The sequence below is a fragment of the Falco cherrug genome, chromosome 8 (genome assembly GCF_023634085.1).
Source record: "Falco cherrug isolate bFalChe1 chromosome 8, bFalChe1.pri, whole genome shotgun sequence".
NCBI classification, from domain to species: Eukaryota; Metazoa; Chordata; class Aves; order Falconiformes; family Falconidae; genus Falco; species Falco cherrug.
In genome coordinates, this window is record NC_073704.1 from 55,755,840 (window position 1) to 55,825,000 (window position 69,161).

Below are 69,161 nucleotides of genomic sequence, written 5' to 3' on the forward strand. Positions count from 1 at the left end.
CCCAGGACCTTTCTGCACTGGAGGATGTACAGATGTCATGTGAGACAGTTCATAACCCAAGATACTTTTTGTGATGTTTAGATCAGAGCTAAAGAATGGATTTGGGCAGGAAAAGAAACTTGGTGGCAGGGCAGTGCATCACCCATGTGACACTGGGTCCAGAGAAGGATGCAGTAGATGCTGGATCTGGGGGAAGTTGTTAGATGCTCTCAGGGTGTGGAGATTTGCAAGGTGACTGATCCAAGTTAAGTTTATCCATGTTCTTTCCTTTGGTGCACTAAGTGCACTCGGCGCAGGTTTTTATTTTTTCCAAGTGTTTTATTTTTCAGTGAAGTCTTGTTGCCATGTACCAGACATGTTGCTGAAATGCTTTTTGCTGAGGCTCCGTGTGCTCTAGGACGCACAGGACTTGCTGTGCACCTGATTCTCAGAGGTGGATGAAATCAGGAAATTCCTGTCATTCTTCTCCCGGCCTGTAGCAGCTCACCTCCTTGGTGAGCTGCCAGGGAGAGGGAATAACGCACCAGGATGCTGAGAGTTAACACACTGCTGCTGCATTTGCAGTGATGCAGCCAGGTGGCGTGAAGAGTCAGCTGCTGGGCTGTGTTGCATACCTAACTCCACAGGTGGGAAGAGAGCAGCCTCTTGGGCAGGATTTTTCATTGGGTCAGACTGGTGGAGCTCTGCTTTGGGCTCAGGAAGCTTGCTCTGACTGGAGGGGAAGGACTGTGGTGAGACCTTGGGTACCTGCAGTGATGATGGGATTTCAGGATGACCAAGTCTTGTTTCCCTGGAGATCTGGGCAGCACTCACCTGAGAGCTGCAGCAGCAGTAGGTATGAACAGGGGAGCTCTCAGATGCGTGGCTATTGCAGTCCAGAAACTCAAACTCATTTCCATTAGCTTGGGGCTAACTGGTTTGTTGGCTGACCAGCAACTGGGTTTTGGTCACAGAAGAGGGTGCAAACAGAAGAGCTTTGTTCAGTGTCCTAAACCTTGTTCTTGCAGGGGATGTGTGCAGGTGAGGTTCCTCCCAAGCTGTGCTTAGGAGGTGGGTGAGACTTGTAGCTGGCCTTGCAGCAGAGTCTAGCCCAGGGTGGGTACGTGGTTGGGTGTCTCTGCAGGGTGGGAAGACATCTGGATGTGGTGGTTGCCAGCAGAGATGAGTCCTTTTCCAAGGCACTAGGCAAGATGTGCAGAACAGACCTTCTCTGTAGGCAACACTTAATGCAGATGCAGCCCTTGCAATGTTAATGTGGCAACACGATAATCTTCCCTTGATATTTCTTATTTGACAGCTGTGCATGAGCCCAAAGTGAGCTGCAAGGGGCTGCTTGCTCTGAACCTGAAGTGTTAATAATACTGAGACTGATTAAAAATGGGTAAGTGTCTTTGAAGTCCCTGCATTTTGAAATGTCTCACTTTGGAGGTGTAACTCATGAAACACTGCTGAAGTTGAGAGCTCTGCGCTCTGCTTTGGGTATGAAGCAAAATACCATCTGCCCTGAGTTTCCTTTGTTAGATATGCCAAACAACTGTGCTGCTTTTTAGCCCTGAGAATCTCTCGGTTATGGGAGGGGTGTAGCGATCAGCTGGAAAAGAGGAGTTTGAATATTTCAGAGAATTAAAGTGTTAAGCAGGGTGCTGATGGGGTTCCTCTGAGGGGGAGGAGAGATGGTGGGGGGGTAAAAAGTGTCAGTCAGGACAGAAAAGGACAGCTACTGTGGGAATACAGGTGTGTCTAGTTTTATTAGAAATATGTGTCATCTAATTTTCCTGCTAATGTTGTTATCCACTGGCTATGAAGGTGTTTACTCCTCTGGAAGAGGAGAGCAGGGGATGGGACCTAGTCTCGAAGGCTGCTGTGCTGGTGTGAACAGGGCACCTGGAGAGATGGCAGAGCACAAACGGCCAGGAGAGCATATGCTGGGTCCTGTGAGGCTGTGAAGGTTGGGGTGGTATGAGCCTGGCTGGCTCTCAGGAAGAAGAGCGAGCAGTGCTGGCAGCACAAATACAAGAATGTGTTGGTTCTCCAGTCTGGCCTAAGGAATCAGGAGCGACGTTGGGTAAAGCAGCCTGTTCCTTGTTGAGAACCATGTTGACGATACCAAAGCCATAGCACTGATTGTAGAGATGTGAGTTTTCCAGTGGGAAAAATAAAAAAAGGGAAACGGTGTCGTGAAGGGGACTGCCCCTGGCAGCAGTGCCAAAATAGGAGAAACGGGGGCTGCAAATCCTTATCGGGGCTCACTTGGTCCCGCTGTGGTGGCTGTGGAAACGGACCCAAAACACTGCCTTGCTCTGGGGTAAGAATGGAGCTCTGTGTCTCCACGTGGAGCTTGCCACAGCTCATGCTCTCAGGCATTGAGGGCAACTACAGAGCTGCTTGGGCTGGAGACTGGCATTTAAACAACAAAGAGCTACCAAAGCAGGGATGGCTTTAAAAAAAACAAACACCCAGCCAACCAAAACCCCCTCAGTCAATCACCGCCCCCCCCCCCCCCAAAAAAAAAACCCCAACAAAACCCCAACCACTTACACTGCCTATTCTTGTCAAAGGAGACTTTTCCTTGACAAAACCATTGCTAGGTGATGATAAACACATTAAAAGGAGGTGATCCCACCTGTGGAACACTGCCATGTCACTAAAGGAAGGAAAAATGATTTTCTGAGTGGACAAGAAATCTCATTTTTATGTATCTATAGATAGATTCCTATGCAGGCATAGCCTCTGAAGGAGTGAAATGTGGGAACACCAGAAAGTTGGAGAATTATCATGGGAAAGGGAGTGTAAGTATGTTCATCGCTAATTGGGGTGTGAGTCATTCAGCTGTTTATTGGACTCCCTTCCCCATTCTCCTTGGGACCTTGAAGAGGGAAGAGGCAAATGTCCTCTGTGGCTCTGCACTGCCTACTATGGGGCTGGCCCAGCTTGGTGGTTGTAGGACTTTGTACCTAGGACTCCTCACAGCCTCTTGTGTTTCCACCTGACTGGAGTTTGCCTAGATTTCATGCTATGCTCCCATTTCCCCCCTGCATTTTCCCAGTTGCTCCTCCATGATTGCTTTTATCCTGTTTCCTGTTTTTTCTAGCAGAATGTTGTGGAAAATGGACCCAGTGAGAGCTGTCCTACCAGGTATAACATCATTATATGCTGTTTACTTTTTCAAAACTTTAACTGAGCCTTTAACTGTGATATCTCCTCTTGCTTTCAGCTGCTTTTCTCAGTGGCATATTGCTTTTCAGCTGTTTGGCATCATTTTAAAATTAAGATTAGCAAGGTACTGTACCAAACCTGTTGCTAAAGCATCAGGATCATCTCTCCTACATATCTGATCCTGCAATACAAACTCCTATGGAAATTAATGGGCTGTCTGGATTCCAGTGCAGGATTGAGACTTTATTGTGTAAATCCATCAATATCATGTACATCCATCAATAAAGGCAATCAAGTGAGTCAGGCAAGGTTTATGTTTAATACACTTTTGCTGTCATCTGTCATTATTCTGCTCAGGTTTGTGTAACTCAAGTGCACAGGAGCAAATCCTTCAAACCACATGGCTTTGCAGGGTTTTCCCCTTCCCCTGACATCATGTTTCATACCATTGGTGTGGTTTGTTTTTTTTTTTTTTAGGAGGTTCTAGTTAAGCAGTAAGAATTGGGAGGGAAATCCTAAATTATTTTTCTTTGTTTTGGGTTTTTTTCTTGTTACTGAATACGGCTTTGGTATCAAGGTGTGTTTGGGCCATTCTGACCTTTTCCCACAGGTTGGTGTGGGTATAACTGGTAAAGAGAGCGCTGCAGTGGTGGGATGATGGGAGGGAGATGTGGTGGTGACAGAGCCTGTCTGTGGTTGGGACACGGGTCAGTCTCTCCTCTTTGGTTGTCTCCACTTCCAGGCTGGGATCTGCTCTCACCTGGCCAGTCTGGCCAGGGCTGATACCCACTGTAGTTCCTTCAGGAATGGGGAGGTTAGCCAGTTGTCTAGGATCAGGGAATTGTTTCACTTTTCTATAGGAATAGAGCTTTTTTGGGAAAAGAAAACTTTAAAACCAAAACCTGTTTAAAAGTGCATCTCCCCCCCTCAAACCCTACTACCTCGTGGCTGACTCATGGGAAGACCCCTCAGTAGCAAAGAACATACTTTGGTTTTGTCCTTCAAATGGATTCACAGTTCTATCCACTTTTAAACTACCATAAGCTTTTTTTGCTTTTCCCATTCCAGATCTTTTCCAGCCTCTCCCTAGGATTGACTGAGATGTGCTATATCAGGTTAGTTCTCTCCCTGTTGGCCTCCCCGCTAATTCCATACCCAAATACACATACAGAAATTATCTCAGGATTCATGGCAACACACAGCTCTTCAGGTCTGCCGCTAACCATCTGTACGACCTCAGGCACTTTACTTCTCGGTTCCAAACTCTGCTGTGAACCTGCACACAATTTTATTTTGAGATGAAAAGGAGCGTTAGGGATGACCACGCGCTAAACCAGGACTTGGCTTTGGCTCCTGTCGTAAACACTAACAACTGTTCTGGTCTGAGAAGTGTGTGGTGGCAGTTTATCACAAGGATTTATACCGAGCTGTGTTGGCCTGTCTGGCCAAATACATAAGTCACACAAAAGTATGTTTTCTTCCTCAGATGGTGCTGACCTGCCCCTCTGGACAGCTGCAGCCTGCTTGTGTGTGCTCCAGCCCCTCTGCTCTGATCTGCTCTACTCATTTATCCACTTGTTTCAAACCTTGCAAATGACTTTCCTCTCCAAATTCTCCTCTCTTCACTGGAGAACAACGCACACAGCTTCTTCCCACGTAAATTACATTCCAACACTTTGATGTCATCTTTATTTTCCTCTCTTGAGTCTCCTGAGAAACTCTGCACAGATGACAACCTTTTTTTTTTTTAAATCTTTTTCTTTGGGGGACACCTGAGCAGGGCTACTTTGCTAGACCCTTTAGCATCATTAACAACACGTGTCGTGAGCGGTGACCTGCTCAAAGAGCAGTGTCTATATGGTCTGCCAGGTCCTGTGTGGGCTGAGAAAAGGTTTTTTCCAATAACGTTGTAATGTCTTCTGAAGACAACGGAGAGACAGGGGAGGGATGAGGATTTGGCAGTATAATTTTATAATTAGCACAGCTGCTATTTGAACTGTAGCATTGAACTCAAAGAAATTTAACAAGGTCTCCAGCTTGATGTTTTTCAACCTTGCCTGAACGCTTACCACTTGGGTTCATACTGAGGTGCTTTAATAAAAGCAGATGGACTTCCAGGGGTCTTGAGTGACCTGGACCTCCTGTTGTCTCGGCTGGAGCCAAGTTATTTTAATAACACTTTCAGCTATTTTTTTGAGATATGAAAGGGTATTAGTGGTGTGCCAGCTGGCGTACCTCTGTTTTACAAACAGCCCTGAAGATGGCAAGAACTCTTCTGGCTGTGTGGGGAGGCTGAAATGATATCTCTAATTCTCTTACCTTGACAAAACGCAGGGAGTGACTCAAGTGTGTCCCATCCTTATGGAAATTAATTGTGTTAATGGGATCATTAGAACTTAGAGCTACTGTCATCAAACTGGTTTTTGCAGCTAATGATGGTTCTTGGGATGATTATGTCATAATGAAGGCGGAGAATCTGGTCATCTATATATATGTGATCTGACCTGAGCCCTTTCTTTGGGTTTCATTGAGCAATGCACCAATAGAGTCAACGTAGGCAAACAGCTGCCACCCTCACCATGAAAATAGAAGGTGCTTCGGTGGTCCTTGCTCTGGCATTTTTCTGCTTCTTCTCAGGTTAGTAACTTCTGATGTTCTCCATGTCGAAATCTGGGACTGACAGAGGATACAGCCTGGGATCTCCCGTAAAGATGGTGAAACAGACTATTAGAGAGCCCTTGTTCTTTAAAAAGCCTAGTGGCATAACCAGACAATAATTTTTTTTTTTTTACTGTACTACTCGTATTTGTTTGATACAGCACGTTCTTGGTAATGGCCTTTTTTCTTGCATGTGAAAATGGTGAAGTTCTACAGATAGGTGAAAGTTCTATTTTTAGTAGAGCTAACTGTTTAAGAACAAATGGAATAACCACAATCCCTGTCGTTTAAGTGGAGGAATACAAATTTCTAATCAGACTAAATTTTTGTATAAAAAGCTTGACTTTGAACAAAAGTGTAATATAGTTTTTGGTGAATTCAGAAAAATAAGAATTTCTTGTCACCACTTGCTGAGGAATGCATTTCCTATGGCTGCAGCAGAGAGACTTCAGCAGGAGTGTAGGCCTGATGCAATGGGCTTTCACTTTACTGCCTATTTCTATTGAAAAAGAGCTAATGGAGGATTTCTTGATGGTTCCCTGTGATGCTACTGTTGATGCAAGAGAAAAGGATGAAACTTACTATACCAGCTCTAAGTGGCTTAGTAGAAACAAACTCCTATCAGCTACCCGCCTGCTGACTCATTATTAATTTGGTAATTTATGTGCAGTACCACAAATGGAATGGAATGGGCCTTGAAAAGGAATTTGTAGTTTTGGACAAACAGTGATATGGCCTAGCTCTGGTATCCCAGTTGTAAGTGAAGATGAAGGAAAGCCAAAAATATTTGCGTAAGGTTTGATGCAACTACTAAGACAGTTGGGTAAAATAATGGAGAAACAGTTAATGAACCATCCGTGGAGCTTGGGTTTTAAGCCTGTGAAAAGTAACACAGTAAAGGAGGGCACAAAGATGTAAAAAATAGATGTGCTTTTGCATTTGAATAACAAAAAGTGCAATGTTCCAGAAAATCTCTAATGCCCGGTCCTTTCTATCAGTGTACAATAGCGCATTGGAGTAGCTTTTATCTAGAGGTATTTGGGTGGATTAGGAAATGGCATCAAGTATTTTGATTAAATGCTTTTGATTTAAAATTTCCCTTCAAAGATTTTGTATGGTTTCATTGTTGATTTTTCTGTCACAGACGTTGCCAGCCAAGCATCGATTAAGGCGAGTCCAACCTTTTCTATTCTGTTTCTCCTTTTGTTGTGCCAACTGCACTGCTTAATGCATGCTCTGAGCAAAGTCGTTTAGATGGACTATACTTGGCTATCATAATGCCTTTTCAGCGGTGGAATAAGCAGTTAATTTCTCCATGTTTAAAGACAATACTTTTGTAATACAGCGACGGCTCTAGCTGACAGTGCATGTTTGGTGCACCGTGCTGAGCACATATCTGAACAGCTCTGGGCTGGAAATCTCATGAGCTGAAGTCAGAAATGGCATGAATTATATTTCTAATGATATTTCAGGATTGTGCTTCTGATCCAGCAGAAACCCCTGCTTCTGATAATTCCCGAGTTCGATAATGAAAAGAATTAAAGCGAGTCCTTTGTGTCTCAGAAAATTATTTGATTCAATGACTGAGAAACCAGCTCACGTTTTAATCAAACACGCTTGTCTCTCCTTAGTAAAAACCCATTTGGAAAACATAGTAGCCAAAATTAAATGGTTCATTGATTCTCCCAAGTCTGCGTTTCAGCCACCCAGCTGAAGGGGCAGCTGGTTGCAGCAGCATTACACAGTATTGCTGCGCTGCTTCCTCAGAGGGTTGTTCTTTTTTCGACTTCTGTCTTGCACCTGAATCGCTCTTCAGTCACTCTTGTCGATTCATTATGCTTGCATCCCACTGGCACTTCTATGGCTGTATTTTCTGCTCTTGACTAACTTTATGACATGGAGTCCTCCCCTGCAGCGGGTAGCAATTTGCAGCTGTATGCAAATTAAACATGTATTCCTTTTCCTGTGAATAATGGCCCTCGCAACGGGTTTTGAACTTTCTCGTTATCTTTTCTGCCTCAGGAGCTGTGAGCGGGACTCTGGGTGCAGCCTGCACCACGCGTGGTGTGTGGCAAGGGATGGGGATGAGGGGGGTGGTAGCTCCAGGCCTGGTGTGAACAAATTTGTTATTGAGAGCTCGTAGCCCACCCAAAAATGCTTAAATGTGAATTAACTATTCTCAGGATCTCAATGACCTCTGAGGGAGCTTCCCATGACTGTTCTCCTCTGCTTTTCAGAATGAGTGCATGAAAATTTGGTCACTTCTGCGCAGCGGGAAGTTCTCCTGTCCCACCAACAAGGAGCCGGTCAGCAGCCCAGATGGCAAAGCAGACCTCAACAAGTGCCTGATGTGCCAAAGGCTGCTGTGAGTACTGGCCACGTGCTGGCTCCAGTGGCCATCCTGCCATCCTGCCAGCCTGCAGCATGTTGCATCTTCCTGTAGTGATGAGGGGGGCTCTGGTGTACAAGCATAGTCCTGGGACACACAGACCAGCTGGCAGCTCTTCAGGAAACCTATGAACTCAGTAGCTCTCTCCAGCTCACCACTTGTGGGAGAGAAACCACAGGGTGTGAGGAGCAAATCCAGGGTGAAAACATGCATGGATTTAGTTTCTTGTTTTCGTAGATGGTGTTTAATAAGATGGAAACACCTGGATGTTAGGCAGAGAGAAAGGATAGCAAAATGCCCCAATGCGGAGGTCTGGTCCCTCTGATGTCCCACTGAGCTGGAGCCCCAGTGCTGGTCCGTCCCGCTGCCTTGCGCAACGGGGAGGTGGGGTTGGCAGGACTGGCCTTTAATCACTAGCTATTTTGGTTTTACATCCGACGATTGCACGCTGCTCCGTCACTCATGCCTCCCTTTCTTGCAGGGAGAGAGACTCAAAAAACAGAGGGAGTGGTGGAGAGGTGATCAGGAACGTGAACTCCTTGGGAGAGGTGAGGTGAAACGTTGCTACTGAAGCCAGCTTTATTGGTGCACCAGGAGCAGCATGATGCGGTGGCACTGCATCTTCTGCCTCTGACACCCATTTGCCGAGTGTGTCTCCTTGTTGGTGGCGTGGGAATCTGGCTTGGTTGATGGGGAACGGTCCTGCCGTGGGAGCAGGACACGTGTGCTCTGCCTCGGGAGGAGGATCGAAAGGAGTGTGAGGCTTTGTGCCATCCACGAGCACAAAAGAAACCAGCACTCCTCCTCCTCACAGCTCCTCCCAGGCAATCTAGTCCCTGTCCGGCAATTACCGATACGGCATATATGGTCTGTGCCTGACCCAGAGTATAGGTTGCGGAGGATACCTGACTGTTTATAAGGCACCCTTGGCATCTGACAAATACAATGATGGTGCATGTGAGCGCTGACTAGGGCAGGGTGTGGGAGCAGGCTGGCTCTAATTGTCCCTTGTTTATCTCGTTGATGCACCTGGCTAGTTCTTTTTACCCATAGCTGTTTTTCTAGATAGCAGGTCTTTATGGGGAGGGAGTTGTTTTTTTGAGCTTTGGGTTTTTTATCCTAGATAGGAGTGAATTGGCTTCCATCAGATAGTGTCGGTTGCATTGATTTTTTTTTTTTTTTTTTTTCCCTCTTTTTCTAGTTAAGCAGGGGTAGCTTTCTAGGTCTTGTGTGTCTGGGTAATTTAAAGGTTTTGTAAAGTATATCTGTGCTAAAGGAGATCTTCTTTAAACACCTGACTTGCCAATGTGTGGTCCTGAAGGCAGAAGGACAGTTTCACAGTGTCAGGAAGAGACCTACATTGAATTTCTTTATTCAGCCATATATTTTCTGTCTGGCTTTTGGCAAGTAATTTTCTAGCTTGACTTCCCTTCGGGGGGGGGGGGGGGGGGGGGGGGGGGAGAATGTATTACAAATCACATGACAGATAACCTTAGAAGTGCTGCATAAAAGAACCTAAAGACTTCATATGTAGCACGTGTTTATTATGCTGCAAACCTGCTTGTGTGCCCTGAAAGTTATAGTGAAAGTTATAGGAAAGCTGTTCAGAGGAGTGTAAAGACCAGGCTGAAGGCTTAAGCAGGTCTTGCTACAAAAGACTTTTGTGAAATAGAGTGCTTTGGTTCAATTAATGTGTTAACATTGTGTTAAGTGGAAGGTAAAAAATGCCCACCTCTTATGCTAGCATACCTGGAAATGTGAGGTGTGCAAGGATTTCTATTTTTTTTTTATGCCTCCAGCTTCATCTTTTTACTGTGTATGGATTTTCAAATTCTTGGTAGTGTGCTCTCTCACAAGAGATGGGAAAATGAATTATTTCCTCATTCAAAATTCACTAAGAAATTATAGCTTTTATACTTAGAGCAGAGACTAGATCCTTCGGGCAGGCTGTTGCATGTCTTATCAAATAGAAATAAGGCTACCCTGGATGCAAAAGAGAAATCTGCTCATCTAAACATATCGATTTATTTGGTTTATGTTGCATGCTATAGTTTAAGAGAATGTATCAGGCAGACTGTGGTTTTCCACTGAGTTACGCCTCAAGGAAACAAAATAGGGTTTGAAATGTAATTAATTGGGTGAATAGTTCTTTGTGGATTTGTGGGGACGTGTGTCTCTCAGCATATCTATGTCAACCATGCTTTTGGCATTTTCCATAGGATGAGTGCCGTGAGTTTCGGGATTTGTTCAAGAAAGGGAAACTTTCCTGCACAAGAGAAAATGACCCTGTCCGGGATTCCTCTGGGAAGCAGCACAGCAATAAGTGCATCATGTGTGCAGAGAAGTTGTGAGTACATCAAAAAACACCTTTTCTGTTGAGAAAGTGGCTGCTGGAGTGACCGGGCTGCCGATGCCAGCGGACGGGATTGCTCACCCCTCTTGCAGCCGATGGCGGGGGGGAAAACCTCTCGCTCCCTGGAGCACCGTGGTATTCACTTTCTCATCTTGCTTCTCTTCCAGCAAAAGGGAGAATGAGCGGAAGTTATCTAAGAACAGACAAGGAAAAGATAAGGTGAGATTAAAGTATTAGGCCGGTCAATATAAAACTTTATTGGATTTTCACCTGAGATAGAGAAAGGGCAACATTATTCTACTCAGTTGCTCTGTCTCCATTGATTTAATTTTGAGATCCACTTCCCTTTCCCTCATTATTTCTTCATGCTCTTGAATCCCCCAAGTGAACAACTGTGTGCCTGAACGTTATGGTCTGTCCCACTGACCTGTGGACCTAGGGACAGGCAAATCTCATCCTAATAAGAAACTGGGTGTGCTCTGCTGTCCTGAAACCTGGTGGAGAGATCAGGGCTGCTGTGGGTGCTAATTAGATGAAAAAGAAAAATCCGGGTTAAAAGCTTTAAATCTGAACTCTGCAAAGCTCAAGAGATTATTGTGTTCTGTGAGGAGAGCTCAGCTCTGTGCTATCTCCATGGGCCAGCGGCTCAGTTTTAGTTTTTGTTGGGAACCTTGTTCTCACAGAGCTGCCATTTGCCACCTTCGCCCTGCCACCCTGCAGCCACCATGTCCCTGTGCACTGATGCTTTGCTGGCAGAAGCAGCTCTGTAAGTGGAGAGAAAAAGCACTTTCCAACATTTACCTTTTAATTTCTGCTATGGTAGGGGCTGCTGCGGTCCCCTTAAGCCTCAGTCTTGGGGATAATCCTGTTTCACTGTTTTTCCAAACAACTTTGGCAGAAAAAAATGGAAGCATAAGTGAAATTTGCTGATGGCAAAGCTGGGAGGCACTATCAGCAGAGGAGGATCAGCACATCACTCAGGACTAATTGGATAGCGCTGAGGCCTGGAGTAATAGAAACAAGATAAAATGTAATAACAGTGCAAGATCACACAGTCAGTGATTAACAAGGATTCCTGCTTGTCAGTTAGAAGTGACAAAGGACAAGAAAGCCCTGCATTTACTAGCGGGTCAGGGATACGACAGGCCATGAAAAGACAAATGCAAGTTTTAGATGTACTCAGTGAGGTTTTTGCAGCAGAGGTCGGGAAGTTAACAGAGCTCCAGAAATGCTAGTTCAAAGGGAGACTGTTTGAGAGAGGCTATTAGGGAAAAGCAGATCTGTCTTGGAGGTGGATGACCAGGGTGCTGAGCTGGGCTGGTCCCAGGGAACAAGGCACAGAGGGGCTGGGAGAGCTTGCTAGGGGACAAAAACATTGCCTGAACTGCACAGAGGTGTGAGCACGCACTGGTGATGGGGTGAAGCAGTGAGGCTTTCGGGGAGTCCCTCTGAAGCGGGGTGTGACACTTATTTCTGATGGGAGCAACGCAATGTGGTTGTTTGTCACAGCAGGTGCAGGCTCATCCTGTGCCAGACCATATATCTCCTACTGGTGGCTAGTTTGGCTCTAGGGAAACGGGGCTTCATTCTCTGAGTGTTTTGCTAGTATTAGTCCAGTAGGAAAGCTGAGGTGCCCTGGATGGGATGCAGGACATGATGCTAGGGAAATTCTCCCCTAGCAGAGAGGATGGGGTGATGGAAACTTCTGAACAAACCAAAGGATGAGATCAATGACCTGCTAAGGACCTTAATGCAAGCTAGCAAAAACTTCCCTATTGTGAAATGGGCAGAAAATTGCAAATGTTACCCTGTATTTTTTACAAATAGGTTTTAAGTGGGATACAGTTACTTATCCTCTCTACTTGCTGTTTGGAATCGGCTATTGCAGTGTCTGAATTAGTTGAAATTAGGGGGATTGAATGTTTACATCCATGTTACATAACAGAGGCAAATTAACGTGGTTTCTGTACAGCAATTTTGAACAGGGAACAAATTAATCATTCACTCTGCAAACAACCTTCCGCTGCTCGTGGACCATTAAGTATGTTTGTATTGTGCTTTTATGTTTTAACTGCTGCTTCTTGATTGACGTGTGCCAAACTGTGGTTGGTTTGGGGGATGCTGCTTGTTTTGTAAATTAAATTATTATCTGAGCTACAATCTGGGAAAAGGCTGTAGCTCTGTATTAAGGAAGTGGGAGGGACTTCATTACTGTATCAGTCACATCATTGGCATGCTTTGGATAGCCCAACAAGGAGAATAATAATTAGCTGGACTATGCTAGAAAACTCCCAGCATGTGCTATGCAGGCAGAAGGACCCATAATTTTTGTGACTCACTCCTCTGTTTATATACGAAGTGGCTGGAACTGCACGCCCTCTTCTCTCGCCCACACCCAGGCTCTCCTGTGATGCATTTGTGATGGTTTAATATGATCCTGTCAGGAAACTCCAAGTTTCTAAGAATCAGATCAACAAGGTGAGGAGGACAGGGTGCCCTAACTGTTGCTTTCCTTCCACAGGACGACTGCAGTGAGTATCGCTCCCAGTTTGAAGCTGGTGGCCGACTGTCCTGCACGAGGGAGAATGACCCTGTCCGGGATTCCTCTGGCAAGCAGCACACCAACAAATGTCTCATGTGCGCTGAGAAGTTGTAAGTACAGCTTCCTTTGAGCAACAACAGCAAAGAGGGAAATCTCCAGCTGCAAAACTGCAGCTTCTGCCTGTGAAGCTGCTCTGGGCGATGCCTGGGAGAGTCCTGAATCCCAGTGGCCCTCCAAGAGATGCTCTGGCAGTAGGGCTCCAGCCATTGCCCCTCTTCCCACTTCCCTTTCAACGCAAAGGGCCCAGGGGCAGGTGAGAAGCAGCGTGGAGTAGAGGAGGAGAAGCAAGGCTGATAGAGAGCAACCCCCTTCCTGGGGGACTGTCGGGCGCTGGCAGCTCCTGAGGAGTTTCCCACACGTGTACTTTGCCTTCCAGATGCTCTCTCTCTACTCCCATAGAGCATATGCAGAAGCAGCCCTGATATGAAAGCAGCCACCTGGATCCAGGATGTAGCGTACAGTGGGAATGGTGAGGAGAAGGGAGAAGGCTTAGGGGTGGGAATTAGGAACAGGACCACCAGGAACAGGGACTGTGGATGGGGAGGTGGTGCCTAACGACACGACGCTGGCTTACAGGGCAGCCCTGGGTACTGGCAGCACTCGCATTGCCATAGCACTTTGTTTTCCTCCTCTCCCTTTCTTCCAGCAAAAAAGAAGCCCAAAGAGGAGGTCAGTCTGGTGGAACTGCCCAGCGCAACAAACCGCTTGCTTCAAAGGGTACAAATCAGGTGAGATGGAGCTCAGAGTGTGCCCTGAGCTCAGAGAAAGGGGGCTGGTGACAGTCTGTGGGATCCTGATGGCCAGGTACTGTTTGTGGTCAGCCTGGGGTGACCATGGTGCTTGGGATGCTGAAGCCAGTTAATGATGGGGGGGGGAAGCAGATTGTATTGCAAAACCTCTCTCATTTGTGGGATGGACCTGTGTGTGAGCGTACAAAGTGGGCACGTTTGAACCTGACAGAACATCTCCTTTCATTTTCCTGGTGGTGTGATGCTATATGAGAGATAAGGGGCAGGTTCAGACTCCCCACAGTCCTGTAAGCCCTCAGATGATAACATTTGGTGGGTATTAAAACCAATGAGCGGGTATGGAGCAAGCATCAAACCTGCTTCCCTAAGAACAGCCCTGTAATTCTCTGGGTCTGGGAGAAGAGGGGAGGACAGGAGCTGATTTAGATTGCTGCTGCTTTGGTTGTATAAAAGTTGTTTCTATGTTTGGTTGTTGAATGTGATCCTGCCCCTTTTGCAGAAGAACTGCGGTGGTTCAGGGTCACAGCAGGGTGTGAATGAGAGACGTCCCTTCTCTTCGAGCAGAGGGTGAGTTCAGCAGCACCTGGGGTGGCACTGTCCCCCGACCGCCCCACCAGCCCTGGCACTGGTTTATGACCCTTCCACCAAAGTTTTTTCCTAGAGGTGGTTAGGAGGTTAGTCAGAGCAGGAATGGTTCAGTTGCACACAAGTGACACTGGGATGGAGAATTGAATGTTGTGGTGTTTGGTGCTCAGTGCAGCACTTCTCCCCACTGGCTAAGCTGGTGATGGGGAAGAGACACATGGAGCGGGGCACGTTGCTCATGCAACGCTTGCTCCTTTTTGGTCTCGACTTTGCTGTGTACAAAGCAGCAGCAATTGCTGTGCTCAAAATCCCTCTCAGGATACCTTTGCCCAGCAAATCCTCCCTCCTGGCAAGGCACAAGTGTCTGCCTGGCCCTGGCTTATCCTCACCTGCTGGCTTGGAGGCAGTATCTGGTGCACCATGTGTTTTTTGGGTGCAGGTTAGACACTCCTGTTTGTTTTATAGCTGCTGGACCTGAGCAGGACTCAGCTGCTGCTTTTTCAGAGCCTTTGCTGGGAAGCTGTGAGACTTCTTGCTTTTGGCTGGTTCAGTCCTTTTATCTCCCTATCTACTATGTGATGCCAACAGGCACAGGTGCAGAGCCCTGGGGTGGTGGTGCATTTGAGCTGAGCACAGGGCAAGGTTTGTCCCACTGTCACCTGTCCCCCCATTAACAGGTGACTGGGGGGCTTCCTGCCTGTTCCTGTCCTGGTGGGTGGGTGGATGCTGTAGTGCAAGCAGCTCCCTGAGAGCTCTGGGGGTCTGCAAGGAGGGTGGGCTCACACTAAGCTCCCCCTGTTTTGGAGGGGTAGTGTGATGAGCTGCCTCTCTGCTTTCTCTCCCTGCCAGCCCACAAGGAAATGTGGCTCAGAGTGGTCGGAACTGCAACCCAGCACCTGGCCGTAAGACACAGAGCAAAGACACAGACTCCTACCAGCTGGTAAGCCCACCTCCTGCATCTCAGATGGCAGCTGCATGGGCAGGAATGGGGACTTCTCCTGCGGGATGCTCTTCTGCTGGTGTTGAGCCCCCACCAGCTCCGTGTGTTTCTGTGGGGATGGAGGGACCATACTACAAACTGCCTCAGCTTTTTCTGAAGCCTTTAGCACTGGCTACTTTTGGAAAAGGGATGTTTGAGTTAAAAGTCCTGGTAGGTTGTTCAGGTACAGCAATTTTGATGCATTCCAGAGGAAGCATTAGGCACAATAGCGCCAGTCTGCTTCAGGGCTTAGTGGTATTTCCTGGTAGCACCGGAGGAGGAGTGGATGCTGGTGAGCTTGACTGATGAGAGGTGGTTCAGAGAAAATCTGCTCCTCTCCTCTTTCCAGGACCACCTGTGAGTTTTGTCACAGGCAATTCCTCAGAGCCAAAGGAGCGGTGGCACTGACTGTTGGGACCTGTGATGTGGGACTTCCAGTGGGGTGGCTGCCTGCCCTGGGCAGCAGTGCAGGCACATGGGTCGTGCTGCAGGCAGCAATGTCTGGTGCGTAGGAAGGCATCTAGCAGAGAATTGCAAAAGTCAGCATTGTCTGCTTTCATGTCATCGGTAATTACCTAGATGAGGGAGGAAGCAGCATATTAATAAAATTAGCAAGTGATGTTTAACCAGCAGGTGCTACCACAGCACCCCAATGTCACTGTACCCCCTGTGCCACCTGGCATGAGACCTTCCTTCCCTGTGGTGCTTCCTGCCCTGTAGTGCTGTTGATAAACCATCGTTCTGTGTAAAATGCTGCATCTCCAGGTGGGACAGGAGGCAGAATGTCATCTCCAGCCCAGCTGCAGCTCTCCTCAGGTTACACCGTTTGCAGTTGTTACAACATGTTTTGTAGCACCTGGAGAAGGGGATGGGAGCCCCTTAGTCACTCCTTTGTCTCCATCATTTTTTAAACACCGGGAGCTGAGGTGGGTGGCCAGGCTGAGGAAGGGGCTGTGTGTGCCAGGGAACAAACTGTGGTATCTCTGACCTCTGCTGTTTGAAATTTGCTATGGCTCTGCAAACAGCCGCCCCGGTGTGCTTGTAGGGTGGGGACCTAAGTGCAAAAGGTTTTTCGGGGTGCCCAGAGGTCACTCCGTGTGCTGTGAGCTTGTCCTGGCTGTATCATATGTGGTTTGTTAGGAAAGCTGTGTCTACACGTTCCCGTTCTCATGTTTGAGAGGAAACAAGGCACCCTTAATGAGTTATATATGTTTGTGTCTCTTAACTTAGCGGGTGTCAGAAGCTGTGCTGTGTGTTGCACAGCCCTCAGGCAGTGGGGGTCTGCGGGGAAACTGCTTTTTCCTTAACTTTGGTCAACGGGCTTCATCTTCATTCTCCAAGATAAAATGGAATCGAAGCCCTGATAAGGAGGACTAGGGATCGATAGCAGAAGTTTTCATCCTCTTGTGGATCATCCTTGGTGAGAGAAATACACCTGCCCTGGACCAAGGTGGATCAGATGAGTGGGTCTGCGCCTGGCAGTGGGGCAGGGAAGGATCTGTCCCCAAAGCTTGGCTGGCCAGTCCAACAAGAGACACTACCTCTTTACAAGCCCAGCCTTGCTGGAGGTGTGGTGGACGTGCTGCAGGGCAGAGGGGCCCCCATGACAAGGCTTCGTTTGTAAGCCCATGTAAGTCATGTCAAGGAGGGTCTTGCAAGTGAAATAGCACCAAATGTAACTTCTTTCTCTCTTCAGCTGGACTGTGATCGAATTCTGCACGGGGTAAAGGGTGGAAGGATTTTCTGCAGTGAATCCTCACAACCAGTCTGTGGCACTGATGGGAAAACGTACAAAAATGAATGTGACTTGTGTTCAGCTGCCATGTGAGTAGGCGGAGAGATTTCAGTAATACAGGGTCACCCACCATTCCTGAGTGTCTTTTGCAGCACAGTGTTTGTTTTGATATATCATGACTCACTATCAAGTATGTCCTTGGTGCCTTGCTGTTAAGCAAACATAGATCAAAATTCCTGAGATTAATCTGATGACAGCTAATTAAGATACACAAGTTTCTAGAGTCCCCTATTCCCTTTCTGCCCAATCATAAGATTGTTTGGGGAGTAATAAATGCCATCATATTGGAAGTAGTATCAAAGTATTAAGGAATTCACAGAGGACTGTCATGCTGATGGCAGAGTGCTTTAGCACTGCAAGCGAATAATAAGCAGTGTCTTGTCCTCCTTTTTGCAGGAGAGCTTCAAACTACATCACGGTAAACTACCGAGGTGAATGCCGAAAGCCTGCCCCTGAAGTGGTAAGCAGCACGGCACGGCTGGGCTGGGGAAACATCAGTCTTTTTCCCTTCCCTTTGTGAAACTCCCCTGTCAGCACCATCTCGGTTCGGGGGTCCTGATCCAGGCAGCTGCAACGGAGAGTGAAAAATGAATAGATGGCCATCAGTCACCAGCTGCCCTGCTGTGCTCGTCGGCAGCAGCTGGGGGTCAGCACCTGGACCCTGCAGGCAGGTTAACTAACAGGTTAATTGAACGAACAGGTGAATGGAACTAATGAGTTAAAGCCAGGCTCTGCAGGTGCTTTTCAGCCGGGAGGCACGGTGTGCTCTGGTCCTGTTAGGGTCCTCTTGGGAGGTCCTTCAGGCTAGGAGGGCTCGGTTGTACTGCAGGCTAGGAGGGAAGAGGGCTATTGGAGCCCCCGTCTCCTCTGTTTTGTTTGCTGGTTTTTTTCCTTTTTCCCCTGAAATGGGGTGTCGCTGAGAGGTGGAGAAAACATCCACCTGAAGTGCCTCTTGGCTGCGTGTAGCATCTCATTTCTCACTCCAAGTGCATGCTGGAGAGCCAGCCTGGCCCCAGCAGCTGCAGCAGGATCATTAGAGCCCCAGGAGTGGGATGCTTGTGGTCCAGGTGTTTAAATAAATGTTCGGGCTTGGATTTAATATATAACTTGGGCATGGTCTCCATGTTTTACCTAGGCTGTATGGTAGGAGTGTGACACATCTGGGAAAACCTCTGGCTTTCCTCCTGAGACTTTGGTGAGGCCAGGAAGACCAGAACTGCATAAACGGCTCATTTCCTAAAGAATATCCAGGGAGATGGCTCGGAAATGAAAAATATTCACCAGCTGGCATACTTTTGGCAAAGGTCTTGAGCCTTGACATCTTGTGTGATCCCACGTAGCAGATGGGTTAAACATTTCTCAGTTGTGGTTTGCCTTTCCAGCAGTGGAAGCTCAGCAGTCTCCAGCACTTTGGTTTGCTGCCAGGGTCTCCCAGTTTGGGTCTCTTGAGTGCATGGGATGCCCTGTAGCACTCAGGGAGGGCTGTCTTCTATATTGGTGTGAAGTCTTGAGGAACTGAATATTCATCCCCAGGGAAACAGTGAGATTTGCTCCTGCTCCAAACCTGGAGAGAATCAAAATATTGAACCAGCTAAAGAGAAGGTCTGTAAAGTTTCAGGTGGGAGCTTTGGCTTCTGAATGTGGATTTGCTATCAGTGTATTTGTAGGCAATTAAGAGCTTTTCTGTGGGACAGCTGTCATGTCATGCCTTCCTGTGTTCAGTGCCAGGTTGCCAGCAGATGTCCAAAACACTAAAAAATAAACATCCCAGCTCCTTTTCCTGTCTTCTGTAAAGCAGCAGAGTGCTCTCAACTTTGCTTGAAGTTAAAGAAACCGTAGTGCAGAAAGAACTAATTTTGCCTGTGATTATACTGGAGGCTTTCACATCACAACAGTGATGGAGCCACTGTTGGCTTGTATATTCTGGGAGCACAGGGAAACCAGGCACTACAAAATCCTGTGGTGACTCTGCTCATGCTGCCCAAGGCAGATGAGATTGGGTATACCATGGAAAGTGAGACATAGAGAGGATTCCCACAAAACTGTTCCCAGTCTGGAATTCCTTACTTTTTTTGTGTTTTACCAAGCTGCTACAGCTCTCCAGCCTTTGCAATTAGAGGAGTATGCCATTTACTGAAAGTCAGACAGCTTGTAGCTATGTTAAGTATTCCAAGGAGAGTTGCATGCAATTAAAAGGGAAAGCGATAAGCTTTTTCCTTAGGGCAAAAAAAAGCTAAACATAAACCCCCACGCACAATGATTTATTCTTTATTTATGTATATTATGTCACCAGAAGAATCAGACTGGAAATTTATGGAAGCTTATGAACAATGTACAGAGCAATGTTATTTTCAGTACTGAAGTTCATGGTCATTTGTGGTCTAATGAATTCTTCTTTTTGCTGAGGATTCAGACACTCAGTATATGCTACTGAAATGCAGAGGAGACCAGCTCTAGCAGTGCTTTTGGCATCAGAAATGGTTTTGGACATTTGCACTGTGCGGAATGAAAATGCAAAGGCCTCTCTTTAAGCTTTGGAGGAAGATAAAAAATTGTTGCCCCAAAATGTAATATTTTCTTGAGTTGTATTTTGAGATTATCCAGGGAGAGTGCTGGGTTGCCTGACAAAATGTGTGTCCAAGCTGCCTCATGCTTTTGCAGCCCAATGTCTGCAGCCAATCCTCCCTGCCAAGCTCCTACTGCATTTCTAGGTGTTTCTGGCAACTCTCCCTGCCTGGTGACCAGATTGCCATCAGGGAAGGGTGTTTGTAGGAAGGGATAGGAGCTGTATGGTTTGAGAGAGATAGGACACTAAAGGGTGTATCTGTGGACTACTCTGGTGGGAAAACCTTGCTGCAGAGAGAGTCTGTCCACAGCATTTTGGCTCACCACCTTACCTAGGAGATCTGTGCTGTGAGCAACTTGCTTTGATCCTGTTGTGCTTTACTGAAGATAAATACAGGTCTGGCTCCTGGTTATCTTTTTCAGTAAGCTAGCTGGCCGGTAGGTCCTGCAATGCTGTCATATGGATGAATTAATTGTGGGTCTTTCCAGCACATTTCACTTTTAATGCTGCATATCTTGCAGTTCCTTTACTTGTTCAAAGGTTTGTCCACAGATCATCTGTGTGGTAGTCACCGGTCTGCTCATGTTAATGCATAGGTCAGGGGAGAACGGGAATATCCAGTTTCTTTCTTTTTCTTGCTTTTTTTTTTTAAATCTGTTTCTTAACAAACAGACAACTCCCAGGTTTGCAATAGGCAAGTCCTGTTTTTTTTTTTACAATGCTCTTTATTTTGTCATGCTTCTTCTTAAGGTGGTGGATGGACGAAAAAGAACAAAAAGCAGGACCTTTCCCAGTTAGGTAGTAGGTGTGGAAATCACCTAGCTTCAGGCTAAAATTAGTCTTTCTTAGGCTGGCAGTGACCTAACCTGCCTGCCCTGGTGCCAGGCTTCTCTGCAGTTCTTTCTTGTGGCCGTGGAGCTGGCCCGAGGGGCTGTCAGCCAGTGTCACACAGCAGTGGTCATGCTTGGAGATGGACTAATTTTTTGCTCTTTCCTTCTAGAAGTAATGGAGTTCAGACTGCCAGCAAACACCAGGGATCAGCTGTGACCAAAGGTACAGAGAGAGGGGCAGTGATTTACCCCCTTGGCCAGCCTGTCCCCTGGATGTTGCCTTGCATAAGGGTTGGAGTGTCCAGCCTTGCCTGGACATGCTGCAGGGCTGGGGCAATGGGCTCTGCATCGTGCTTTTCCCTCTCACTGCAGCCAGGGGATGGTGGGGCTGAGCCTGCGGGAATGGGCAAACATTCTAGTGCCTGTGGTGGCGGGCTCTGCCCTTTCCTTTTCCCCTAGCTCTGTTTTTTCAGCTAAGCTGTCCCCGTGGAGTGGGGAGGATGCTAGCAGACCAGTGTGCTGCCTGTCCCCCACGGCAGGGGTGGCCCCGAGCCCCTACAGAGCATGTGAACATCCCAGCTTTGAGGTTTCCTCACAGCCCTTTCATGTCCCTTTGCTTTCTGGGAATATAGTAATGAACTGTCTTCCCTCCCCCCCCCCCCCCCCCCCCCAGTTTCCCTAGGGCAAGTAAAGGAAGAGTTGATGTTGAGCATCAGGGGAGCTGCTGAGTCCCCAGCACTGCCAGAGCTGCCTTCATCCCCTTCTGCAGCGAACGGGCCCGTCCTTGCTCAGGTGGAGGGCGAAGGGCTGTGGGCACCCGGTTGGGTGTCTTCCCAGGTCTGGCCCATGCCTACCATTGCGGTTTCTGCCGCCTCGCTGTGTCTTAATGTGCTTTACAATAAAGATAACTCAGCAGCTTCATGTCACTTTTCTTCACTGAGCCTCGCAGGAAGGACCCATGAGTCCCCACTCTGGCTTTGCAGTGCCTGCCCTTCAGGCAGTAAGCAAGCACAGATGCCCCTGGGGTGCACCAGCTGCTGTAAATACCGGGCAAAGTTGTTGAACCCAGGGTGGAAAAGCATATCTGGGGTTTTGTGAGGAGGGACCGGGGTCAGGTTCTTCCTGACTCTTTGTGAGGTCTTGGGTCCATCGCTTCACCACTCATTCAGCCCTTTTCTCTTGCCTGTAAAATGGACATTAAAAGATGCTTACCTACCTCAGAGGGTTGTTCTGAGATTTGATTGGTATACATTTGGAAACCCACAGAGGAAAACTGGTTTTAAAGCACCCCACATACTGGGCTGGTAGTTTGGCTGTTGCAGTAAGTGCCCTCTTCCAGGCTCTGCAGCTGAGGCACTGGGAAATCCAGACCACTTCATTTTGAGCAGCTGTGGGAGGCAGATACCATCTAACATCGCTGATCAAGGTGTGTGTGGAGCCCTGCCAAGCCAGAAAGATCTCTGGGATCTGGAGATGTGAATTTGGCCAGCAGTATTTCTGTCTCTGAGAGGGCAGAAGTGCTGATGGCATCCTTGGGGCAGAACTGGCCAAGCAGGAAGCTCAGCCATCTTTGGTGGCCCATGGACCTTTGCCATGTGCTTCTGGGTCACCCTTCTGCCTTGGCCTGAACTTCCTTCCCTGCACAAGGGTTCAGCCAGTGCCTATCTTGGGAGCCACCTTCTGAAGGGAGGGTTCCTTTTTTGGGGGGTCCTGGTGCTGGGGGAGATGGAGAAGCGAGCACTGGCACAGGTTGCCCAGCAAGGTTGTGGAGTCTCCATCCTTGGAGATACTCAAAAGCCACCTGGCCACCATCCTGGGCAGCCAGCACTAGGTGGCCCTGCTTTGAGCAGGGGGTTGGACCAGATGACCACCAGCGGTCCCTGCCAACCTCAGCCCTTCTGTGACTGTGTGTGTTGAATGGCTTGAGCTATTTAAGGAAAAGTGATGATGTTTTGTGATTGCACTGATTTACAGACAGTTCTGATCCATCCATAGAATGAAACCATTTTCAGATGAAGCCAGGTCTTTAAGCCAAGGGCTCCCCTGGCTCGTTGCAGGCAATGTGTCTGAGAACAGGGTGGGATTTGCAAAGCAGGAGCCTGTGATGGTGTGTTAACAGAAACCTGCTGGCAGGTTGCATGCACTTTCTGTACTTTCTTTTATAGCTGTTACTTAAAGCAAATATGTTCTTTATTTGTATAAACATTATTGCAGGACATTTCCAGAAGACCTTGAGTGAACATACACAATGTTTGAGTCCATTTTAGCTGTGACCTGATCTGTAAACACTTTCTGTTGCAGATAAGGCTGAAGTGACTTTCAGATTTTGGCAGGATTTTACCTAATACCAATTAATTTCACTCACATCAAAGAAATAGATTTTTTTTTTTCCAATTAAGTTATCAAATCCTTTTCTTCTGCTGTAGTTAATGAGAATTGATTTTAAACTCTCAAAATGCTTACGCATTTTATTTCTGCTGATAATAACAAAATCCAATTTTATTATCAGCTAACTGACATGAGTAGTTAAAATTTTGTATGCTGATTTTTAACGTGAACAAATAGTATGATTTAGAAATAAATTATGACTGCCTATTTCTAGGTGGAAAATCCCCCCACCAAGTACAGTCATGCAGGGTGAAAGTTGCCAGTTTGGTCCTGGTTAGCTGTTTTGGGGGATGCAAAGTCTGTCTGCCTTTGAGCTGTGATGAAACAAGTAAATTCTTGAATGTTATTTATGCAGCCTGAGAGTGATGAATATCACACAGTAAAAATGTTCTCTGATGATGTCTTCTCACTGATTCTAGCCAAAATCATGTGCAAGGGCATCTACATGAGTTCAGAAAAGTAGTGCACAATTTGTGACTTTCAATAAATTCTTGCAAATGAAAATCAGTGTACTTGAAAGCTATTATGTTTTGTAGTGATTTCAAGTATTTAAGTTTTGAAATAATCACCCATAAAACCTGCATTAACAGTGCTCCAAGAGCAATGAACTGATGAAGACAGTGCCCCAGTAGCCTCTTCTGTCAGTATTTGAACACCACCTGAATTTCTCCTGCTGCCAGCAGAAACTATCACCCACAAAAATCACAGCTGGCAATAAGGGATCGTTAATCAGATTCCAAACCTGTCTGCCAAGAAGGTGCAGGACAGTGACTTGCTAAAACCTCCTGGGCTGTGGTGAACAGCCCTGCCAGAGGCAGCGATGCTGACTCCCTTCTGTGCTCAGCACCGTGCCCGGTCAGTCCTTTCTTGCTTTCAACCCCCTTTTGCAGATCGCTCCAAGGGGTCGCCGATGGTGTCTGTCCTGAGCAGCGCTGCGTGCGCTGGAACTCTGCCTGAGTGATGCCAGGTGTTATTTCTGCAAGGCTGCTGGGGAGAAGGAAACAAAGGCTCAAGAGGTTTGGGGGATTTATTGCCCTTTCTGTTACGTTTGCTCTTGGTTACCCTTTGTGGTGCCCTCTAACACAGTAATGAGGCCAAAACAGTCCTCTACAAAACTGGAAAGGTACCAGCACTCTAGGGATTCTTCAGTTTGCTGTAAATTACACTTTATAAAGGGTGTCTCTTGCCAATATCCACAGACCCCATGTGGTTCACAGCAGTTTCTGAGGTTTTACAGAGCTGGTGTGATGAATTGACAGCTTCGGTCTCCAGGTCTTGCAACACAGTTGGGTTTTGAGTTACACTGCTCTCTGCAGGAAACTTGAGTCTCTTGCCTTTTTTTTTAATTATTATTATTTTTCATAAAAGGTTTCAGGTACTTATGCAATTCTTCAGGGCATGCAGATGGTGCTGTTGGTGTATAGTGAGGACTATTGACTCTGGCAGATGCCTCAGCAGACCTTGAACTCTCCGTGGTGTTTCTCACTCCCCTACAGTCTGTCCTTGTGGAGCCTGGTAGCTCTGCCCACCACCTCTCTGCTGCTCTCGCAGCCACCACGGAGGGAGACCCCATGCATGGCAGCATGGTGTGCTGCAGCCAGGGGACCTCTTGCAGTCTGCCACAGTAGACGGTGCTAGAAATCCTGCAGTTTAGGGGCATCTGCTTCTCCAAGGACTGAGTCAGTCATGACATGGAGAGCCTGATGCCATTTGTGCAGTGAAGCCCCTCTGGATCTGCTTCAACGCTCTCTTTTCTGGCTTCCCCTACATCCCTGTGATTCTTAGTCCCACCAAGCAACAGCTGCATATGGGTACCTAGGGATTTCAGCATGATTTGCTTTGATTATCACAACTTCTACTCCACGGCCCATCTGCTTTTATCCTGGGGACGGGTGAATGGGCCTCTCTCTTTCCTCTTTTTAGGGCTCCTGTTTGGCATCTGTTCGCACATCTGTCTTCCTGCAAGGGTCTTGCTACCACAGGGACCTCTTGTCCAGGCCATTTCCTTGGGATCTCCCTGCTCCAGTCTGCTGCAGGAGTCCTCCTGCTGCCCAGCCTGCCCACCAGGACTGCAACACGAGAATTTTCAATGTTTTCCCCTGCATAAAGGTATGAGCAACTCCACTCGAATTGTTTACTGAAAATAGTAAGATGTTAATGCAACTACTTGCAAATTAAAAATCCAGTTCCTTGATGCTGAAGCTCCCAAGAGAAACAGTTTAGCGTTAGGTGTAGTAACAACTGCACACTTGGTTTGAGGATAGGAAGCGTGGACAATTTCTGCATATATTTCTGAAAAAATGGGTGAGTTGGCTTTACTGCCTGCTGGCCTCCAAGTGTTTGCTTCCTTTCTTGGCCCATGTCAGTGACATTCTGCAGAAATGGTGACAGACAATTCACATCTGGGACTAGAGGTAACCTGGAGAGGCAGCAGAAGAAAAGAGCAGAGTGCTCGTGTCCAGGGCTGCTCGGCCAGGTGGGCTTTGCAAACCCTCCCTCTCCTGGCATGCCTCACAAAGGGAAAATAAACAGGTAGATGTCAACACAATGTGGCTGCAAGTGGTGGTTGCACAAACACAAGGGTGTAAACACACAAGAACAACCAAAGGTCTCCTCCTGCAGCTCCATGTCTACCCTGGGTGGGATGTGCTGCACCTTCGGCTGTGGTCCTGAAAGGCTCTGTCCTGGTGGACAAACAGCTGGTGGAAAAAACTTTACTGAATCACTTTCTGTGAAGCAGGTGGCTCGCTGGTAGGGTCACAGCATGGATCTTCCTTGTGCACAGGACAGGAGCCCAAAGCTGAGCACTATGTGCCTTGGCTGATGTGGGGGACAGCAGACATGTGCTATAGCTGTGGTGTTGTCTTCCAGATCCCAGTTCCTTCTCTAGATCCTTGACAGGTGTTTGCTGTTCTTTCCCTTTAATCTGTCTCCTATTGCAAGCTAGTCCCCAAATGCAGAATTGAGAATTGCTTTGATCCTGACAGAACATGCTGAGTCAACCTATTTTAACTGTAGATTTGGTTTGCAAATAATATCTCCTTTCTGATGAGATTCAGGTGTCATCTCTGTGGACATTGGCAGGAATTTCCTTGACCATGACAGCTTTTACAGAGGCTGGCAATTAAGTTGTCAAGATAAATTTTCCTCTGCCAGGAAGCATTAACTGATGCTAGTCTTGGCTGGAATGAGCCCTGAGAGGTGGATATTGTAATCAAGATGAACGAGGTCCTTGTCGCTGAGGCCTGCACTGACCTAAAGGTTTGGAGTCCTTGACATTTGGTAGAACTGGGATAAAAGACAGGGCAGGAGACATTGGGGCTGAATATCAGGGAGCAAGGATGAAAACAAGATATATGACTAGAGATCTGTCTAATGTCATTAGAGATTAATGCAGCTGGAAATGCTTGGGGAGACTTCAGCTTTGCAGATGCAAACTGCAAACTACTAATATTAGCAGAGCTCCTGGGTATGAGAGCAAAGAGAATTTTCCATTAGGTAATCCCCCAAATCATGTTGTTTTGGATTTGCTTTTCAAGTGAGAAAGATGTTGGAGATGTCCTTCTCTTAGAAAATAAAACTCAGATGATTCAACACGAGCTTGCTCTGTTTAAATTATGTCAAAAATAGATCTGCAAGTAAGGATTTTGATTACCAAGTACAGAATTTGAAAGATGAAATGTTAGTGAGAAATTTGGAGAACTTAGGATCCCAACTGGGAAGACTGGCATTGAGAGCAATCCAAAGAATTGCCAGAAGTTTCCTTAAACGATGGGCAAAATAAGTGCTCAGGACCAATCTAAGCTCTGTTGCCTTAATAGTGGGCAAACCTTCAGGAGAAATTTGAAGAAAACTAAAGATATCAAGTATGAAGGGGTAACGCACAGAGTGAATTTTCAGGAAGAAAACCATGTGTGGGCAAATATCAATCTTCGCCAAGTTGGCTGACTTCCTAGTTAAAGGAAGTACAGTACATCTAGTCTATGCAGGCATCACAAGGGTTGGCCTGATGCCATATGGGATGGTGTCACTTGGGCTTGGCGAGGTGGGTCAGGAACTGGCCATGAAGGGTGTTGTAGCAGATGAACACTGGGTACCATGGGAGTTAACAGTGAACAGCCAAAAAGATGGATTTTAGGATTAAACAATATTTTTGCTCTTTCCTGTAGTACAGAAAAAGTTGACAAGTGGATCAGTGCACTGCTGAGATTTTTTAAAATGGGAGAAGAGCAGAATTTCTCCCGCAGAGCACAGGGTGACCTTCTGGGCTGAAATTACCTGGGCTCAAACTGGGATGAAATACAGCAGTGAAGAGTACAAAATCATGCTCTGAGGTTAAATAACGAGGGGTTTGGCTATCGGCTGGCAGCTCAGATGAAAAGTGTAGAGGAGGAGAAAGACCTAATTACAGCGACCCAGTCGCAGGGTAGATGTGAGCCTGTGACGCGCCACAGCCGTGAGAGGGGCAGCCCAGGGTTGGGGCAGATCCACCCAGGAGGAGAGGGGTCCTGGCATGCTCCGCACTTCCCTCCAGCCACACAAAAGGCCCCTTCCTGGCATACACACCCGTGTCAATCATTACCTAGAAATCTAGAGCTGGGTAAATTTATTTTTGGCTTTGACTGTTGATGACAGGCTTGGAACGTTACCTAATAAGGTGGGACCACTGGATTTTGTGGTGAGCTATATATTCCTGCCCCTACCTGCAATCTTCCTCTCCCTCACAGAGAGCTTGCAGGCTGCGCTGGAGTGGTACCTCTGTCTGCCATGAAGATAACAGAGGTTTTTGTGAAGGCGGCTCTCGCCCTTTGCTGCTGCTTAGGTGAGTGTTTCCTGGGTATTGCAGAGATGGATCTAGCTGAATGAGAACAGAATTTTAATTTCAGTAAAAGTATTTGGGTCTCGTAGTGTGGAGAAAAGTCTTATTCCATGAAGAAATATTCTTCCTGAGAGAGTGTAGCAAAAAATTAGACTTCAAGACTGAGGTTTCAGCAAACCACAATACAGATGACCGTTTTCATCATCTTCATTTGTAGGAGCAAATCTCTGAAGGAGCAGTCCTAGCGCAGGGCAGGAGCTTACACATGGGACTACTGTGTATAAGGGCAAAGTAAAACTGTTAGAAATGGCATCATTTTCCATGTGAGCAATACAAATGCAAACTTCAACCTCTAGGATTGCTCTGTGAGTTTACTGTGCTGTTCCTGGTAACTGAGAAGGATGTGTTTGGTGATGGAGGGTGTCAGTGGTCAACAGTCATCTTAAACACGCATGTCCAAACTTCTGAAAGTCAAACATAAAGTCTCTTAGAAGAGGTTAAAATCCAAGAGTACTGAATTGAAAGTACCTGTGTTGCTTCCCTGTAACATCTCAGGGATGGATTAATATATGTGCTCTCTTCTGTTTTATGTCCCCTCAAAAGTGCAATGAAACTTTATACTTTTAATACATCCAATGACCATTTAATGGCATCATGTAAAACTCCATGTTTTCCTAAACCAAATAAATTAGTCAACAACAGTCATGGAATTTAACAGTTTCATGAAAAGATTTACATATACCTATTCCGCATATCAATAATCTGATTTATTTTTTTTTCTTTTCTGTCTCCATTTTTTTCTTTCAGGTACTGCCTTTGGAGTTGAGGTGAGCTACAGATCTATTTATTCTGTTCAGTTCCAGGTTTCTGGTAGAGTGGAAACAGTATGTAATTACCTGATGAGGAAGTGGATTAAATCTAATGAAAGCTTGGCTGTTCAAATAATATTTGTCAGTGCATGACTGAAGGATATTGCAAATTTCACGAGAAAGTAGAAGTTCCCTCATTTTTTACAATACTTTCAATTCATTAAATAAAATGAAGAAAGCGAAAAGTAATTATACAGTCCTATTATATTAACTCTTAGACACAATTTAGTTACTCCAAGCAAAAGGCTGTCGATTACCTCCTCCTGAGGAATACTGTTTTAAGATGATATGCTCGAAAGCATCAAAGACTGTGATTTTGATAATTTTGTCTACACAGTAAGACACACAGGACTATATTCCTTGCACAGGTTTTCCCATACCTATGTCACAGAGAGGAAAACAGCAGGGTCTGTGTGACGGATTTGTCTGCAGGTTCTTCCCACGCAGTTACGAGGCTCCTGTAACTCACCGGAGACTGCAGCATGATTTGAAACGAGCACACGTTGAGCTGAGGGGCTCTGGTATACAGCCGGGCTCCCAATTACCGGTTGCCTTCATTAGGCAGCGTCTCACCCACAGCAATCCTTCCTCTGTGCCATGCCTCCCCCGGACCCTGGCAGGAAAATGTAATCAGAAACTTCTGTAGGGAAGATTCACTCCTGTCTGCCTGAGCAGATTCAGAATAACACTTCTCATTTACCTCCCGGCAGAAGCTGCAGGCGCTGTGGCTGCGGTGCTGGGAGGCTGCTGGGGGGGGTCTTTCCAGGAGGAGCCGATGCTGGGGCTGATTCTGTGCTGATTTTGCAGGTTGATTGCAGCCAATATCCCAGCATCAGCAAGGATGGGACGGTCTTGATAGCTTGCCCAAGGAACTTAAAGCCAGTCTGTGGCACTGACGGCGTCACGTACAGCAACGACTGTGGGATCTGCTTCCATAACAAGTGAGTACGGCTGGAAACCTGGCAGAAGCCTCAGGGCAAGGGGTTCAAGGTAAGGGTGGCAGCTTCATCCCCAAGGATGGATGGGGCGGAGGAGCATACGAGTTAGCTGGGCGCTGACACCACTGGCCTCGAGGCGATGCTGTTGTCTGCGATCCCTGACGTGGGTCTGCTCTCTTCTAGGCAACACAGGGCCAGTGTGGAGAAGGCACATGATGGCGAATGCAAGCTGAAACCTATTGCGGTAAGGCAAAGTCCGTGGAAGACTTCAGCTGGCTGTAAAAGGGGACGGTTCAAGCACCACACGAGCAGAAAACAGAACGTGCACAGGTGGTCTGCGCAGCCCAAATGGAATTGAAATCTGATGATAACCAAAGTTGAGAGAATTTTTATGGGCTGATACCATGTCTTTGTGCCTTTCTACTTCAGACTTCTAGCCTCTTTAATTGGGAATAAAATGAGAATGTTGTGTTGGCTGAAGGCTGGATCTCACCACCTAGGTAGCTCCAGCAGGATCTTATGAAGGACCTCACAAAACTCAAATCACAGTCTTTCTTGCTGTGCTATTTTTTTTCAGCAGAAGACAGTTCCCACAGAACCGACTTTGGCTTCCGCTTTTGATAGCGGAGTTAGTTTGATGCTGAATTTGTTCCCAAAGGCTGAGGGAGAGTAAGCAGACTGCATAGGAGCGTTAGGTCTTTATATTGAAAATATCGGGGATTTTCTCTCTATTCCTCTATTTTCACAGGTTGATTGCACTACATACCGATCAACTGTAGTAGGTGATCACGTCCTGGTAGCATGCCCAAGGATACTGAAACCAGTCTGTGGCTCAGATAGCTTAACTTACGACAATGAATGTGGGATCTGTGCCTATAATGCGTAAGTCTTGTGCATAGAACACTCTTCTGAATCATTAACAATAGTTCAGGCTCTCAGAAACATTTCTATAATAACACTAGTCCTTCTTAAGGCAGGTATCTTGTAATTCTTAAGGCTGCTTGTAATTGTCCAGCCGATCTGAGTTTTCTTCCCTGCTTTCTGTCTGTGCTCACCAGGGGAATCACAAAAGAACCAGAGGACAACCCAGAGCAGAGTCACAAACAAATCAAAGTGTTACTTGTAACACCTAATTACTCCCCACACTTGATTACCACGTGATACAGAAATACCTTGCGTTTGCTGCTACCATCTGCAGGGTGCATTCAGACAAGTCAAGCAGCCGTAGTGTCCCACCAGGGTGGGACCTTGCTTTCTCCCCGCAGTGCCAGAGTGTAACAGGAAAAGTTATTCTCAAGGCTTCCTAACCAAAGCGTTTCTTTCTTGCAGAGAACATCACACCAACGTTAGCAAAATGCATGATGGAGAATGCAAGGAGACTGTAAGTGCAATAGAAGTCAAAATTCCACTTCTTAAGGCTGTTCATAGAACCCTGAGAACCCCACAGATTTCCCTAGGGAACTGCGAGAGGACCATATGGCAAAGCTGATGAGGGTCCCCGTCCACGCTTTGCTTTCCTGCACAGTGAGGGTGGGTTTTGCACCCTCCCCGCTCCAAAGAGCGGGTCACCCCATGCATACCACAGCAAGCCGATGAAGGAGGCAAGAGATGGGTATGAAATGAGAAGCTGCAGTGAGTCAGTGCTGCAGAGCCCACTTCCCTACGTCCTAAGCTGGTTTTTGTACCCGGGGAAGGGGACGCCCAAGATTTTACTTGCCAACATGCTGTGCAAGTTGGCAGTTTTCTCTTTGGAGGTCACAAGTGTTTCCACCCTTTGCAACAGGGATTCCAAATTCCCATGCTGGTGCTTTCACAGACAGTGAGACTCATGAGAGCACTAAGCATACATATTCATAGAGAACAGTTTATTGTATATTTGTATGAGGCCAGCAGTCTGGTGCTTCAGGAAAAGAAGCTTCTATATTTCAGCACCAAAATTCTGGGACGTAGAAAGTCCATTCTCCAGCTGATAGATAATAATTTTTTCCTCTATGCTTTCAAACTCAGTGCTTAACTGCAGGGTATCTAAGTAATAAGTAATCACAGAGCTGGAGAAGTGGGGAGAAAACCAGCACAAACAAGCACATTATTAGCCAGATTTCCAGCTGATGAAAAATGTTTCCCACTAAATTGAAGACTTTTTTTTTTTTATTGAGAATGGGCCCAGAATTTTTGTATATGTTCTTCTGCCTCAAGGACCCCTTCTTCAAGACAGTCCTTTTTTTTGACTCCTAGAGAAGTAGGATAATATTCAGAAAGTTCATTTCTGATTGAAGATTTAACTTCAGTATATCAGGGCTTTGTCCTCTTGCAGAAACAGTGGAGGCTGGGATACAGAATGGTACAGAAAGGTTTTGCATCAACTTTTCTTGCATAGCAAGGGCTCCACTAAAGCTAATTCTTCTTATTTGACAGTTTGACTGCAATAAGTACCAAACAACAACCACTAAAGATGGCAAAGTATTAGTATCCTGTCCAAGGGACCTGAATCCTGTTTGTGGCACAGATGGCGTTACATATGATAATGAATGTGGGATCTGTGCCCACAACGGGTAAGTCCCATACATAGAGCACTCCTCCTAAGTAACCAGCAATGCTTTGCAGTCCTCAGAACCATCCTTCTGCATTTCTGCTTATGCCTATTTCTTCAAGTCCCTTAGAAACTGGGTTGGTTTTGGATTTACCTCGAGTTTCCTTCTGATACCTTCTTTGTGCTCATGAGAGGAAACATTGAAGAGTCAGATGACAGCTCCTTGGAGTAGTCTGTGGGCTAGGCAGTGACTGAGCAGAGGAAGGAATAATTAAGAATATTACTTTAAACTGCATGTTATCATGAGATGTGATGAACTTGTTAATGAGTGAAGTAATGTAGCTATTCTGATAGACTCTTCCAGAGTCTGAAGCCATGGCTTGCTTCATTTTGCACGTGACTGTGACCAAAAGTCAAGCATTTAGTTCCTCACCTTTATTGTTTCCCTCTTCCAGAGAACACAGGACCCATGTTAGCAAAAAACACAATGGAAAATGCAAACAGGAGACTTCCAAGGTAAGTATTCAATATAAAGCATATTTCTCCTCTTATCTGCATCAACTGAAAGGTTCCCTGAGGCTACATCTACTTTGAAAGTGAGCTGGCCTGAAGCCTGGCTTTCTCCACGTCTATTAAGTCTGGTCAGTCCCTTGTGTTGAGGATGCCTACAAATCCCATCTGTCCTGAGGCGGGTGTCCTCTGGGCCCTCCTTGCCTGCACAGTCCTGGCAGATGGGCTGCATGGAGCTAGGCACAGAGTTTTCATTACAAATTCCCACCTACACCAACCCTTGGGGCGGGGATATATTCTGGTGTATGGAGCACTCCAGAAATTTTGATCTGAGTCTATCAGCCAAGAAGTCCCAGAGCTGGTGTCTAGGGCATGCCAACACATGCAGTGGAAGTCAGTCAGTCTGGGCTTAGATCTTCCTTTGAGGATGCTCTTCAAATGCATTGTCAGCGAAGTCTAAATTCCTTCCCTATTTTGGTGTTTTGTTTATAGCTATACTGCAGAATGAAGAAGGGACTATGTTTTTCTCTTTTATTTTGCTTTTCTGACATATCTTGCATTTGGCATTGACCAAGCTACTTACCCTAGTGATTTGGCATTTCACAAACGATGCGGTGCTGTGCAGTTCCCTCTGTGCACGAGAGGAATCATGCAGAACTGACTCACCCTGGTTTTGAGAGAACCGAGTCGTAGCACCAGTGTTGTCTCAGCATCCCAGTGTAAAAGACATGGCAGAAGGTTACTCTGGGGTTTTTCTTACAGAACAAGGACTTCCCCAGGTTTGACACTCCTGCTTTTTGTAGATTGATTGCAGTCAATACCCATCACAAATTATGAAGGGTGGCAAATCCTACATGCCCTGTCCAAGGATCCTGCTCCCAGTCTGCGGTACAGATGGATTTACTTACGACAACGAATGTAGCATCTGTGCCCATAACCTGTAAGTACTGTACGTAGGACTCTCTTTTGGAGTGACTAGCCATAGTTAGTGCTCCAGATGGCTTTTCTTTCGATGCCAAGATGTATGTATGTCTTTTTCTCTTTCAACCTCCTCGAGCCCCTATCACCTCGATTTTGTTCCCTGATGCTCTGTCTGTGCTCCTCGGGGGAACTGTGGGAGAGCCAGCTCTCAGTCAGAGCACACCACGAGGGCTGTGGTATTTGGGCAGAGGAAAGAGCAGATGGGGCTGTTGCATAGCACACAGTGAGGAGACCTGATAGGTTCATTACTGCTTAGGATTACACTTGCTAATGACCGGGAGAAGCTGGTTCTTTAGGCAATCAGATGTCTCCCTTACCATGTATATTTGCTATGAGTTTGATTTGCTTTCGGTGGCACCTGGGTGTCACAGGGCTTAGCCAGTGAGCACCCTAATGCCAGCCTCTCTCTTTCAGAAAACATGGGACACATGTTGAGAAAAGCCATGAGGGAAGATGCAAGGAAGAAAGTACTCCTGTAAGTATAACCAGCTATAAAATAAGTGCTATCTCCTACTCTCTCCATTCTCCAGGAAGACCCTGGCTGAGTTCAGTGCACCTGCTGGACTCCTGGATGCATGGAGAGGGGTGACGTACAGGGTTCGTGCTGGTGCTGTCATTCTCCCTAGCTGCTCACAGCGGCTGCAGCCGATGTGCTGTACATGAGGGCAAGAAAAAATGGGAACAGGCTGGGACTTCAGAGGCAAAGTGTCCCAGTACTGCAGATCTCTGAACAGAAATCATCAGAGGCAGCCCAAGAGCCATGCAGCCCATTTTAGCACAGCAGGAGAGGAAGACAGAAGACTGTGTTAGATGTCTGTATATCCATTCAGTGCTAAGATTTCCATTGCGCTAGACAGGCAGGTAAAAAAATCCCTGTGCTCTGGTCAGCCAGGAAAAATCTGCTGTCAGGTATGCATACAGGAATAGCTTTATTATCCTCCACAGTAACAATATGTGCTGATAATACCTCAACACATTTATTCTGCTTATGCAAAGCAGCTCTAAAGCACCAAAAATAATTTCATGCATCCCGAGGGACTGCAATCTATTTTCTATAGTAAAGACACATTGTTAAAATGCTGTCTTTGCTTTAATTTGCTCTTGGACCATGTGGGAAATATGGATAATAAGAGACACTGCACTGGGGAAGCTAAGCAAAATGACAGTGAAGTGTCAGTGATGTTAGTGTAGGCTGACTTCTAATAGGTGCATGTCTATTTATCCTCAAATACTGAAACTGTTAGATTTTATATATTGTAAATATTTTTGCAAAAGGAGCTGGTGAAACAGTTCTTGCTGCTGTTAAGAAAAAGCTGAAACAAAATCTCAGATTTAGTTAACTATGACAAGCTGGACTTAATGTCGAACACTTTAAATCAGACTCCTTGGGTTAAAGGCTTGTTTTAAAACTTGCATATGTACTACCCTAGGAGAATAATCCTTTTGGCCAGTTGTTCCTTTCTTTCCTCTGTTAGCAGACAATACCAAATCCAACTACAATTACTCAACTAATTTCTAACAGGAGATTAAACCTAAAAACCCCTCTGATTTTCTGCTTGGCAGAAGCCTTTAAAATCTGGAGGATCAGGGTGGGCAGACTGCAGATGAGGCACTCTGCCACCTCCCAGCAACTGACCCAGCACTGTTATTTTATCCCCCTAGGTTGACTGCAGTGCCTACCTGAGCAATACCCAAACCAGTGAAGCTATCACAGCCTGCCCCTTCATCCTGCGTGAGATCTGTGGGACAGATGGGGTCACCTACAGCAACGACTGTGCGCTCTGTGCCCATAACATGTAAGCCCTGGAGGTCACCCCTTGAAAGCTCACCAGTTACTTGTTGAGCATTTTTAAACTCTGCTTTCTCTTCCAGCGAACGCGGAACCAGCGTTGCCAAGAAGCATGATGGGAAGTGCATAGAAGAAGTTTCCCAAGTAAGTGAAACCTAAAGAAAAATAAAGGCTTGAGCTGACCGCATAATTGAACAAGCGCTTTTGGTGGTGTAACCTCCACCAAGGGTCATGCCTTGTGTAGTCCTTCCTTCTGAGGCTGAGTATCATCCTCCCAGCAGCGGGAATATTGGGCACTTTCTGGATGCAGTCAGGAAAAGAAAGAGGAGAGGACAGGAGAGGAATGAGTTATGAGACAGGTGACATAAATGATTTAAGGCTTTACAAGCAGAAATCCCTTTCCCACAGCAGTCTGTCATAGCTGCCGCAGAAACTTAGCAGTCTGTTTTGGCAACATGGGAAGGGGATGCAGAAGACCCAGGGTACCCGCTGCCTTCTGGACACTTGCATTTTACAAAAAGGATGTTTCAAGTCTTAGAAAATTGCCTGTGTTTTGAATGCTGATACTTAATGAATCCCTCCCCTAATGAGGGGGTTCAAACCCCTCTCTGGTTTTTTTGTAAATGCAATGTAATCTAATGTATGCCAACAATGAATCTTGTAAAAATACCAGATTAACTGTATTTGGCCAGCTCTAAACTATTTACACTCACCGGGGAACAGAAGAACAAAGCCATCTCATTAGCATGTGTTTGAAAGAGTCAACATCCCGAGTCAGATATTTTGTTTCCATACAAACAAACTACGAAATGTCATTCCTTTGTTTCCTGAGTACGCTCTGTGCTCAGACCTGGTGAGATACATAAATCAGGGAGGAAGAGCTCACCACGGTGGAGAAACTGGGAGTGCTCAAACGCAAGACCAGTTCTTCAACTGGTGTAAATCAGCTTCAACTGCTGTCAGTCCTACTGGCAGATTTCAACACTCCGAACCGTCCCTTTGCAACAAAAGACCTGTCAGCACATCTCCCCTCCATTCTTGTGGGCCATGAAAAACACCTTGGTCACAGTTGGCCCTCTTGCAAGAAGTGCATAAATCACGCCATTTTGATTTGCAGATTATTTTTAAGCTGTGTTTTGTAATATCCCGGTAGGTTCTGCAAGGTATAGGGGCATCATGATGAATACAAGGCTGAATGAGTAATGTCTGCCTTCAAGCCTTGATTCAGACTTCTCTAACATAAGGCTATGAAAGGAAATTGCTAGTTTCCCCTGAAGAATGAGTTAATATATAACCATAATTTGTCCTATGGCAGATCGTAACAGGTAGAGGCGTAAGTGTATGTGTGTGTGCCCGGGTGCCCTTGCACAGAGCAGAGCCTGTGCCAGAGCTTTTGTCATCTTTGTTCCCTAGCTCAACTGCAGCCAGTACCCAGTCTCCACGCTGGAGGACGGCAAACAGCTGATGGCCTGCACAATGATCTACAATCCCGTCTGTGGTACCGACGGTGTCACTTACGCCAGCGAGTGTACCCTGTGTGCCCACAACCTGTAAGTACTTGTCCTTCTCCCTGGGGGATTTGCAGTGGTGGTGGTTGGATCCATGAGTGCCAAGTAATGTGCAAGGGCGGTCTCTGAAAGCCTGTACTGTATAGGTCCTGTCTGTCTTTCCAAGCTTTCTTGCTTGCCCTGGTTGCTGTTTGACATGGGCATTCAACCCCAGAACCCCACAAAATGGGAAGGCATCAACTGGCGAGAGTGTTATTCCAAAAGACATGTGCCTGGTCCATAAGGGCATGTTCTTGTTAGTACTGTGCGGGCAATGCTGAGCTCGTTTGTCTGAAAATCTGTGCACTACGTGGGAGCAAGGTTTGCTCTTGCACTGTGGTTGTAATGGGGAGGGTTGCGGCTAACTACGGTCTCTCCTTCCTCCAGGGAGTATCGGACCAAGCTTGGCAAAAGAAAGAATGGACGCTGTGAAGACCAGGTTTCAAAAGTGAGTGGGAAAGGATGGGAACAAAAAGTGAGGTCCAGTGTCTGTTACACTCATGGGGGACTGTCCTCTGCTCTGGGTTACAACTGGGGAACCCGGTGGTGTGCAGACCTGAGGAGAACCCTTGGCAATTTCACACTCATCCATAAAACAGCCAACATCCATCTCATTGCTCTGTAACAGGGCAGGAAAAGACATGGCAGTGAGCAGAAACAGTACAAGATCACATCTTCTGTCAGGAGGAAACCTTGATTTCCTTATCATGATGTTACAAAGAGTTTCATTTCTCAGTGGGGTGTCATTCCTTGTGCTCGGGGGACACGGTTTGCTCTCAGGCAGAGAAACTCACGTCTATCTTCTTGTGTGCAGGAGATTTGCAAGGACTTCCAAGAAGTCTCTTCTATATGCTCCTTGGAATATATGCCCCACTGTGGCTCTGATGGCAAAACATACAGCAACAGATGTACTTTCTGCAATGCCTACCTGTATGTACAAGAGTAACCCCCCTCCTTTCATGACCAATTCCTGTACCAATATGAATGCCGAGCTGTTTTCATAATGTCTTGTTGACTAACTGCTTATGGGCATATACTAGACATTCCTGGCGCACGACGACTTGTACAAGTAGATGGTTTTTTTGCATTTTAAGGGAAAATGCAAAGGGCCCATTTCTGTGATCTGTCCATGGCCTCTTGTTTGTTAATGTCAGAGATATTCTACTCATTTTCACCAGTGTGCAATCTGTCCCAAAAGCTCGTGAGGGTATGTGGAAAGTACTGCACTAAACCAACTGCGTTATATCAAATGTGCAAAACCTTTCATCTTTCCTTTCATTACAGTAATGAAAGGGAGTATTTGGGCTTTTGAGACTGTTCTTTATCTTGAGTCAACACTGAGTCAACACTTGGGCCAGTGAAATGAGGAATAGGGCTTCAGCTCTGAATGTGCTCTGTGTCTAATACTTCTCTTTCCTTTTCTCACCAGGAAAAGCAGTAGGACTCTCGACCTCCTGAGTCTGACTGAATGCTAAGTCTGTGCTGGAGTCCAGCCTGGGAAGACAAGCTCCCTTGCATGTGATTTCTCAGGGGCTGATCTTCCCCAGCAACTTTCCTTCAGTTTGTCTCATTTCCTTAGCTCCTGAAACACTTGTTCAATAAACTCACTCGGCAACATTTCTCTGTCTTAATGCCATGTCTCATCCCTTTTGCCCCTTCTCCTCTCTGACACAGTACTTCTAGTGGTGCATATGTATTTTTCTATTGATATTCTGCTCTACCAGACAATGTGGGTAAATCTTTTCCTGCCACGTGTCACTGCCATTGCTGCTCTGAGGGCTTGACCTCCCCTTGAAACTCCCAGGCACGTCCTTACTCCTCAGAGTCTCCTTGTCAGTATTAGTCCCACCTCACCTTTAGTATCTCTGTATGACCGGATCATGGACTCTATCCTTATAGCCAGTGCAAGAACATGGTCTACCTACTCCACAGGCAGCATCTAGGTTGTGGGTGGTGGTTTGTTCTCAAGGGCACTTCCTTGCCATGGGCTAGAAAGGGAAACTGATGCCTAGCCAAGAGCTGCCCCCTGTCCTGGTTCCCACTGCCTGTGCAGCCTGTCCCATGAAAAAGGCAGCAGCTGCTGTCAGGAAAGGTGATCCCAGCCTGTCTCTGCTGAATTTGTCCTGTTTTCAAGTTTATAGGATACAATCCACAGGAGGAGAATGTGGAGCTCCCTTCAGGGTCACAGACAACAGATGTGTCTGTCCACTCATGCAATATCTTGATTTATTAAGGCAACAGAATATCTCTGGGTCTGGTGGGCAGAAATGACCCCTGGGGTGTGGGGCAGCCCTGGTATATCACTGCAAGCTGCCTGCCTTCTAAAGCTGTTTGGGAAGGAAAAGTATGCAGAGGTTCACTTGTGATCAGTTTTGACTGAACATATAACAAGTCGTATGACAGTGGTTCTGCCTGGTAGCCTTGTTTTGCCTGCTTTTTTGAGGCCAAAAACCTCAGGACCTAGTGATACAGTTGCTGTCACTTTGGTGTCCATATGGATGGCAGGGAGGTAGGGGGACCTAGGAGCTGCCCTTCATTGGTTGACATCATAGGTACAGCCACTACCCCTAGCTCCCGGTCACCAAAGCTAGTGCTAGTCCAATATTTCAGGGTTAAAAGATTTCTTCTGGACTACAGCTAGTGCCTCCCTAGCTCAGTGTCCCATTGTAGTTTACCAGAGAAAAACACAATTGTTTGGATTGGTTTGGAAAGTCACTCTTTGAATTGTCGGGCTAGAAGAATAGGCTGAAGGCAAATGTTCCTGACTTGGAGACACTGTGGGTATTGTATCAGGGAATGAGGCCGTAGTACCTCTGTGCCATTAGTGTCCATGGCTGGCATGTACTTTTCAAGACGATTTGTAACTAACAATGGCATATTGTAATTTTCTTGGGTCTGTGTCCTAATGTAAACGTTCCTTTGGTTTATATAACCTTTTTGCCATTTTCTGTTCAGGTGTTTTAACAGAACATGCTGCTTTACTGTTAAGTGTGACTTGGTTATCCTCAGGGATAAGACCTGAATAATTTTTTTTTTTTTGTGGACTTTGGCAGACTTTCACTTGGACTTAGTTCTGACCTCGGCTTTTGCAAGCCTTTGCAGTAAAGCTGTCAAGATCCAACTGAACGGCATTAGCTGGGCACAACTGTGCCAAAGCTGCTGCTGTGGAGCTCATTCTCTGATGACACCAAAGGCAAACATGAACTCAAGGAGGCACAAAGTTGAGATTAACTCAGAGGAATCCAGGGAAGAAGCCAAAGTGGTCGTTAGACAGAGGTTTCCATGCAGTATTTGCCAGTAGGTTTCATGTAAAAGTATATAATGGAATAAATCACTAAAACTGGGCCAGAAAATGGGAAAAGCCTGACATTGGAGTTTAAGTATCCCCCAGGCTCGGGGAGTGTTCTGTGATAGCAATATAACGCTATAAAAGTAGGACAGCCTTCTTCCCAGGGACAGAGCTGTTTTCTGTGCCTCAGAGTTGTTTTTCAGCTGTTCCAGGGTTACTACTGAGTGTGTGTTAGATGATTTCTCTCTGCTTTGTGTTGGAAACGGCCTCAAGTTGTGCCAGGGGAGGTTTAGATTGGATATTAGGAAAAAATTATTCACCAAAAAGGTTGTCAAACACTGGAACAGGCTGCTTGGGGAAGTGGCTGAGTCACCATCTCTGGAGGTATTTAAAGGACGTGTAGACGTGGCACTTAGGGACATGGTTTAGCGCTGGACTTAGCAGTGCTGGGTTAACGGCTGGACTTGGTCGTAATGGTCTTTTCCAACTTACATGATTCTATTCTGAGGAAGCAATGGTCAGGCAAAGGTGAGCACATTCAAGAGGAAGCATTGAAGTTTTGTGTCTTAGGGAAGAGGTAGAATGATACCAGGTTTAAAGTACCACTAAGAGACTTGAAAGGTGGTTTTAAGGTATGGTTGACTGAGCTGCGTGCCTGCTTGCCCTTAGATAGGGGAATGGCTGGATAGATAGAGATTACTGGAGAACACCAAGAGATCGTCTTGTGAGCTCAGTGCTTGCCAGGCTGCAAATTCAGTAAGTCTCCAGCGTGAGGGTGACAGATGCTTTGGTGCTGCTCAGCCTGCTGCTCCCTGGCTTCTCAGGTGCATAACGCTGCACAGTCCTGAGGCTGGCTTTCTTACCCACCTTGGGCAAAAGCCTGAGCAGCTTCAAAGTGGTCACTTTAGCCTCAAAAACCATTCAACTGTCATGCTAGGAAAGCCTGTTTTTTAACTTGGGAAGCGGCACTAAAAGGATCAGATGCAAGCATGGATTTAGTCCTGTTTCGGTGCACCCTTATTTTTGCACTCTTGCCATGAACAGAAGTAGTTGCATGTGCAGCCTCATACCCTCGGTCAAGGATCCGGTGAAGAAAAAACTGACTTTCCAGTGCCTGCTATGACTGCAGCATCAGGCATCTAAAATTTACTGCTGAAAACACAGCTGGTCCAGCTCCGCACGCTGCTTTGCAGGCACCCTGCAACCCTCCGGCTTGGGAGAGCAGGGACTGAGCTGCTGAGCCGCGCCAAGGGCTGACGGACTTTGATGTATTTCACACTGATGACAGTTCAGCCTCAGGATTCATGACCTGTAAATGCACCAGTACATATTTCAGGCGCAGTATCTTAAAAATATAAATGTCCTCTCTCCTTCCTTGTTTGTCTAACTTATCTTTATAGACTTATCAATGTTTTCTGAGTCTACAGTCATTTTTCTTATAACACAAAGAGGAGGAAGAATGAGGTGGAATCATTTAAAACCTGATTGTAAAGTGGGATTTACAAAACAATACACAGTCTTTTCATAGTGAGCCGAAAGATTCTTTTTCAACATTTATCAGCATTCACCCATCTGTGAACTGAAAAAAGCCAAACCGCACAATGGTGTCTGTCACTAAACTTCATTCAAGCACTTTACCAAAAAATCTATACCTTTCAAAATTATGACTGCTGATAATTTGCCTTGTTTTAGCTTTTTTATTTTTTTCATATGCTGCATTTACTAGAGAAGCTTGTGGATGGGCCTAGACACTCTGTCACTCTCTTGAGGGGTGCTTGAGAGTGACAAGGCTCACCCTGCTGATTTTCAAAACTGTTCTTTTTTCAGGAGAATATTTAAATTATTTTTAACCACTTTTATAACTATACGTTTCTCAAAAAAGAAAAGAAATATAGAAATAATTACACAAACTCATTGTATCAGTCAGGTCTATTTAACCAGCCGTTAGCAAAGAAAATACTGGGAACTAAAAAAAAAATCCCCAGGCCTCTAGATTTAAAGGAATATCATTCTGGTACCTACTCGTTCCATCCATCAGTATGTTCACACTCAGACAGGTTCATTCTCTTGTTGTAATTTAATGTTTGATACAATTTTATTTGGTTCCTTGCCACGCTCTGGGCTCTGGTTGCCTGCTTTCTGCTGATCAACCAGTAGATATGACAAAAGCAGGGAGCAGCAGCGGAACAGAGCCTGCCTCCAGCTGTAGGCATCCACTCAGACAAGGAGGGGTTTGGATTTTCATGGATTTTCACCGGCTAAGGTGCGGCCCCGTAAGTTTAAACATACGGTAAATCTGCAGACAAAAAACGTCCACATAGTGTATCACTTCCCGCCTCTCTTTTATTTATAGAAGTAAAACCTTAATTTCATTCAAGCCCCCCTGAAGAACAAGGAATGTTTGGAAATCTATTGCTTTAGACTCTTTTTCTCTCTTCCCTTTAAAGCTGTAGCACATGCCCCAGGGGCATCGCTGAGGATGGCCAGTCCAAGCGCGGGAGCGGATCTGTGGCACAGATGGTTTCACTTACACCAGTGAATGTGGGATCCGTGCCTATAATGTGTCAGCCCAATGGAGAGAACATGCTTTCTGAGTGACAGTCCCCTAGCCCCTGGCCTCTCCCTGTGCTTTTCCAATTTATCCTGCTTTTCTCCCTCTTCACTTGCTGTTTATGCTATGGGGAAATCATGAAGATTTAGCAGAGAAAAGAAAATAGCTGAAGAAAATAGCTAGAGTGCAAATCCAAATGATGCAGCACGTTTAGATGGCATAGGTTTGTTGACTGATAGGATTATAACAGCCAGAGACCGTAAAGCCTCTTCACTGTTGGTGGTTAACTCAGATGAACTGTCCCCCACTTGCATAATTTGGGAGTTTTGTTTACATTCCCAGCATCTGTACCCCTTTGGGAAAATGGTCACGCTGAGTCTCGAATGGCAGACTTTCCCTTCAGAGAACATGGGATACCCAGGGACTCAGGAACAGCAGTCATCCCAGTGACTACGAAGGAAGGCGAACTCCAAAGCAGCCTGAACTCCCATTGCTCCCTGTGGCAGCATCCCAAATAATGTCAGCCGGATGCTGAGCAGGCAGCGTACGATTGGACGTAAGTGATGCATAATACCTTCTGTTGACATTTTATTTGGCAGTGATTTAACGCTAGCTTTCTAATATTGCTATTCTCCACAGGCTGCATTCAAATGTATGAAGAGAAAGATGGCAAAAAGATGTAAAATACGAAACAAGTAGCAGAAATATTTCTTTGCTGTGCCAGCATGCACAAACAACCTTCACTGACAGCGTCAGGAAAGCACAGCATAACCTATTTCAAGACCAGAAAAGGAGACACACAAAACCTCTGCAGATATCGGTGCATTCAGCTCCTCTGAGACAGGAATTTTTTGTCAGGTTGCAAATGGGGCACAGTGCCCAAGCCAGGGGATGTAGGGGCCATATGATCATGTACAGCATAGCAGCTGTCATGCAAGTACTAACATATTAAGTAAATAACTGCATTACTTTGCTAGTGCAATCGTTTAGAGATGGTAAGTCCTGCTATCTACCTCAGTGTCTGTGAAATAGTAAATTAGAAATAGAAATAGAAAAAAAAGCAGCATGCTCCTTTCTGTCAGCACCAACGATGCTTCACCCATGTCCAGCTGCAAAGAATCAGCCAGTGGTCTCATTAAAGCTGAACTTTGCAGAATAAATATCTCTTTTTTTTTTATTTTACTTTGAGGTTAATAGTGGAGGAAGAAGTGTTCAGTTGTTATGATGCCAACAGTCCCTCAGCTATAGAAACTCTTTCCATCCAGTTCCTCCTATTCTAGACAAGTGTTCGAGTTATAGCACCCTGATGTGCACTGTCTCTATTCTCCCTTTCTCTCTCACTAGGGAGAGCAGTGGATTTTCATTCTTAGCCCATTTCACCCTATCCTTCAGAAAGAAAAATCCCTTTTTGCTGCTTTATTTACAAGCTCTTTCTTAAAAAGCAAACCGTCATTCATCCCAAATCCCAGAGGCTCCTGGTTTTCTTCCCATAAATGAGAGCAACCACCTTCATTTGTCTTTTCCAAACATTTCGCACATGAATTTTTGCGAGTTTGTAGGCTGGTAAGTGGAGATCTGGGAGTGTGTTTTTGTTTGATGCTCTGCTTGCTCCTGTTCTGCATTGCCTTGTCCCATGGTTTCACACGGAAAGAAAACTTTACCTGGGGATGTGAGACATTGCTGTTTCTTGGGGCAGTTAATAGGGGAGCGATGCCTCCAGCTTACCGTGGCAGCAATGGACTGGCATCTCCAAGAAAAGCTGCTTTGCACTCCTGGTTGCTTCCTCCCATACAGGGTTTGTGCAGGGTGACACACTCTCGAAATGTTTACCTAACTTAAAAAACACTTTAGAATAATTCCTCTCTCATACGTGTCATTATCTGTGTATAAACTTCTGCACCTCTAGCTCCTTCAAGTTTTGTAGAACCTGAGCTCACCGTGCCCTGAGCTTGCATGAAGCAGATCCCAGATCCTGGCCCAAACGGCTGTGGAGCTAAAGGCTGATGGGGATCTCATTCACAGCCCTGGGGCTGGTCTGAAAACCCTGAGTCCAAGGCTCTGGCCATTTACTCAAGGAAATTCTTCCTTGGTTACCTACTACTCCAGACAGAGCTCAGAAAAATCATTCCAGTTATTCCAGTCCTCCTGAGTTCTGATCAAGAGCATAAAAGGCAAATATAACTCATTTACAGCCAGTCCTCCCCCAAACGCACAAACTTGGTGTGTTACTTACCAAGAGGAGGGAGATGTAACCACTGAAGGTTAATTACCCTTTTGTCAGGAACACTTTGTGATCTGTAGACATGTCTGTCAATCTTATGCAACAGAACTGAGGGGAGCGAGCACCGAAGGCATGTTCCTATGATAAATTAATGAGGCTTGGCAGCTGACTGTGAAGAGATGATCCCTGTATTTCAAGGGAGATTGTAACCTGTCTCTGCAGCCAGCTTCACCATAACCTTTGTACTGTAGTTGTATCTGGGATGCTTAACCCTCTGTAAACAAGCTCTTGAATGCAGCTGTCCAGGGATCAGGCGAGCTTCCTTGAAGCCTTTGTGTTCCTTCTTGCTGATCAGTAGCATGCAGCAATTGCTCATCCCAACCATACTGAATTACTTTTTCCAGCCCTGCTAGTTAGTCAATTAAAATATCTTACTTCTGCCTATAAGCCTCGCTTGCCAACGATGCCCTTTGGTGGTTTGCACAGCTGTCTGAAATCCAAGGGACAGAGCCACGATCCCCCTGCTGTGTGTTACTCTGATGATGTGCATGCTGCTAGATGACTGGTAGCTTGAAAATGCCTTATCTGCTGTCTTTTGGTGATATGTTCAACTATTCCCCTGGTTTATATAACCTCAAAGTAATTTGCTTTCATGGCAGAACACACTTATTCATTCTATTTTAACTGTGCATTGAGTTATACATAAAGTCTCCTTGCAGATAAGAACCTATTGAATTTTATTTTTTTTTTCCTACCTTTGGAAATTTTCTCCTGACCCCAGCTCCTGAAGGAGACTTTCCCAGCCTTAGCAGTGAGGTTGCCAGATTGACTTTCTCCTGCCAGGCATCCATGAACAGTGTCAGTCCCAGGTCAGCTGCTACTTCCCCACAGCCACCTCCTTATTGCGCCTGCTTGGGCTGTGGCAAAGATGAAATGAGCGTTCAGTGATGCACAGCTGAGATCACTGAAGTGTCAGGAAAACTGATTAAACCAATGATTTCTCTGACCAGCTGCAGGATGTCATCTCCTGCATTACCTCCAAACCACCTTCCCTGCAGTATGCTCACTTCAAAGAGCAATAACCTGGGCCATCGTCCAGCCACATGTTCTACCGTTTAGTGCCTCCTTTTTCTGCTGCTCCTTCTAGCATTTTCCTGCTTTCACATGAGTAACTCTTGCCCTGTGCAGTGGAGCCCCGATCTGACATCCTCATCATCCAGAAAGTGCCTAGAGCTGGAGCACAGCACGAGCTGGTGAGGGGAGAAGTGAAGGTATGTCCTCAGAGCTGATGCTGCTGAGACCCGTGCCTGGTCCAGACTGCAGCACGGCAGTGATGTGGCTGCTCTTTTGGCAGCTGATTTTCTGTGGTACAGATAACTTTGCTGTAGGTTTGAATGCTGAAGCTCTTCTGGGGAAGTGTTATGATGGTAGGGGGCCTGGGCTGTTGCAGAAGTGAAGAGACAGAGAAATCACTGAGAGAAACATTCTCCAATTTGAATAGTTCAGTGTGGTTTGGTTTTGCCTCTTTTTATTTTTTATTTGTAATGATTACAATCTACTCTTTTTGTTCTACAAGTTACTGGTCATCCCCTGTAAAAATGTGCTGGGAGCTCTTTGTGCCACTTACATGTGGCCCTTTAGCAAAGGTCGTAAGAAAACTGAGGTTTCTTTCCTGGGTCATGGAGTAGTATTACATTTCTTCATATAAAAAAATATCTCTGTAGCAGAGAGCATGATGTATGTACCATATACATAAAATAATTCAGGTTGGAAGAGCGCTCTAGAGTTTTCTAGCCCAATCCCTGCCCAAAGCGAGGCCAAAGTCAGCTCAAGGTGCTCAAGGCTTTCCTTGCTCTGCAGAGTTTTCAATATCGCTGAGGAAGAGCATGCACGGCCTCTCTGGTTCCCCTGCCACTGCTGACCGCTCTCACGGAGAAGAATAATTCCTCATATTTGGTCGGAATTTAATCCTTTTTCTGTGCAGCTCTGAGAAGACTCTGGCTCTGCCTTCTCTATCACCCTACCAGGGAGCTGCAGATAGCGACGTGACCCCCCCAGCCATCTCTTCTCCAGGCTGAAGAAGCAAAGCCCAGCACCTTTGGCTTACCCCGAATTGCCCTGTGCTCCAGCCCCTGACCTGCCTGGTGGCTGCTGCTGGATTCATTCCCGTGTGTCAACATCTGTCCTTGCAGCAGGGCCAAGTATCTGTAATTCATTGCTTAAGTAATGTGAAACCACGTTAGCCTTCACCTCCAGGGTACAAAGTTCTGCATCTGATCTTATTAGCTCAGGGAAACATTCACCAGCATTACCTGAATCAAGCTCTATTTAATAAGTTCATAAACACATGGATGTTTTTATATTGATATGTTTTAATCATATTAGTGATTTTGTTTGCTTTATTGCTTACTTCAAATGGGGCCTTCAGGCACTAGGGTGAGAGGCAAGTCTTCCGTTTGCTCTGTATCCGTTTCTGCAGGCACATGGCTCAGTACAAGGAGTTACCGGCCACACCGCGGCCAAGAGAAAGACAAAGATGGAAACTGCAGTCTGAATTGTATTTAGCAGGCATTTTGGAGTGATTAGCGGCAATTTCATGAAACAGCTACAACTAATTATTGTTATTTCCCACTTTTACAACAGCTATTTGTTGTTTAAATAATGTGAGGAAACCCAGGAAAGTTTGGAAAAGTGTATTAAATAATATGTCATTAATTTATCAGTGTATCACTTGCACTGAGAAGTAACATGTTCACTAAGAGAATCAGTTTTGATTCTTCCAGAGAATATGAAATTAATACTGGCAAAAACTGTAATGGGAAACATAAAACAAGAATTTCCTTGGGTAAGTAAGAGAGGATGGTGTATAGTGGCCAAATCCTGCCCTGGTGCCAGCCCGCAGGCCCTCTAGTACTCAGGACCATAACATGGGGTACCTCCAAACACGGCACTGCCTTTGCTACTTTGCAGATCTCTGCCCTCATGCTGGCTTTGCGCACGGGAGGGTTTTCCTTGAGCCAAACCGTCATTAGCCATATGCTGCATCCGACTTTGAGAATTAGAAGACCGTAATGAATTGGATTACAGCATGAGATCAGTGGCAGGATTGCAGGCCAAATAAATCCTCTTTCTAACTGTTCTTCCAGGAGTAGCGAAGAGCTCAGCAACCCGTCCTACAGCATGAGCTTAGCCAGCTGTGGGATTTTTCCATGCGGTTATCAGAGGCGCAATAACCTGGAGCTGTAAGCCTGGGTGGGGAGGCTGTGGATGCTGGCTGGCCAGAGACTGTGCAGGAGCCTGAAACCTGATGATTTCTGGGTATCGTTTTTGTGACTTGCCCAGAGGGGTGCCTGAGCAGCTCGGGGGACACTGCTGTTCCCCAGTCAGCACTTAACTGTCACAGACTTCAGTATCCCTAGGGTGTCTGTAGGTGAAAGGAATGGATCTGCTGAACCCCAGATGGGCGTTGTGATGGTTGGAGGAAATCTGGGTAGCTGGGGGCCAGTAAGGGCCAGACCCAGTGCTGAGCCCAGCAGCTGCAGTGGAAAATTTTACTCTGGTGTATACAGGCAACCCACACCAGCCTTCGGCATGAAGGTGCTCTCCACCTGTCAGAGGAGAGGTTGGTCCTGCCTAGAGGACGGCACCGTCCAGGGCAGGGAGCAGCCTGGAGCAGCGTGCAGGCACCGGGCAGGAGGCAGCCTGTCAAGAGCTGCCAGGTCGGGGCTGGGAGGGCTGGCGAGAACAATGTACAGGTCTCACTGCCTGGCTGGAGAAGGTGGTGGCAAAGTTATATTTGACCCAGAAAGTGGTACCTCCCTCCGACTGTGCAGAGACTGTACAGATGAACCAATGAAGGCACCAAATGTGGCCTGTGGCAGCAGCCTCAGTGTGCTCCTGTGCGCGCTCAGGGAAAAGTATTTGGCTTCCAGAGATGCCATCCAAAGGCATGTTAGGGCAATAGATCTTGAAGATGTGTCTACAATTTTCATGCATGCTCCCTGCAATTTATAGAAAAAAACCCAGCAGCATAATTATTTTAATGCTTTTCCCTGTGAAGAAACCCATCTCTTTTAGGTAAAAATGTGATGTGTATATCCGCACAGCCCTGCTGCAGTTTTCATAACACGCCGTTGCCCAGGATAGCTGATTCCATGCACTATGCAATTTATCCTTTTAAGGATCAAAGTATACCCCTTAGACCAACAAACATCAGCACAATTGCTCGGACTAACTGTCAATGATTTCAGCTGAACTTCATTTGGTTAATGGGTGGTGCCTTGTGTGTTCCAAGGAGCACCTGTAAAGCATCTTCTGCTCTGCAGCTCCCACAGTGCTGAAGTCTCCCCTAAGCGCAATGCTTATCTCCCAAGACCAAAAAAACCCAGGTATGCTTGTCATTTCCGACCTGTGAAAGGGATCACGGTGAGAAACTTAGTTTAAAGGCAGAACCCACTCCTGCAAAATCACACCTACTAACATAGCAGAGGTCCAGACCTCCTCCTACGAAGGAGCAATTTGGAGGTGGCTCAAAAGCTGGAGGTGCAAGACAGGAAAATTGGGACAGACTTGATATTTTAAGCAGCATTTTCTGAAATATCTGTAGGGGGAAAGGACTTACTGTACTGTCAAGCACAGTGGTGCTATGTACAAAGGTTCCCAAACCTTTGGTGTCTTTTGTTCTTAAGATGGCTTGACAGGACACTGAATTGGTCAGTGTGTTTAACTGTGACAAGGTCTGTAAGTGCATGCTTCCTGACGATAAGGCTCAAGTGATGTTTCTTAGTGGCATTTGACAGAATTTAACCTGCTTTCAAGCCTTCTACAGAGCTCTTCTATACCCAGGCAGTGAAACTGCCCAGAAGCCCTTTCTTTTATCGAACCAGTGCTGAATACCATTAGCTTCACAGGTTAGACACAGTCCTGCCAGACTCACCTGACAAAGCTTAACCAGCTCTGTTGACGGCAAAGCCGCACCTAACCTGTGTTCATACCTAATAGTGAATATCTGGGAATATGGAAAAAAAATCACCCAGAACCCCAAAGGAAAGCAGAAACCCTTAGCCTGACCTGCAAAAAGGGTGATACTGCATGCTTTGCCTAAGCTGCTCCCTGGGGATGTGGAAAAAACCCACCCAAAAGCCCAAAGGAAAGCAGACCCTTAGCCTGATCTGCAAATAGGGTAGTACTGCATGCTCTGCCTAAGCTGCTCCCTGATGGGAGATGTCGCTCTGCAGAGACAAATGAAGGACCCGCTGTTTACTCCCCTCAATATTTTGTGCTCCTTACATTTCTACCAGAATCCTAAAGAGGTTTCTTTTGTCTAAAAGGCTGTTTGTTTGGTTTTGACCACTGAGAACATGTGAAACTTGTCTCAAGCTATTAACCAGGTGTCCAGCCAAAATCAATTGCCTAGCAGATGCAGACCATTACCTGAAAGTCAAGACCTCAATAAATATTACCAGCCTTATTGTGCTGGTGACAGATTCTGCTGGTTGTTTTATGTTACAGTTGAGCAGTTTAGACATTGCATTTGTATATATTTGCAGTCAGCCTTGGAGAGACCGTCTCACGAGCAGAGCGGGAGCGGGCAGCCAGGAGGCTCTAGAAACATTTCCACCCACCATGGCCACAGTGGGTCCCTTTGTGCTTCTCTCTTTTGCGCTTTGCTGCTTCCCAGGTGAGTAACTCTCAAGGTGGCACAGAAGCTTAATGCCCGAGTCCTGGCTGCCTTTTAAAAGGATAAGATAAGAGAAAATCTCCTGCAAAGAGCTAGGCTGCCTCGGTAGGTTGGTGTCATGTAGGATGCAGGAGCAGGTTTCAGGATGGTGTCGTGGCTGTAGCTGGTTTTCTGTCATAAATACAAATAACTGCAAGTTGGGTCCTGTGCTGGTAGCTAGTGCCGTTATGCTGTTTACACTGTTGTTTTAATGCTGTTACGCTGCTTACACTTGTTGTGCAATTACAGCAAATGGATAAATACTTGAAACGAGGCCAACACGAGGTGGTCAGACCTCTAGTAACTAGTCACAAAAATATTGTAATGGCACAGGCAAGTTTTTTGCAGGAGCCTGGCAACTTTCCTGCCAGACTTTTGCTGCTAATGGAGAAACAAGAGATGAAAACAAGCCAGAGTCTGATGTTCTTACTGCATATTTACATCTGATGAAACTACAACATCAAAGACAATTCTTTTTTCACACTCGGCTTCTTTAAAATGCATATTCCTTACAACAGATGCTATATGTATTTGCTTATCCTGTAGGTGACTATTTGCATAGGCATTTATCTGTATTGACTCAGGTTTCTTTTCAGATACATAACTACATCTCTTTAGGGTCAAAATGGATGTGTAAAAAAGATAAGGAAGGAAAAGCTATTCTATTTTCAATTAATAAGTCTACCTATCTCAAAATAGACAAGAACAAAGCTATTCAAAACCATGTTTCATCACAGCCAGCGACAAGCAACGCTATTATAGTTATTAACATAGAAAAAAAAAATCATACATAGTTTATTTAGTTCAGGAAAGCAATCACTGGAAATCATTCAGTTTGGTCCTGAGTATAGGAATTTTACATCCAGATTTCCAGCTTTAACTGAGGTCTTATCATATTGGCTTTCTTTCACACTCTCTGCCTGCCTTTTCCAGGTGCTGCCTTTGGAGTTGAGGTGAGTGGAAGATTTTTTTTCTGTCACTTTTCTCAGGTATGTGGCCTGGTAAAGACATAACCAAAGGAATGGGAAAACCCTCGAGCCTGTAGGTGCTTACCTGTTTTTCACCTAGTGTGAAATTAGCGTCCTTGTAATCAGAGTCTACCGTGTAAAACACTGAATTATACTGATCTTGGCTTTACATCTGTGCAGTGTGTTAATAACGTAGTCATAATAATAATGATACAAAATTTTTGGATTAATTAATTTTTCACCAACTTTTAAACGGCCTAAGCTTTAAGCTGGTCATATATGACTGTCTCTAAACTGATAGCGATAGACTGTGGTATCAGAACCTACTGAAAGAATAAAATACTATGAGACACTCCAGCTTCCAACACCAGCTCATTAGTCTTGCTCCTCTGAAAAAGAAATGTGATCAGTGTGTTGAGAATGAAAGAATAATAACAGAAGGGCACTGGAGGGGCCACAGAATATAAGAACGAGGGACCAATGGATAAGCCTTTGTAAAGTGATGCTGAGTGAGTGTGGGAGACCCTTCAGGCCATGTGGAAGGCTGCATGGCTATAGCCCTCTCCTCCTCCTCTTCCTCTCTTGCTATGTGGGAACGTCTCTGCAGGAAGGATTTACCTGTCAGCAGACTGACCCACCAGGACAAGTTTCTGCTGTGGTAGTGCAAAACCCACTGCAGGTTGGTTCTGGTCACTGTGTCGTGCAAAATGAGAGTTGTGAATGTAAAATGTCTTCTTCACCTTGTTGCTGCATGTTCCTTTGGCAGGTGGACTGCAGTACGTATCCCAACACTACAAATGAGGAAGGCAAAGAGGTGCTGGTCTGTGCCAAGATCCTCAGCCCCATCTGTGGTACCGATGGAGTCACCTACAGCAATGAGTGCCTGCTCTGTGCCAGCAACATGTACGTACTGCATAGGAGATCTTGGGCAGCAATGCTTAGGACTCCTGGCAGCACCGCATTTCAACAGTGATCTGTCATATGTCACTTGTGCCAATTCCTTCAAAATGAGCTTAGGTATCACTGCATAACACTCAGTTGCCTAGATATCACTTTAGTCACCGTATCTCTCTTTGCCGGTGTAATTTATTCAGGTTTTTCTTCTCCAGCTCAAGGATCAGCCAGATGACAGCCCCTAGGGCACATCTCATCACACACAGCAAAGCAGAGCAAAAGGGTGGAGAGATGCTCTGCTCTGAACTGTCCAAAATGATCCTAAAGCTCTCTGGGTCTTTACATCCCTGCCAGCCACTCGGTGCTAGCTGGTCAGGGAGGATGGCACTACCTTCTCAAAAAATATATGTAAGCCTGACTGATAGAGTCAGCTTTCCCTTGTATTACATATTTTCAGCGCCTAGGATGTAGCAAGACATCTTTGCTGAACTTCCTAACATTTGTTATTCCCTCTCCAGAGAACATGGAGCCAATGTAAGCAAAGACCACGATGGAGAATGCAAGGACATTGTCCCTGTAAGTGAAACAAAGAGCAAAACCTAGGGCATGTCCCAATTCTGAGTGGCCAAAGCTGCTTATTGACGCACCCACACACCCACACCACGCCCCACCCCCCCACCCCCCCCCACCCCCCAAGGAAGAATTCAAACACTAAATAAGAGGACATGAGATGTCAGAATCTTGCATTGGCCATCTTCAAGTGAACTGTCATCATAGTGACACAGGATAAAGCATTTTTCCTTCTGTGGTGGTATCCTAGGTGGCCAAACAGACACACTCACCAGATCTACTTGCTTCCCGTAAGTAAGCCTTCACCAGTGCTTTCTTGTGCGTTTCCTCAACAGGTGGACTGCAGTAAATACCCCAACACAACAAATGAGGAAGGCAAAGTGGCGTTGCTCTGCAGCAAAGACCTCAGCCCTGTCTGCGGTAGTGACGGGGTCACCTACGACAATGAGTGCCTGCTGTGTGCCCGTAACCTGTGAGTACTGCATGTGCAGAGCCCTCCTGTGAGAGACAATGGGTGTTTAGCACTCCTGGCAGCTGCCCTGCTAAATATCAGGACTCCTACCAAGGCCTTTTTTGTAAGGTGCTTGGACTTTGACCCTCCTCTTTCCCTGGTAACTAGACCCTATTTTCCTTTGTGATTAGAAGGAAAACTGTCCCTTTGACCTGGAGAGAGAAGTAGAGGGCTGAGAGGGGGGGTTCTAATGCAGAACTGAATGCTTTGCTTAACTAAGTTAAAAGGGTCTAGATGGCAGATGCTGCCTTGCAGAGGACAGCAGCTAACCTAAGGTGTATCTACATTGCCACACAACCTAGCTCCTCCTTTGCCCTTACACTCTGGACCCTCCCTTGTCCTTTGCATGATGCTATAGAACAGCACTTGGGCGGGCTGTCACACCAGGCAGCGAGCTGGTATCTGGAGCCATATGTGGACACAACCTCAGCTGGACATCTGTATCCCGTACATCGCGCCCGAGGCCGATCAGCATTGCTAGGGTGTGGGGTTCAGCAGAGCAGGTTCTTGCAGAGCTCCCTAATGTGGGTATTCTCTCTTCCAGAGAGCCTGGAACCAGTGTTGGCAAGAAGTACGATGGTGAATGTAAGAAGGAAACTGCTACAGTAAGTGAACTGCACAGTGAGGGACTGGGTTTCAGTCCCCTGTCTGCAGCAGCCCCCAGACCAGCAGCATCTGCAGGAGTGTAACCACTGCTGTGCTTCAGGACAGGGAAGGGTTTGCTTTCTCCACACATAATACAGGTTATCTGTGTTAATGTCAGAAAGGGAAGAGGGTGACTGCACAGGAAGGGACCAGTATAAGAGTAGTACCAGAAACAATCCATCAGAGCAGAACTGAGAAGAACAGAGAACGGCATCTGGGTCGGACCAATGGTCCAACAAGCCCAGGCTTGATGCAGAGCCTGCTCTTAGCCGGGGTCACAAGGATTGTGCAGGAGAGAGTAAAAGCAGAATGAGATGCATGGGAATTCTACTCTTCCAATCTCCAGCTATTTTCAAGTGATGGACCTTGGCTAGGTGTGATTTCTGTGTGGTCAGGAAGCCTCAATAGATTTCTCCCCCAGGAAATTCCTCAGCATCTTCCTGGAGCCACATACATTTTTTGCACTACAATACTTCTCAGCTAGCAAAACACCCATGGCACAAAGAAACAAAATCCCACTCGCACAGCATCTAGCTAAGAGCTGATGTTCCTGTTATAAGACTATGGGAGTGATACTGGACCCTTATACAGGCATCAGCACCTACACTTCTCCAGACTCCGGTGTCCGTTTAATTTCCTGGCCAGACTGGGAGCACAGCGCAATAAGATCATGAGCATGGCTCATTGGAGTGAGCTGCTGCTGCTTAGAGACTGCTGTGGTCAGGTTACAATATACATCTCTTCCAAGAGGAAATTATGATCTATTTTTACATTATTAAATTCTTCTGGCATAGGAGAAACTGACACCTCGGTTTATATCAGATTGTGCAAGGAAGTTAATTACTTTTAGTTAGATCGTCATCATTAGCACTGCAGCAATAGCTGGGGGTTCAAGCCCTTCTGCTATTGACTCCTTCATATCCTTCACATTAGCCTCTTTTTTCCTTTTCTTTTCTTTTTTCTTTTTCTTTTTTTTTTTTTTTTTTTCAGGTTGACTGCAGTGACTACCCTAAACCTGTCTGCTCACTTGAGTACATACCTGTCTGTGGCTCTGACAGCAAAACATACAGCAATGAGTGTAACTTCTGCAATGCAGTCGTGTACGTACAAACATGGTTCACATTCATGTTATCAGCTGCCTCCGATAGGCACAAGTTTGCACAGCTGCCAGTTTCTTACTTTCTGGCCAGGGTGATTAGGGATTTGGGGCAGGAAAGGGCACCTGCCATCATGCCAACCAATTTTTTTTTTTTTTTTTTCATTAGAGTATGCAAAGAGCTATGTCTGGTTTCTTAGTGTGAATGGTTTGAAGACTGTTAACCTTAATGGAATTTTTCTTGCATGTTGCAAAGAAAATTGTTTGATGTTTCATTATCATTTCTCCCAAAATATTTTCAGTCTTAAGAATGAGTTAAATAATTTCACTCGTCTCTTAATAATCATATAGCTAATGCGACTCTGAATCTGCAAGTTCTTTGGTTCTGGGGCAGGATCCAATCTGACACCTTCTCTAGGAGCCAAGCAAAAGGATGGATTATAGCAGGCAGGCCTCTGTTTAATCCATTTTTTCTTCTCCTTGCTTTCAGGGACAGCAATGGGACTCTCGTTTTAAGCCACTTTGGAAAATGCTGAGTATCATTGCTAAGAAAATTCATCACAGGATCCCTGCTGGCAAATCCCAGCTAAAGATCTCACCTCAGTTCATCTTGCTCTCTGGGGAACTCGGCTCACTCCTGGTTTTCTTTCTCAATAAACCAAATCAGCAACATTTCTTTGTCTTGTTTCATGTGTTGTCTCATGAAATGCTTTCTTCTGATTTGTTGAATGATGGTGCCAGGCTGAAGAGCTTACATGCTCATAGCTCTGGGATATAACAAGAACAACATTTTGCTCCCCTCCCTCTCATAAAAGGCAAAAAATTGCATACAGATACATAAACCTCCGAGCTGTGTGACTTTGCACATAAACGATAGTCAGCCTACATTAGTGTTCAGACCCTTTTAGACACTTGACACTGTAAAGGGCTGAAATCCTGCTCTGAAGCGATGATGCTAGCTGATCTTTCCAAAGGTATTTCTGGCGTGCTTCCCCTGTGCAGGCGTCATCAGCAAAACCTGTTCTGACGGTGGTGCTGCCTGCGGCCGGAGCCCACCCCTGGCCCCCCGGCACAGCCCCCCCTGAAGCACAGCACCCTGCAGGGTGGTGTGTTGGCAAAGCCTGTAGTTTTCAGACCACATGGGCGGGCCCTGCCTATTTGTCTAGGTCCTCCAAATGACTTATTTCTAGGTTTTTCTCATCTTGAAATCATCCTCTAACAACCTCCGAGTCTCTTAAGATAAATGTCCTTCTAGGGGTGGTTCCTACTCCTGCCTACTTGTCTTCTCTCTTAGTCTTTAATAACATAATACCCTTTGCCAGCCCAAGGAGTATTTCAGCAGTGTTTCACAATCCAAGGACAAAATAGCCTTCTGTTTTTTGAGAGTGTGACCTGTCATTGGCATATTGTCCGTAAAATTTATTTTGCTTTTGTCCTCTGTTGGAGTATTGAATTGTTTTTTTGATCCACACAAGAGAAACATAAATAAATTTGGCATATCCCTACTAAAAAGTAATCTCTCCCATATGCATTTCTTCTGGCAGCCAAAGGGAGGGGGGTGCTTGTTTTCCTTGATGGAATGAGGTTGTCCAAAAAAGTGATGCTTTGGTGGTAAAACAAAGGATTTATGTTGGGACAGGCAGATGGATGAAGCAGCAATTTCCAGATCGGGTTCAGCTTTTCTAGGATCCAAACTAGGGTCTCACATCATTCTGTCATCATCGGACTATCAGTCCATTTCTGCAAATCTAATGCACAATGTTAATGGCTTTTATGGGAAATAACAATTGTAAATCCTTTGCATAAGCCCATAAAAGTTGCTCCATCTCTTGTCCAGTCCAAGGACTCCCTTCAGTGTCTGGGACACTCTGCTGCTCACCTTCCCAGTTCACCGCTTTCCTGGTTTCACTAAATCTTAGTGATGCTTTACTGGGATGAAACATGAAAGTAAATGTGGATACTTTCCTCTCTGGAAGCAGTTCATTCAATTTTTTGCTCATGAAAAAGCTCTGCACATAAATAGGAGCTGATAGGTGCACACGGAGAAAATCTGACAGCAGCTGCTGTTTAGGTTTGCACAGTTGCTCTTTTGCCTGCAGGAATTTTCTACGGTCCTTCAGAAGGCACCCGTCATATTTTACTTGAAATGATGACACAGAGGGTGTATCTCACATATCTAAACTTCTTGTGACTCCCGTTGATGAAGAAGCATTCTTCCCGGCTTACAGCACAGCTTACCTCTGTCGAGGCTGCCACCCCGACAAAAGACGGGAATGTTACTTTAGAAGAAGGGTGGATGAGCCAAAGATGAGTGTGCACAGACACACACACAAACATGCGTGCGTACGTAAAAGCATGGATACCACCTGAGGGCAGAATTAAGGCTATGTTTAATGAGCAGAACACCGGCTCTGCTGCACGCAGGTGCCTCAGCCACCACGAAGATGGTGAAGGTGTTGCTGCTGTTTGCTCTAGCCCTTTGCTGCAGCCCAGGTGAGCAGCTTTGCTGCCTCCTGCTCTGCCTTTGAGTAAGAGCTGGCTGTATAAAACTACAAAAACATCCTCAGAACTGGAAAGTGCTTCATTCTACAAGGACTTATTTACTCCTAGAAAGATAGTGTTGAAAAGACTTGACATCAAAGACTATCACTTATGGGGTAATATTTTAGCAACAGAACTGAGTGGGTAAGAACAACTGTGGGAACAGCTCTACTCTCAGCGCTAGTTTATGCATAATGAAAGAAGTGACATCTATGTGGTACAACCCGGAGACTCAGACATCCAGTATTTAACCTCTGAAATGTTGCAAAAACACGAATTATTTTGAAAGTGAATGCTTCTTGTAGTCATCCTGAACTGAGATGCAATTTGAGAGCCTGAACAGTTGTAGAAGCTTTATGAAAGTTACATCTCACTCAATACTCCTTGTACTTAAGAACAACTGTGGCAATGCATAAACTGTGCTGCCTCTGTGTCCTTCCCAGCTTTATGACCTTGTTTGCCTCAATAACTTGCTTAGCTTTGAGTACATGTCCTACTCCATACTTTGAACCATGGAAAATGCCTTTCTCTTCTTTCATTTTGCACACCCCTTTCCATTTTGGTTGCAACTCTCCTTAGAAAAATTTATACTACACAGTCAACACTGTAAACATACAATGTAGCACCAAATTTTGCCTGAAATTTCTTTTGTCTAAGGAGTAATTTGTTAACAAACAGTGAATTGGAAGTTGTGTATTCAGGACATGAATTCACAGTTTTTAACTGTAAGAGAATCCATAAATTGCATTTGTATCATATTTCCATCTTTTTTTCCCCCCTTCTATATTGATGCGCTGTGGGTAAGGGACAGATCTTTCTATATTCCTTCATTTCTTTCCTTAGAGCAGTTTCTGTGTAAATCCTTACTAATCGCATTGTGATCGAGCATTGGAAAATCCTGAGTCATCCAGCTGTCTGAACAATATCTGCCACAGATATTATTGGGTGAAATTGCCATTTTCAGCTGATGACACTTTCAACAAGTAGTGCAGTATTCAGTTTGTTTCCAAGTTATTGTTCAAGTTACTGCGGCAGCATTTACAATGGTTGCACAGGCTCTGCACTGCTGGGGGCAACGTACCACTGTACTGCCCTGTCCCTGGGCTTTTTCTCAGCATCTGCTTCTGGCCAGTACTGGGGGGAGCTCAGGGGGTGTGTGGAGTCTCCTAACATCACCTTTCTTACGTATCTTTTGTTCAGAGCTTTTTTTGTGAAAATAGGTTGCATCTACCTACGGGACTACTGCAGTAACTACATGCAACCCAGAGATGTCTGTACTATGGAGTACGCCCCGCACTGTGGGTCCAATGGTGGAGCATATAGCAATAAATGCTTGTTCTGCAATGCATTCGTGTATGTATGAAAATAAATCTCTTCACTAACTAAATGACGAACTAACTTTGTTTAAATTGACAAATCAGTCCTGGAGAGTGGTTGGAGAAGCAAAGTTCTTTTATTTTGTGTTTACCTGTTCTCTTACTAGCAAGGGTCAGTGTTTTATTGGGAGAATTTGCCAGGTATTCCTTTCTTTCAGGTATAAAGAGGTAATATGTAGTAGAGTTCTTCATTTCCTTCTGAAGTAATTTTCTGAAGAGCTTTCTTCTAGCAAACAGTCTATTTCCTCCAGACTATTTGTTCTTCCTTTAAATTAAGCCTTTCTCTTGTCTTTGAATGTTAGTAATAAAAGGAAATAGCTAGAGTAGTGTTCAGAAGTTTTCTGGTTTAAGTTCCTCTATGATATATCCTTCACGAGAGGGAGAGACAAACAGATGTTCTGTCTCTGAGGTACTGATTTCTCTCTCCACAGGAGAAGCTGTGAGCTGTTGGACTTTTCACTTGAGATATCTTCAAGAGTCTTAACTTCTTGACAGGCTTCAGCTCAGAAAGAGGAATGCTCCCTGGCGATGTTGCCCATGGCAGATGCTCCCCTAAAGCCTTGTCCTGAACCTTGAAAGCTCCTGAGGAATCTTGAGGCTTCTGCTTAATAATAAAATAGCCCATCAGTATTTACGTCTTGCTTTAATAATATGTCTCATTCTGGTTTTGCCTAAGATGTTGTGTGATTTCACCACTGCAACAACCCTGGGGTGCGAGTATTAACAGGCAAATTACAGCGAGAGTACAACAGAATACGCTGTTCTGATCCACAAAGAATTCAAACCCAACTGCAAAGGCAATGGGTAGATCTCAAGGGCATCTGCCTTCATCCAGCTTTCCAAAAGAAAACCAGGGCTGGAAATGCATCTTGGAGCAACGTTCCAAGAAATTTATTCCACTAAAAGCATCTTAGACTGACACTGCCTGGGTGAGGGGAGCTGTCTGCCTCCCTCCCTGCTGCTGTCAAGCACCTGCTGCCTCACCCCTGCATGACTGTGCAGTAGGCTGGGGCAGCATGAAGGGGTCCCAAGCAAACCTGAAGATACACGTAATTAGAGACAGTCCCACAATCGTTGCAGTTGGGGGTGTTTTGTGGCTGCTCTGCAAAAAAAATGTGGAGGCACGGAGGGTCTTGCTGGCACCAGGAGCTGCTCACCCCTGTTGCAGTTCCCAGGGTTAGCCCCAATTTTCTCTGCCCACAAAAGAAGTGGTGGAGAAGGACGGTTTCCCAGCTGCATCTCCTCCCCTTGCAAGCAGGATTGGAAACCCACCTTTAGGTGAGAGAAGTGCTTTTGCAATCCGCTCTGCTTCCCAAAGCAACGGGACAGGATGTTTTCTCTGGGCAGGCAGATACCTGGCTGCCCACGTTTGTGTTTGCAACACTCAGCGCTGTGAGGTATTGCAGAAAACCAGTGGGCAGTTGGTCCTAACAGACCTGACGTTCAGAGGACTGCCAGCAATTGTTGCTGCAGCCCGTTTCTGCACCTCACCCACCACTTAGCTGCTGCTTGTAGGTAATTATGTCGACTGTGGCTTGTAGAGGATCCTTTGAGAATCTTCGGCCTCTGGAAATCTCAGCTGATGAAAGGAAGGGCTCAGAGTCATAGTGTTAATTTATTATTCATTAACAGCAAAGCGCTGGCAGTGTGGCGTGCTATACAGCCAGCAGTCTCACAGTCAAATAGTTAATGATCTTAAGTGACAATGTGTCACTTTCCAGAGACTGGAGAGAGCAGCTCTCTGAAGGCAAACATTTTATTTCCAAAAGACGTGAATCTTTGCAACCATTTAGTGCCAAGTCCCTTCCCCGGGCTGGAATGTCCCTCCTGTGAGAGGGAGGTCTGTGCAGGAGGACATTTCCATGTCAGATGTAATTTCTTAGGGCCGAGACAAATGGAGGCTCTGGGAGGTAGTGCCAGGGGTGTGTGGCTCAGGGACTTCATGTTCCTTCTTGTCCCCCCTTCCTCTGAGCGAGGGAGCTGGGGGTAGGAGAACACCAGCTCCAGCACTTTCTTTCTTGGGGAGCAGCAGAGAGGAAGAGGATGGCCCCCAGGAGCCATGATGCCTTGGAGACAAGCGGAGCCCCCGGCTGTGCTCGAGATCCCAGCGGTCCTCAGAGGGCACCTCCCAGGGGCCAGTCTGTGAAACAGGAAAATCCAATTGAGGGGAACCTGTGAGCAGAAACGAATGGGGACAAATCCTCCACCCTGATGCAGAGTTATCAGCATTGCTCAGGAGCGACTGGGGGGCAGAGCAGGACCCCAGCAGCACCCCCAGTCCCCTGGCCCAGGGGGGCAGCTCCTTCGGATAGAAGGAAGACAGTCCTCTTTTATGGGCACCTCGTTGGAAATAATTTTGTTGTTGCTGCTCAATAAAACCCTACCACAACAACACAAAATCCTCTCACCATTACTAATCTAACTCTCCCTCCAGGAAATTCAAGGCAGGAAACATTGTCTGCCTGCCGAGGTATTTCATGGTACGACTCTTTAAGCAGTACCTGAGCACTTTTATGTCATTATCTGATGTTTGTGAATTTAGGAAATGCCATTCAATTACCCAACCACCTGATTAACACATTGCACGTAGTTATTTTGTTCTGCTCTATTTTATATCAACGCTTCTGTTTTAGTGTATTGTTCTACTTGTTGCTGGCCAAAATATACCTCAGGCCAGTCTAGACCTTTCCGTTAATGCAGTTTCTCTCTGAAGCTTCATTCAGGATAAATGGTTTGTTATTACGTTCTTTCTTGATGCGGAGAAAAATAAAATGATGTTTTAAAAGAAAATTGCTTGGAGACGTCATTTTTGGGAGCTGGCTGTGTCAGAGCCGTTGCAGCGAGGCAGAGCTGAGATTCACTGAGGGATTGGGATGTGCAGGGCCAGATCCTCAGCCTTTTGCTGTTAGTATGCGGCTCCCAGACAGTCAGATTATTGCAGACACCCTTGCCTGTGATATCATCTATGCTTAAAAGACTGGAGATATGCAGGCAGCAGTCAGATAGCTGAACTACAAGGAGAAATATTAGATGAGTGCGGCTTAGAGCAGGGGCTTTGCTTGCTGTAAATTGAATTCATGCTCTCATAGAAGATCCAGTTCTGCCCCCGTGTGCAGAGGTCTGGGAACAGCAACCTGTTTTGGGAGCTCTTGCAGTGTGCCACATGGCTAGTCCATGGCAAAGAAACGCATTTTGCATTTGTCTGTACAGCAGCATAGACTGGAGCACAGCACCGCTCTGTTCTGGTTACGGTGCGGGGTGTGACAGCAGGGTATGGGAGCAAAGACAGTGATACCACTGCTGGAATAACAACGCGTGGTCTTGCATGCATACATCCACCTTTTCTATTTTTCAAAAACATCAAAAAGTATCATTTCTCTTTATAGCCAGATGATGCCTGTGACAAGTTTTAAACTAAAGCAGGGAACATAAATGAAGGGTATTTTGGGGTGTGGTAGATTATGGACATGCTTGAGACAGGGAATCTTAAAACCAGAGAAGAAGATTCACGGCAAAATATCACTGCCATGGGAAGAAATAATGCTGGATTAGAAAGTGGGTAGAATTTCTAGAGTTATTGGAAATTTACCTTAATACAAGAGGATCCATCATATGACTCCCAATGTTTATCCCATTCATGTGGCCATAACAGTCTTGAACATTTGCCCTCTAAGAACTTGAAATAGTAGGAAGAGTTTTATTTAAACTTTTCTACGGATCTTCTATCTGTAGAACTGTTAAAATAACCCTGTGACCAAAGTCACTTTACTGAGCCCATCATCATGATACTCTTGAATATGACCGAGGGCTTCTGGCAGGTGAGTTCACTTTGCCCTTCCCATTTGCAACATGTGTGTTCCATTTCTCCAGCCTCACTCTTCCAAAGGCATGGAGCCAGTTGTTTTTGACTGCTCCTAACGCCTGTTTTGAACCCATCTGCTGCCCTGCAATTACTTCTGTCCCATTCCCTCTGGTTCTTACTAATGGAGCTCCTTGTGCAATCCCCTGTCACACCTAACCCAGCAGCCCTCCCTGCCCTGCCCTGCCTGCCACCAATTATCTCCCACCCTTTCTTATAGACCCTGTGGCAAGACCCTTTCCTTGCTTCTCTTTTGCTCCCTGCTGCCCTGTGAAGTGGTAGGGATGACTGGAGCTGGTTTTGGAGCACTCCTGGCTGGTCACCCAGCCCCTCGGGAGCAGCATGCAGATCAGAGGGGGATCTCCCCAGCAGATCTAATTAATCAAAGGGCAGGTGTTGGCCAAACATGAGAAGGACGCCACTCCCTAGCAAATACCCTGCCATTCAGAACTGCTCCTGGGTGACCAGCGCAGCTTCAGCCTGGCAGGTGAGGCAACCAGAGAAGCAGCACAGTTCCTGGTAACGGGGGTCTCAGAGCTGGGGGTGGCTGTGGGGAAGCCTGGTTCCCTACAGAGACTGTGTTCTGTGGCCTCGCTAGCCATTGCCGGGCCAGCGGTTGCCATCTCCATGGATGGCTGGTGCAAGTTCGGAGGAAGACTTGTTTTCAGGCTTTGGCATTCTTGCCCATGGAGAATAATAGATATAAGTGCTTCTGTGATGGCTGCTTCCCTCCCAAATATGCTCAAATTCAGTTCAAGGAATCTGAAAGTCAAGTCACTCAGGATGCTAAGAAAACAACAGAAACAGTTTTCAAAGGAATCCTTCAATTTCTGATATTTGTGAATGAGATCCAAATAATTTTCCGGAAAAATAAATGAATAATGCTATTTCATTGATATGAACAGGCCAAATCTTGTGAGCTCTGTCCTATGACTACAATTCCTTTACACTTTTTGCCACATTTTTATGATTTATCTGCCTGTGCCAAGGCTTGAACATCTCCCAGGATAATAAGAAAAACAGTTCTGTTTTTCTATCTAAAACTCAGGCTCCTTTTAAGCCACATGTATGAACCAAGCCTCTTCTAAAGCACAAACATATTCTGTCCCTCAGTTCCTTCCATGACTACCTTAAATAAAAAATACAGAATATTTGATGCAATATTCTGTGTTTGCTTTTCTATACACTTGTGGTGGAGTTGAGTCACTTAACAGAGCCTAGCACAATATTCTTCACTTATCTTCCCTAAAACACGACTTTCAGCTGACACTCTAAATTTAATGCCATATAATAGAGGGGGAAGGGGGAAGCCTGAGGATTCACCTTCTGTTTGCAGCTACTGCAAATTTTTTCTTGAATGTCTTTGGTACTAAGAAGCCCATTTCACCTGCACAGAATACCACTCACTTGCCAATAAGAAGAAACATTATCCCAGTCCAGATTTAAGATTACTTATTCTCATAATTTCTTAATCACTCATACCCTTTGCCAACAGATGAATAACTCTTGCTCCTACACAGAAATCTCTTACAAACTTCTGAAGTTTTAGGTAATGTTTTCACGTTGTGATGATGACTGTTTCCTTCCTGTTAGTGAGAAATCCAGTGTACCAGAAAACTACAGGAGAGAGTGTGGAGAGATTCGTTGAGCCCTCTGCATCTTTAAAGCATACTGATGCCTGCCAAACCCCAGATTTTATATCTGTAAAATCTTAGCGTGTCCTACACTGCTGCTGCCCCCCCTCCCCTCCCCTCCCCTGCTGTACCATAAAAATCTGAAGCCCAAATACTGTCTAGCGTATGTAACGTGGTGTGCACATGTTCAAATGCTTTCAACAAATGGGCTTTTTTTTTTTGTTTTACCAACTTCCATACATAATTTCACAACATCTACTTTTGAGGCAGTGCTCTTGTTTGGAAAGTACAAATCACTCATTGTACAGCAGGGCGCCTTTGTTAACAAGCTGGGTGTAGCTCACATTTTTGTTTAATTCTTCTAGGCATCTCTCTAACAAACAAGTATTCTTTACAGCTCAACTCAATAATCAATACAGTTTTCCTAGTTTACAGAGCAAATAATTACTTTCTGAGATTACTTCACAAGGTCAGGGAGATGTATATATATAGTGCAGAGAGAAAATGCTGAGAACCATCTTCTGAACTCCAGAGTGACAGATCTGCAAGTAACAGACGACACAACCATCTCTGCTATGAAGAAAACAAGAAGCATTGCCCTTCTGGGGCTTGTGCTCCTCAGCTGCCTTTCTGGTAAGTTGTTTTTGTTACAGTCTGCGCTAGTACCTCTAGTCCTCCCGAACCTTTTCGAGACTTGATGATTTAGTAATATGTGGGCTCTCTTTTAATGAACTTTATCCTTGTGCAGATGCATGCTATAGATCAGTAGGATGCGTTTGTCTGATTTAAGCTTATGAGCCTTAGTGGGGATAATTGTGCTGCAAAAGGAGAAAAGTTTATGTCCTACTTCTTCCTCAATGAGTCAAAATTTCTGGTTTCACAAATAATTGATTTTTTTAAATCTTAGTATATAACTTCTTGTTTACTTGGAGTAGATAAAACATATGGGGAAAAATAATTTCTCAGTAAAGAGAAAGTGTATTTGGTTACTCTATTGGGAAATTGATGATTCCAAATTTATTTTGGAATTCAAATTTTATTCAAGGACATTGTACAACTTTTATATTTTATTATCTCTGGGTTTTTTTGTAGATATTGTTATTGCTCGACAACGGGTGAGTAGTACATCTTCTTTGTCATTTAGTCTTGATTTCTAAGTCTAGATGAATAATTCATACTCACATTGTATCCGAGGGAAGGCTTGAGGGAGGAGAAAAAAGGAGCGTGAGCGAGAAAGGAAGAAGGAAAAGGTACCCTAAATGTTACACCACTTCTTTGCCCTAAAATAAGAAAATAACTTTGTCAGAGAAAGATAACTTACCATGCTGATGATTAAAAAGACAGTGATTAATAATGTAGCGTGAGAGTCAGCACAGAGCACCAGCAGAAAATCTATACAACTATTGAATAACTGCTTAAATATCTTCCCTGTCTTGATTCCCCAAGGAACGATCATTTTTGCCTGCAATTCTTGCCAAAAATTCTGCAAATCTTGATAGCAAAAAGGTGCTTTTGTATGCTGTAAGAAACACAGTATATTTTTTGCTCCCTCCCTTCACCACGGAGGAGCAAGAGAGGGATAAGATGACCAGCAGTAGTCTCCCAGGGCTGTGAAAGCACGGGTAACGCAAGCACACCCTTCTCTCCACCTGGAGACGTTACAAGCCCTCTATAATAACAGGCCTCCTGCGGCATGTACCGGCTGGCTGTGAACGGGCAGCTTGCCTGTCCCCGCAACTACGACCCCGTCTGCGGGACCGACGGTGTGACCTACCCCAACCAGTGCTCCCTCTGCAGAGAAATCTTGTGAGTACGAAGCCTCCCCGCTACCGATGCCAGCTCGAGCAGGAGACCAAAGCCTTCGGGGTTGTGACTAATCATGGGGTGGACTAGATTTTTCATAAGTTTCTGGCTTCCCTAATGCCCGCAATCTTCTGTGTCAAAGCTCCTGAATCTGATTAATTACTGGGGCTTAATGAGCGAGATGACTATACGGTGTGAACAGATTAATCCTTCCTCTCCTTCCCTCTCTCCCCCTCCAGGGTTAGACAAGGCCTCGACAAGAAGCACGATGGAAAATGCGTTAAGGTAGGGTCTGAAACCAGTTCTTTCCCTGGCCGTGCTGTGCGGTGGTGGGTGATGTGATGGCAGAGGGCTAGGCAGAAACCTGAATTTTAATTAATTAATTCTGTACTAAAACCACACAATTGCAAACTGTCAGAAATGGAATGAAAATAAAGAATTTCAGAGTTGCAATACTGTCTTCTAAATTTTGTTTGTATGGTTAAAATCAGTGAGTTTTAAAATGTTACCTTCCGTATAGCACCAGACTTAAGAATGGAAACTTTTGATTCCAATAATGCTTCAGCATTATCAAAACACTTTTCTTTAGACTTAGAGGCTTGTTGAAGTGAAGAAATTCCCAGAGGAAGTTTGGATTTTGACTAAATCATAATTTTGTAACAGAAAAAACAATTCTATCGGAACATTTATCATAAAGTTTGTTTACTGATATATGGAGCTACCATGAAGCGGAAAAGTATCTCTATTTTTAGTTTAGAGAGAGAAAGTAAAGAAACACTCTGGCTGTGTAATTTAACATAATAATGACGACTTCCATTTCAGTACACTCAGAGTAACTGCAGAAATACCGAGGTGAGCATAAACTCCATTTTCAAGTGACACTGCCATTTTGCAGCAAAAGCTGCTGCCGCATAAGGCACTTTAGGCAAAGATCCTTCATGGTGGCACTCACTGTGAAAATCCTTAAGACAGTAGGGGTGAAACCCACTTCAGGACAGGAAAAAAAGAGACATTCAGGATCACGCGCAGGATTTCAGCTGTTTGTACTCCTTCAACTCCAGCACACTGGGGCTGGAAGCATCCCCCGCCTCGCAGCTCTGGGGAGAGGGGGAGATGCCTCTCGCACCGTGCTCCGTTACACAGGACTGATGCAAAGGGGAGCAGAGACTGAAATGTGGTTCTGTGACTGTTTCAGCTCGACTGTACTGGCTACCTGAAATCAAGGAGTGGTTATCCAGTCCCCTGCACCCTGGAGTACAGACCCATCTGCGCCACCAACGGTGTCACCTACACAAACAAGTGTGCCTTCTGCCACGCTGTGGCGTAAGTGAAGGGGCTGGGTCTTGGGAGGGACATCTGGATCAGTAGATGCTCGTGTTGGTGTTTGGAATGTAATGAGGTAGTTTGACTCGTGAAGTGGCTGCACAGTGCTCATTTGGTCTCCACTCACTTTCTTCCCAAAGGAATGGACTGGACATTGACATGCAGAGTGATGGAGAATGCGTCCAGGTAAAGTCCAGAGATGTGCACCCCTAACTGCTGCTACAATACATTGTACAACACAAATTCACGGAATCATAACTAAATAGTAGAAATGCCTGCACTGTCCTGGTGCATTTTGGCCTGGCAATAGGATTTGAGGGAAATAGTTACAGTCTGCCAGGGTCAAAAGGTATTGAACCAAATCCATGACTCAGATGTGCAGTCCCCTCTCTGACCTGGGAACACAGCCGTCAGCGGGTGCCGAGACCTTCATTTACTGGCAAACTGGCTGAGCAAGAGACGCTGCCTCATCCCTTCCGAGGGAGAGCAGGAGGGTCATATACTACCAGCACAAATAGTAGCAGTGATTCCTTGGGTGGATGAACTTTCTGCAGCGTGGCCTGTGACCATCCACTTTTTGTATGCTTGCCTCTGCCGGCCTGCTGACCCGGAGCAGCCAGTGGGAGGGCCAGCCTGGAAATATCTGCACGGCCATCTCACTATTTATAATAGTATTTATTAGACTTTTTGCCCCCACCTTCTCCCCATTTCAGGCTGCTCCAGGCAAGCACATTCTCTGCCTCTGGGTTTGCAGAGTTGCTAGAACAAGAGCCTTGCACCTGAAAAGCTGTTTTATGCTTATATATCCATGGCTTATGATATGCCACATCATAACCATTAAATAAACATAAAACACTCATGTAGAAAAATATGGGAAACAAAAGTTTTAAAATCTGTTGTTGCTCCATAATTAGCAGATTGAGTGCAGCGAACAGAAGGGCGTCAACCCCATTTGCACTGAAGAGTATGACCCCTTCTGTGGCTCCGATGGCAACACTTATGGAAACAAGTGCTACTTCTGCAACGCAGTTTTGTAAGTATGGAGCTCACCACACAGCTGAAAGCAGAGGAGCTGAGGCACACACACAGCTGGTGTGGAAGCCCTGGGGCTCCCGTTAGCCCCTCGGT

At 45.7% G+C, this 69,161-nt stretch overlaps 4 protein-coding genes across 6 annotated transcripts in view; all 4 read left to right on the top strand.

The window, feature by feature from the left end:
* Nucleotides 1-7,989: 7,989 nt before the first annotated feature.
* On the top strand, nt 7,990-27,661 carry LOC114015302 (serine protease inhibitor Kazal-type 5-like). Its single transcript, XM_055718984.1, has 12 exons — nt 7,990-8,179; nt 8,685-8,751; nt 10,423-10,550; nt 10,724-10,775; nt 13,078-13,208; nt 13,805-13,886; nt 14,407-14,474; nt 15,342-15,432; nt 17,168-17,295; nt 17,663-17,726; nt 20,833-20,885; nt 21,336-27,661. Exons 1-11 carry the CDS (start codon nt 8,061-8,063, stop codon nt 20,836-20,838), a joined length of 936 nt encoding a protein of 311 aa, XP_055574959.1. The 5' UTR covers nt 7,990-8,060; the 3' UTR covers nt 20,839-20,885; nt 21,336-27,661.
* Nucleotides 27,662-27,749: 88 nt separating this feature from the next.
* On the top strand, nt 27,750-38,650 carry LOC102050958 (ovoinhibitor-like). 2 transcript variants are annotated; one of them, XM_027802066.2, is made up of 16 exons: nt 27,750-27,872; nt 28,677-28,696; nt 29,546-29,679; nt 29,860-29,920; nt 30,425-30,558; nt 31,006-31,057; nt 32,092-32,228; nt 32,662-32,722; nt 33,520-33,656; nt 34,112-34,172; nt 35,360-35,493; nt 35,570-35,630; nt 36,900-37,036; nt 37,421-37,508; nt 37,848-37,963; nt 38,463-38,650. In XM_027802066.2, exons 1-16 carry the CDS (start codon nt 27,818-27,820, stop codon nt 38,506-38,508), a joined length of 1,434 nt encoding a protein of 477 aa, XP_027657867.1. In that variant the 5' UTR covers nt 27,750-27,817; the 3' UTR covers nt 38,509-38,650. The 2 variants fall into 2 exon arrangements, with proteins under 2 accessions (XP_027657867.1, XP_027657868.1); XM_027802067.2 differs by having other exon boundaries at nt 27,751-27,872; nt 37,421-37,481.
* Nucleotides 38,651-46,166: 7,516 nt separating this feature from the next.
* On the top strand, nt 46,167-56,169 carry LOC102051131 (ovomucoid-like). Its single transcript, XM_027802068.2, has 9 exons — nt 46,167-46,365; nt 50,644-50,774; nt 51,747-51,766; nt 52,548-52,684; nt 53,194-53,251; nt 53,581-53,717; nt 54,301-54,361; nt 55,392-55,501; nt 55,988-56,169. The coding sequence occupies exons 2-9, from the start codon at nt 50,720-50,722 to the stop codon at nt 56,031-56,033; spliced, it is 624 nt and encodes a 207-aa protein (XP_027657869.1). The 5' UTR covers nt 46,167-46,365; nt 50,644-50,719; the 3' UTR covers nt 56,034-56,169.
* An 8,988-nt stretch (nt 56,170-65,157) lies between these two features.
* Nucleotides 65,158-69,161, top strand: part of LOC102057800 (double-headed protease inhibitor, submandibular gland-like) — a 4,581-nt gene continuing 577 nt past the window's right edge. Inside the window, exons 1-7 of one of the 2 annotated variants that reach the window (XM_027802151.2) lie at nt 65,158-65,540; nt 66,000-66,022; nt 66,589-66,713; nt 66,950-66,995; nt 67,906-68,033; nt 68,174-68,219; nt 68,951-69,066. In XM_027802151.2, the coding sequence (XP_027657952.1) occupies nt 65,483-65,540; nt 66,000-66,022; nt 66,589-66,713; nt 66,950-66,995; nt 67,906-68,033; nt 68,174-68,219; nt 68,951-69,066 (542 nt within the window). In that variant the 5' untranslated portion in view covers nt 65,158-65,482. Of the gene's footprint in view, nt 65,541-65,999; nt 66,023-66,588; nt 66,714-66,949; nt 66,996-67,905; nt 68,034-68,173; nt 68,220-68,947; nt 69,067-69,161 lie in introns of both variants that reach the window. The other variant, XM_027802150.2, reaches the window with a different exon arrangement.

What these genes read in the sequence shown, in the direction of transcription:
- LOC102050958 (XM_027802066.2), top strand. Translation starts at nt 27,818, where the DNA reads ATGAAGATAACAGAGGTTTTTGTGAAGGCGGCTCTCGCCCTTTGCTGC. An exon ending in GGGATCTGCTTCCATAACAA is followed by an intron (nt 29,680 to 29,859) that starts GTGAGTACGGCT and finishes GCTCTCTTCTAG; the next exon opens with GCAACACAGGGCCAGTGTGG. An exon ending in GCAAGGAAGAAAGTACTCCT is followed by an intron (nt 34,173 to 35,359) that starts GTAAGTATAACC and finishes TTATCCCCCTAG; the next exon opens with GTTGACTGCAGTGCCTACCT.
- LOC102051131 (XM_027802068.2), top strand. Translation starts at nt 50,720, where the DNA reads ATGGCCACAGTGGGTCCCTTTGTGCTTCTCTCTTTTGCGCTTTGCTGC. An exon ending in CTGCTCTGTGCCAGCAACAT is followed by an intron (nt 52,685 to 53,193) that starts GTACGTACTGCA and finishes TTCCCTCTCCAG; the next exon opens with AGAACATGGAGCCAATGTAA. An exon ending in GTAAGAAGGAAACTGCTACA is followed by an intron (nt 54,362 to 55,391) that starts GTAAGTGAACTG and finishes TTTTTTTTTCAG; the next exon opens with GTTGACTGCAGTGACTACCC.
- LOC114015302 (XM_055718984.1), top strand. Translation starts at nt 8,061, where the DNA reads ATGAAAATTTGGTCACTTCTGCGCAGCGGGAAGTTCTCCTGTCCCACC. An exon ending in CTCATGTGCGCTGAGAAGTT is followed by an intron (nt 13,209 to 13,804) that starts GTAAGTACAGCT and finishes CCTTTCTTCCAG; the next exon opens with CAAAAAAGAAGCCCAAAGAG. An exon ending in CTTCAAAGGGTACAAATCAG is followed by an intron (nt 13,887 to 14,406) that starts GTGAGATGGAGC and finishes CCCCTTTTGCAG; the next exon opens with AAGAACTGCGGTGGTTCAGG.